Raw genomic sequence first — 68418 nt, 5'->3', positions numbered from 1 at the left:
ATAATTGCAGTCATTGTGCTTGTAATCCACGTGTCAAGATTGTCTTTGCTCGTCGTGCTTCACAGGCAAGCACATATGTGCATTTATGTATGCACGTGTGCAGACGGGGCTGCCACAATCACTGGAGATTTCTTGTTTCACCCTGGAATTTGTTTTACATTAAGTGCTTTACTACTGTGTCACAAGGTGTGAGTGTTGAACCCATAATTAACACGCCTTACCAGATTATTGAACATGGCGAGGCACATGCTTGGCACTGTACAGAGTGAGTGTGAGGATATGTTTTCTTTGTTTGGAGGTTTTTTCTAAAGACTGAAAACGCAGCAGGGACATGTGCACGTAATAACTGGACAGAGGCCCAGTCTCTGTGCAGGGAAACATATTTTGTAGCATACTCCTTTCTCTGGGGTCCAAGCGCTGAATGTGTGCTGGTTTACAAGTGCTAATACCACTGTGAATTTCTGCCTTTCCTTCTCCCCCAGCTCTGTACCCACAGACCCACTTCCCACGCCCACAGTGTCATTGCTACCAGCTTTTTGTGCAAGGGAAGGGCCTGTGGGGTTGGTGTGGCTGGTAGACTCCTCTTTGCAGGGAGGGTTATATTGTTCCCTTTGGAAACACACAGCATCCCCCAGCAGGAGGATCGGGCTGTTTATGTGCTGAAACCAGCCTTGACATCACGCTCTTCCCCACTGCGTGGGTTCTTCCTGTAGATGATACAGGAAATGCTAAATATTGGTCTGCTGTGGTCACTGTTCCTCTCTTTTTTTAACCCTTCCTCTCCACTGGAGGGGTTTCTATGGGAGGAGAAAAAAAAGACAAGATAGGTGACTGACCAGGATCCACCTCGGGGCAGAGGACATGACGCAGGTTTTGGCTGCCGTCTCATTTTTTTCTGCTCCCCTTGGCTTTTGTGGGGACTGAGCCTTTCTGCCAAATCAGGGTGGGAACACAAGAACCATCTTCTTGAGCTTATGCTGCTCCTATGTGAGTTACAGCATTAAGTTGTTTTTTCAGCCCTGATATAAAACGTGCACCCTACCCTGTTAAATCTTTGGGTCAGGCTTTAATCAGGGTTACCTCAGTGCCTGTTCCTCCTAGTAGTAGGGCAATAAGCTGATGCTGGAAAAATCTGTCCTGTAGTTGAAGCTGCATGTTCATCTGGGGCACTTGGTGTCCCTCTCTTTTTCTCCAGGACGTTTATTTGCAACGTAACCCCTGTCCTTAAAACATTCCTGGGAGCCACAAGCACAGCGCAGGATGAGCAGTTTCTGCTCTAGTGCTTTCTTGAGGAAAGGGCAGGATGTCCAGGAGGGGGGCGAGGGGCATCTGGGCTTACCACAAGCTCCTTGGCTGATTCTGGAGATGTTTTGCAGCCAGTGCTGCCTGTCCGGGGGGCTGGAGGCAGAAAGGGAGCTGGGCTGTGCAATGGGACACGGGATTGCACCGCTACTGGCATCTTGTAATTTTGCTATTGTTTGGCACGACACATATTTAAATTGTGATGGCATGTTAATATACTGCTAGCATGGTTCATCATTCTACCAGTTTATGGTGACACCAGGCTGTGCTGTAAACACAGGAGAATCAAAGTATTGCTTTTTTTAGCGACTTTGGACTAAATGTGCTTTGTAGTACAGAATGCCACAGCTAGGCCACAAGGTTTTCATATGCCTGCAATACAGATGATTAAAAATTCTCTGTAGTCTGAAATACAGCTCAAAGGGCAGCTGATTTAGACGTGCTTGAGTGTTAAGGTCAGGAGATCACATTCCATAGGTTAGCAGATGAAAGTGCCTGAAGAGGGTATAGCATAAATATTTGATTCATATAGAAGGGATTGGAGCAAATCCTTTTGTCCCTTCTCCAAAGATGTTCTGTAGGCTGTGCACTGTTTGGAGAAAAATCCCCAGACGACAGAAACCTGTAACTTTGATGTGCTCGAGGAAGTGGGACGGTAACGTAGTGTATTATTGTTGAATTCCACTAAAATTCTTCTCGTGGGGTACACCACCTTCAAGAACAGCTGAGAGAACTGATGTTTTTAGACATGAAATGACTCATAATGCATGGGCTCTTGAAGCTGGCTTTAACATTGTATGCAAACATTGCCAGCTGGTGGGGACCTTTCTAGATAAATAACAACTATATTTGTACAAGAAGGCTTGAATGATGCATTTCAGATGCATCCTGATTAGCATAAGCCATTCACTTTGCAAAAGAATAGCAAGAATCCCAGACGTGGAGATAATTTAATAGCTCTGTTGTTCTCTTTATCCGCTCTTTCAGCAGCAGACTGACCAATCTTTTCGTTTATTTAGAAATGAAGTTGCCTTACTTTCCTGCCACATCTTCCTAACCATGACAGTGAAACTGAGAGTTTGCAACCCCCAAGTTTTCAAAATGTAAACTCTTCTCCCTCTTCTGTCCCTTCTTTTGTCTCCGGTTGAGTGTAATGTGATTTTTGGGGGGGTGCTGGTGATGGTGCTGGTGATGGGTTTTTTTTTGATGGAACAACTCGCACCATTTCACTGTCTGTAGCACCCAGCACAACGACGTGTTGGTCCCTGCCAAGGGCTCACTGTTACTACAGCAAGTGAACAGCCCAAGTAAAATTTCAGCTTGTTAAAGGCTTTATTTTCTTAACATGGAGCAAAATCTGGTGTTGGTTTAGGCTGTTGCTGTATTAATGTATATACAGAGATAAGTCTCTAATTCTAGAATTATCAACAGTCCAAGTGTGTGTTAATGTATAAATACTTCTAGCTGTGAATGAATTCATCTGTTCATGCCTCTCTTGGGGCAGAAAGCCCTTTTGCAGCTCTTGCTTCATTCTTACTGACAGCTTTTAAAGAGCTGCAGAACTGTAACCCCACAGAAGACAAAGCCCAATATAAGAAAGTTCCTGCATAGTGAGGGTTTGTATTAAACTGAAACCTGGTTCCAAACACCTGTAAATTACCAGATTCTCTGCTCAGTGCAGAATATGGTGTGTGTTAGGTTCTGTTCTGAATTAAAAAGAAAACTATCACCTTGTTCTTGGATTATTGGATGTTCCTTGTTTGAGGTGAAGTGTAATCGCTTTCAGAATAAAGTAAGATGTCTGCTTTCTCCCATCTCGCCGTTGTTGCACATTTCTACATTTCAAGGTATTTTCGGACACTCACTTTGGAAGAAGTCTTCTCAAAGTTTTCCTAATTGAAACAGCCTTTTATTTTTTTTTAATTTTATTATTATTATTATTATTATTATTTTCTTCTCTGCTATTGTGGACGATATAGTGGGAGTGGAATGTCTTTGGTTGCCAATGTTTGCTGCTAGGTATCCCCCCTCCATGGAGACCAAATGTTTATAATAGTGTGAGAACAGCCATTCTTGGGACTGGCTATAAGGTTGGAGCCTCTCTTTCTCTTCTTCTGTCCACGGAAACACACGAGAGGACTTGGATCTCTCGGTTCTTCATAGAAGTGTTCCAAATTGCCTATTGCTAGGGTTGTAAAGTTTCAGGAAGCACTGGAGGATTTCTCAAAAGTATTTAGTCCGTTGTGTTGAATCTGGGCCACGACTGCTTTCTGTAAGCTCATTTTCTGCTCTCAGGAGCTCTTTGCTTGTCTTTCTTTCTGATGAGTAGTTACTTTCTAGATTGCACTTTCATCTACCTTTTTGCCCGATCTCTGTATGTGCTCCATATGTGGCATCATCACATAGTGGCTTTTAAATCCGTGTCTTTCTGAAGGAGCCAGGCACAGAGCTGAACCTCAGGCCAGTTTGGCTGCAGGAGCTTCTCAGTTGTTAAACCCTTTTAGACCCGGGGAGCGTGTGTTCCCAACAGCTCCGGAGTGCGGAGTTGCGCGCTGCAGCCTCCACACCACAGCCCGACCTTCAGCTTTGCAAAAGGATTTGGTTCACGCTTAGACCAGCTCTGATGCTGAAATTGCATCTGACGTCAGCAAGTGTCCAAATCTTGCACATCACTTGGCTCTCCAGGTTAACCTTGAAATGGAATCTTCGAGACAGGAAAAAAAACCTCAATAAGTTTGGGTAATAATGTGAAGGAGCTCCTAGGAGCAAGTCATTTTCAAATATGCAGTATAGTATTTATCTCAATTTCCTACTCTGCTTGTAAGTGGAGGGAGTTTTTCAGGGTTGATGAAATTTGTGTTTCCCTAGGCACTTGGATATAATTTTTGAAGTAAGAATATATTTGAAACTCACCTATGTATAAATGGCCATTCAGGGCAAACCAGATGTTTGATCTAAGTGGGAGATCAGTGAATGAGGAATGAACAGGCGAACAGGTAAGAACAGGTGAATGAATAGGACCGGACAAGAAAAAGTTGTGAACAAACCAAAAAAATGAGAACAAAATAAAAAGGCCTGTGGAAACAGAGTTCTCAAAGCCTTAAAACCTTGTCCTAGTAGAGCAGTGGTTATGTGAGGTGCTTGTTTCAAGTGAAGGAAGGAGGTGTGTGGGAGCCCTGCAGAAGCTGGGGATGGATGGCGGTGGTTGTGGGGTGGTTGTGCTGTTCCCAGGTTGGCACCGGGGGCCTGAGCTCCCCCTCCTGTTTCTAAGAGCTGGGTCGTCTCCCATTTTGCTGGCACGCAGGCTGCGTTCTTGGTTCCCAGACAAACACTGCCATTCAGAATTGTTGCTTTTTTACTTTCTCATCTACTCGCAGAATGACCGTTATCTGGTTTGGTTGTGTCCAAGCTGAAAATAACCTTTTATTTTGTGAAATACTAAAATTTGAACGTCTTTAGGAGTTTCGAGAGGTCTTCGGTCGTTGTTCTCGATATCTGTTGGACTTATATAATGTTCTTCAGTATTGGTTAGAATACAGAACCAAGACTTTGTTTAAACCATTAAAAAGTTCACTGATCTATGAAAATGTTTTTTTAAAGGCCTTGCTATTATTTGTATTAACAAAGCACTTACAGTGTCTAATTGTAGACCAAGATGTTGTTGAGTATGTTGAGTTATATGAATCTCTATGAATTAAGCCAATTTAAGTTTTTGTTTAATGAATTGATTAGCATTTGTAAGACATTGTCTAAGGGTTGTATCGCAGTAATGTTTGTTTGCTTTAAAATGCTTTTGTGTCTCTACACAACTTGTTTTTTAAAAGAATTACTAAATCTCTTTGGATTGTTTACTGTAGCCCTCAAGGAAAGTAATTCCACATTTCAGTGGCTTGGTTCACTTCAGGGTCTGGTGGACTTTTCCTGCGGTTCTAATTTGGGTGGTTCTGTGTCCAGCTGAAACAGATTGTCTTGCTTCATCCTAGGCCCAGCCTGTCTTGTGAGGCTTGGGAAGAGCAGGGTGGGAAAACATAGCTCACCAGTTTTCCCATTGTCTTTTTGAAAAGAGACAAAGCCGAAAGCTCCTCCGCATTTTGTGAGACACAGAACATGAAAGCAGCGTCGGCCTGCAGAGCTGCACGAGGAACTGGTCCTCTCTACTTTACTGAAATCGTCGCAACTGAATGCTGGTATTTGTCTTAGGTAAAAACACATTTGAAACGCTTTTTACTGCAGAGCGATAGAGGGTGAAGAGGCCAAGAGTGGTGATGTAGTTTATTCCACCCTTCCTTTGGGTAAGACCTGGGAACGGAGAAGAGCATCTCGAAGTTATGTGAAAAAACCAGCTTTTGCTGTTGCCGATTTGGGATCGGGCGTGGAGCGCGCACATCTTGATGGAGAAAGGAAAAGTAGTTCAGAAAATTCCGGAGGGCAGAGCGGTGGGAGGCCAGGGCAGTTCTGATTGGGGAAGGGGGGATGGCAGGAGAAAACGTGGATGGGAGGGATGGCAGGAGAAAACGTGGATGGAGGGATGGCAGGAGAAAACGTGGATGGGAGGGATGGCAGGAGAAAACGTGGATGGAGGGATGGCAGGAGAAAACGTGGATGGAGGGATGGCAGGAGAAAACGTGGATGGGAGGGATGGCAGGAGAAAACGTGGATGGGAGGGATGGCAGGAGAAAACGTGGATGGGAGGGATGGCAGGAGAAAACGTGGATGGGAGGGATGGCAGGAGAAAACGTGGATGGAGGGATGGCAGGAGAAAACGTGGATGGGAGGGATGGCAGGAGAAAACGTGGATGGAGGGATGGCAGGAGAAAACGTGGATGGGAGGGATGGCAGGAGAAAACGTGGATGGGAGGGATGGCAGGAGAAAACGTGGATGGGAGGGATGGCAAGAGAAAATGTGGATGGAGGGATGGCAGGAGAAAATGTGGATGGAGGGGTGGCAGGAGAATATGTGGATGGAGGGATGGCAGGAGAAAATGTGGATGGAGGGATGGCAGGAGAAAACGTGGATGGGAGGGATGGCAGGAGAAAACGTGGATGGGAGGGATGGCAGGAGAAAACGTGGATGGGAGGGATGGCAGGAGAAAACATGGATGGGAGGGATGGCAGGAGAAAATGTGGATGGGAGGGATGGCAGCCGAAAGTGTGGATGGGAGGGATGGCAGCCGAAAGTGTGGATGGGAGGGATGGCAGCCGAAAACATGGATGGGAGGGATGGCAGCCAAAAACGTGGATGGGAGGGATGGCAGCCAAAAACGTGGATGGGAGGCCGCTGGCCCCATCCCGCGGTGCTCCAGTGGCTCGTGGAAGGGTTGTTTCCATGGAGCAATCTCAAAAGGCTGAGATGACCTCCAGGGCCCAAGGCTGCCACTTGCACCATCAAAACCCAAACGCGCATTTCCTTCGTTAGGGGAATATTGTGTAGCTTGTAACTTGCTTCTGCAGCTTGTAGGGATAACTTGGAGAAGTATCTTCTCCAGCTGTAGAAAATATTCCAGAAGTTCCCCAGCCTTCTGCTTGCATGGCTTCTGGGATACCCACACCCTCGATTGAAACCACTGAGGCAGGATCTATGCTGAACATTTTTGGTGCTTCAGTTATCATGATAAATCTTTCTAGTAGTTTATGTTATTATAGCGAGGAAGAAGTTTTGCTGGTATGATTTACACAAGGTAACTTACCTAAACCCAATTATTTCCTAGTGTAACTGCATTTGCTTTAGAGTGGTTGCTGGAATAGTTACATTGAAAGAAATCAGTTCCATGAGTGACATAGTTGTGGCAACAAAAACATAAATGTAAGCCAGGACTTAGCCAATCAATGCTGCGCTAAAACAAATGCACTTATGTCTTTCCCCCAGTGCGGTGGTGAGGCTTAATTAATCATCTTACAAGTCATTAAAGGTTTTTACAAAGTGTACGTGAAAAACCCAGGTGGTTATGATAAAAGTGGTTTTGGTGGTGTTGTCTTATAACATCCATGCTTTCGAAAAATTTGGTGGTCTGGATCTTACGTTGGGTTTTACTTTAAAAAAATGCAGATCTGCCTGTTTAAGCCGCGCTGCCCACTGGGGTCACCAGACAGGTTTGCTTTGAGATATCGGGGTGTCCCAGCTGCACGGTGGGTTCGTTCCCTTCCTCCAGACATCTCAGAATGAGCATCGCAACTGCCAGCCCGAATGAAACTGATAAATTAACCCTATGTTAACTGCTGCTTTTTATAAAGAACAAAAAATAAGCTCTTTGGAAAAAGGAGGGCTCATGCCTGCTTGTTGCTGTGTTCTGTGACTAGTCCCACTGACTTCTGTACAACTCCTCTGTGAAATAAGAAGAGTTCCTCCATATGGGGGCTTAAAATAGTTTAAATTGTGGTAATGCTAGAAAAAGCCAGAAAATTCCATGCTAAAGTTAGACCCTAGTGATTGTTTTCCTTCTCTACACCCTTCTTCACTGGTAGTTTGTATTTCTCTTGACTTATGATACAAATTTTCAGGATGTCACAACTGACATATAAGGAAAAACTACCTTAAGGTAGCATAAAATGGATATATTTGTTTGCGAAGTGTATTCCCATTGTTTTCAGGGCTTAAGCTTTCAGGTTTGAATTCTGACTTTATTTTTGGTGTAGATGCCGATTCTAATCTTTTTTTATCTTGCCAGCAATTAAAACAGCCTGATCCTATCAGTAGGGACAAATGATGCACTGTCAACGTTTTGCTCCCTTCTGATAACGCACATGAAACCGGTTTGTGCGTTTGAAGATTACATTTTACTCTCACATGGTTTTCATTATCTGAGGGCCCTGAGGAGAGGCCTGGACTAAATCAGGGAAGGAACGGAGAAACCACACAATGCAATGAAAATGGTGCTGAGGCATTCTTGGGATAGTTGCGGGCCAGGGGCTGCTGACGGCAGAGCCAGGGCGCTGCCGAGTGCGCGCAGCCCCGGGGACCGGAGCATTCTTAAAAGACAAAACCAAACTCCATGTTGCCTTTAAACTGCAGCTTGGCTTGCCAGCAATTCCCCGGTTCTACAAGGAGAATTGCTGGAAATCTGTGAAGTTTGCGGCAGCTGAATCTTGCCGGGCGAGGACTGGGAGGCAGCGCTCTGAAATGACACCTGGGGGGACTAAACCTGTGTGAGCTTGACCTGGTTTTACCGACAAGACATCTATAAGGTGAGATCTCGGCCTCTGTGAAGTTAGTAGCAGCGTTCCTGTTGGAATTAGTGTTGCGTTGATGTGCAGGAGTGGGCAGCACACGCTGAGTTGTCTCTGCAGGTGTGTGAGTAGCACTCGGGAGTGCTGCGAAACAGCTTAAGTAACTGAATGGTGGGATGCATTCATGTAGAAATATTCCAAATAAAACCAGCTGGATGAATATACCTAGACCGGTTTGGCTGTTAGACTGGTATATTCAGAATAAATCCTCCTGCTCCTCTGACCTTTGAGGTTTTATGGAGGAACTTGAAATTCCATAGCATTCTTATCAAAATGCTTAAAAACCATGAAGCATTCCTGTTTGTACAAGGCTCTCTAAGTGTTTATTCTTCTCTTTTTTTTCTTTTTTTCCCCTTTCCTTTGTAACATAAAACCTAAATTATGTTGGTGAAGATTATAGGTACTTCCCTGTGAAAAAAACGATACTTTATAGTGAGGGAGGATTCAAAGGTCAAGTAAGGTCTTGTTGGTTTTGTTCCTTACAGATGTTAGGAGGTCTTTTCTATGTCGATGTCTTGACTTATTCATCTCAAGGCAGACCAAGTGGCTAGCTGGTTTTTCTTCAGGCCTGCCGGGCTTACTTGTGCCCAAATTCCAATACGTGGGTGTTTGGGAATGGTTGGTGTCTCTCAGGGGGCAGTCTGCTCCTCGCTAACGTTGACTCGATTTGGCCCGGAGAGTTGTTAGAACCAGGACCAATCTTTTGGTGGCCTCTCGCTATAATTGCCTGGTGACCTAATAGAATGGGTATGAGTATTATTTGCAGCCCTCCAGGTGACTTTGTTCTTGTTTTTAGTTAAAAGAAGGAAGTTTTTCTTGTTTGCCCGGTGACTGTGTCCCTCAGGTATGCGGGTGAGTAACGTTGGCGCCGCTCCGTGCACCTGCTCAGTGCCACCCCTGAGCTCAGCTGAGCCGCGGCGGCAGATCCGGGCACGCAGGGACGGGACGGCTCGCTGAAATCTGGGCGAGTGTTTATGGCTGGAGCCTGAAACACACTTTGGGTTGGGAGCAGGTGCTAAAACACCGTCACAACCCTGGGGTTCATGTGGGAAACTGCAGCGGGTCTGTGGAATCCTTGACAGAAAATATGGGAGTAGAGATCAGCCTTGAAGATATTAAGATTTGCCCTTGAGAAGGATTGGAGTAAAGGAGTTTTCGGAGGTATGGAGTTGTACCCGTGAGAGAGAAGGGCATAGAAGAATAACATGGATGATAGCAAAATTAACCAATGAGATGTTAGTGCTGTAGCTTGTAGCCAATAGTGAAAAGACACATGAACTGGTAGAATTGTATAAAAATGCACTTGTAGCAATAAATGGCACCTATTACTTCAATCTTGAAGGAACTTGGTCCATGTCATTTGCCCGTCTCAACCGCGACAGGTTCACTGCGTGCTGCTGCATGGGTTTGGGTGTTGGTGTCGGATGTTGGGAATCTTTATTCTCAAGGACTGGCCTAGTGTGTGTTCTCCATTCCTCCTCTTTGGGTAGGGCTGAAATGAAACAAAGAGCATTCAGTGATAGCTTGCGCTAATTCATTAAATAATTTTGGACCTTGCCCTTGTGAGTCTGGTGCTTCTAGCCACTTCCAAGTGAGTGTGTTTCCAGTGGTTTTCCAGACCCTCACGTTAAGTGAATTTTGGAGGATCAGGCAGTCCGCCCGCTGGGTTTTGCACAGGCCATGTGGCAAAGGGCCGTTTCTGTTCCACGGTGGGTGACTCAGCGTGTGAGCCGCTCTCTGCGGTTGCCCAGGGACTTCACGGCCAGTCCTTCCCATGCCATCGCGGGTTTGCGTTCCCTCCTCTTTTACTGAAGATAACTGCACCTAAAAAATCAATCCAAGACTCCCTCTAACTGATAGCATCTCATCACCTGTTGCCAGCCAGGATAAGCAGTATCACATGCACATCTTCTAAGAAAAATATAGAATTACTTAGCAGAATGTACTGCTGGTGTCTGAAGTCAGTCAGTCACTGGATTGTTTGGCTTATGAGTGACACAAAATTTAGTAGTAAAACTGAAAGTGCTTAACTGTCCTCCAGCCCTTTTGAGGTGGTGAACCTGTTCCCATCCCACCTGATGCGTAAGCTAATTAGCTTCTTGGTGAAGCAGTAATTCTGGGCAAGTATGTACAGGCTGTCCTCACAGGGACTCCTGCATTCCTCTTCGTTTCACAAGCTAAAGATGCTTCTCTTCACTTGTGAGGTTATTATTGCTCCATGCTATAGCATTATAGCCACTCATCAAGCTGGGCTGAGTAGCTCACTTGTCTAAGCTTGTTTATTTTTATAATGCTGAAAAATATTTGCATGCTGTACAGAAATGTGCTGCTTTGGTTCCTTACAGCCTGGCAATATCATCATTTTAAATTCTTTGTTAATCACTCTTCCTCACGAAGGACTGGCAAGGTTCCTGTGCGTAATTACATGATGTTTGAGACAGAAGCCTCCGCTACTGAGTTTTCACACAATGCCCTGCAAATGTGGGTCTTTTCTTCCTTAAATAGCGCCTACGCTACCTGCCCTTGATCTCGACGTGGTTACATGCAACACTATTTGCAGTTCCCGTGTTGGTTCTACCAGTTCTAGGCCCTGCCATTTTGCTCAAGAACACACAGCTTTAAAGTTACCATGAATAGTTCGAGCCTGGAAGGTAGAATAAGGCGGTGACAGAGCTGTGATGCTCAGGAGCAAACTGCGAATCGGTTCAGCCTGGGAAATCTCTCTCTCACTTGCTCCTTGGAACAGAACGGGTCTAAAACTGAATTTTGCACTCGAAAAGGAAGGTGTTTCTAGGCTTTGTGCTTGTGGAGAGTGCATCATCCAGTCCATAAACCCATGCAGGTTTGCAGAGTTGCTGGTAGTCTAAATTCAGCCCTATCCATTGTAATACGTTTAGGCTAAACCTCTAAATATGTCTGTTTAAAATGTCTACAGGACTTACTCAGTTTTTCTTCCAGGTCTATCATAACAACTTTTCCAAGGCATCTCACTAATTTCCATCTTTGGCACACAACTGAAAATGCTGGAAGAGCCAAACACAAATAGCGTTTGCTGGGCTCCACATGGGCTCCAGTACCAATTGTACTGTTCAGTTTGGTGTTTTATTGCATTAAAAAAGCTAACTCGCTGCTTCTGCTGCGAGTTTCCAGCTCGCTCAGAAAGCAGATTCCAGGAATGCTGCCACCCAAGTTAGTCGCACAAGGTTTTCTTTGCTAATTAAAAATAATGGGATAAACCTGGAAAAAATAGGCTTAATGCTAACAATTGGTATTTACAGAGAGTGGATTTGTTGGCCAGAATATCTTCGCGTTGTATCTCAGTCCACCTTTAGGTTTGGATTTCCAGGCTGATTCCTGCTTTACATCCACACTGAATGAGTAGTATTCAGTCCCAGCAAATACTTGCAGTGTGAACTGTGTCCGCTCTCCATCAGATCAGCAGAATAAGCCTGTGGTGCGGGATGTGACACTCTGTGTGAGCTGGTTGCGCACAGAATCCCTTCCTTGGGCGTCTGAAGGAGTTAAACGCGCACAGATTGGATTTGTCTGTCGAGAGAATCTTAAAAGCAGAGAGAAGCAGAATCTAAAGCTGGGTTATATCTTTGTGTTAAAAAAAGTAAACATCCCCCCTCCTTAGATTTTTCCAGTGGAGACAAAAGAAATCTTTGGGTGGAAAGGCAGCATCATATTGCATAAGAAAAGCCTTTTAATGCTCTAATAAAAAGGGTTGCTTAGGGCAACTTTGTTTAAAAAATGTCAGTGATGATACTGGTGTGAGGGGGAAAAGGGATCCTTAACTTCTGTTGTGCAGCACTGGGAAGAGAAGCTAGAAGTTGCTCTAGTTATCTGCTATCTTAATGCCTGGTTTAAAGGTTCTTTACTGCATATTTGCTGGCAGCTGTTTTCAATATATCCCTCTTGAGCTAAGTCACCAGTTAAGAATTTCATATTAGATGGTTGGTTTTTGTTTCAACCACCATCTTGAAGCACCACCCCACACAACACAGCCTTGTTCTCTAGATACTGTTCATGTGCCTTGAAATTGCTGTTGACACCTCAAGTATTTAACTCGCGGATCTGAGATAATTTTTGGTGGGTGTGGATGTGTGCCGTAATAAGACCGAGACAGAAGCATCCACGTCTGCATTCCTTCGCTACATCTGGTCGCTTTATTTTTCGCAGCGTTCCAGGAAATCAAGTTAAATTTTACATCTCCGTGAATATTTTTAATCTCACCAGTTCTGTTTGAGTTGCCTGTCCTTAAAGTATAAGCACACCAAGTGCACAAGGGTTTTCCACTTCTTTTGCGTTGTTTGCCTTTTTCTTTGGGACACCTTTGGTAGTAGGTTTAACTCTTTCTTGAATAACGTTGAAACGGAGAAATAAACTTAACAGCAGAGTCAGTTGTGCTGTTCAATGGCATTCTTTATGTTATCAGCGCTGGGGAGCTCTGGGATCATCCTCCAGCAATGCTCCAAAGACTGGATGCTCTTGCGTTGCTTATATTCACATCATTATTACATATACATTACAATTTTTGAAAATTTTGACATACAATACATCTATACCAAGAAATAATTGATGATGTTAGTTATAATTATTTAATTTCTTACTTACATCTATTAATGATTAGTTAAATAGAAGCTAAGCACTCTGCTTCTAAACAATGTATTACTTCAGCTTCTGTCTCCTCCTTGTCATGCAAAAGGATCTAAAACTTGAAAAAGATGCCCTCATTTTGCATGTGGTCAGAAAGCTCTTATCCTGCCAATTGGTTAACGATGGGCAGGTCTTTTATAAGGTAATCACAGTATACATTCATTTGGCAGCTTCTCTTCAACATGCTTCAATACACAGTCTTCCATGTTCTCCTGCTTCTCCCCTCAATGGTTAAAGTTTCTTTAGTGCTTTATGTTCTGCAAGAGAAAAGTAATGTAATGAAAGAATGTTTGGGGAATTAGAACTGTGCTCTGCAGTATATTCCTGGCATATACTTTGTCAGTGTCCTTTTCTTCCCCTCACTTTCCCAGTCTGTAAAATAAAGCTAATATTCATATACCGATCATTCTCACAGTCATTTCTGAGGCATAATCTGCTGAAGTTTGTAAAGCATTCAACCATATCACCTTTCATCAAAGGATTTCTGCTGATCTAGTTTGAAATATCCAGCCCCGCTGGAAAAGGAGCCATAAGCACAGGGTATCATCATCTGTGCTGCAGCTTTCCTTCTTAGCAACAAATAAAACAATGGAGTTAGAGAATTAGCGGGTTTTAATCACCATTTCACTTGGAGGCACAGATGGGACAGAGCATGCTTGGCAACATTTAATCTTGGAGCAGAAGTTGTCGTGATTAAAGCAGCAGCTGGAGTAGATTGTTAGGGATGGGGGGGCTCATTCGTCCTAAAGGGACCAAAATTGTTGGACTCTGGGAGAAAACAAGGAGCTACCAAAGAATAATCTGAAATGCGGGCCAAGGTTTATTATTTCTAGGGTCTCATCTGCTGATTAAAATATTTTCAATGCTTTCCTCAGAATTATTTTGGAAGCGAGGAGAGTGTCAAGTGATCTGGCATACTGAAGAGGAGACCGAAGCCAGCTCTGAGTGGTGATTTCGGACTTGCGGGAGGAAGGCCGGGGGGTCTCCCCATGCGGCAGATCTGCTCCTCCTCACCAAGGAAGTCTCAGTGAAGGAAATAGGTATGTGCCACGTCAACTAGCATGTCAGAAGAACCACGTGCCCGGCCGCTTGGCAAGCCTTGAATTCCTCGTTTGGTGAGGTGGATTCTGAGTTTCTTTTCAGGAGCGTTTGCAGCAGGGTGCTGTGTGCCTGCTGCGTGCTGGGGGCAGAGCCCTCGGCAGGCTCAGGGGGGGAAACCGGGTGGTTGTGGAGACACGGAGCAAAGCAGGACCCTCAGGGCTCCCGACTCCTGGTTCTGCCGTGGAACAAGCTGGTGGGAGCAAGTTACCTCTTGCTAAGGCACAATGTGATACAGAAAAACTAAAATGCTATAGAGTACCAAGGTGCTGTCAGGGCAGAGCCACAGCTTAGTAAAGCATACTCCCTATTCTGAACTGTTCCAGCTCAAAAGTCGCTCTGCTTTTAGTTGAATGTCTCAAAGGTACCATTAATTCTGGATATTTCAACTCATGCAAGGCCAATGGGCTTGAGTTTCCATGACAAATTCCCGACTCCACTGGGAGACTGAGTGAAATGTAATCACTGTTGGTCACTGACTTAATCTGTACTTAGGATGTGCTTGACATTGGCTCTTTGTGTTTTTCTCCTTGGTACACAGTGTTTTTTCCTGCCATTTAGAGGTCTTTTTCTGTCCCTTAGATCAGACAACTCTTTTTCCTCCTCTTGCATTTGCATGCATTCAGCTGAGGATATTCAGATGTGTGAGGATTTGGTTGCCTTTGTATGGCAGGAAGTTGCGGAGTCCTCACTCAGGGTGTTTTCTGCAGCAGGGAGACCGGCTGCTGATCTCACTCCGAGTATTTCATAACTCTAAAAACCTGCTGGCTAACGAGGTATTCGTTAATTGCTTTAAGAGATCTAAGCCAAGAGATTTCTTTGCTTCCTTTGCACCATATACTATCTTAACAGACCTTTTTTTTTGTTCTTTTTTTCTTAAAACTGACAAATTGCAGATTTCACCCTTTAATTCTTGTCTGACTGCAAATATGGGAAATGCCTTTCACTGTTGGTAGCCCTAAGTGTAAAGCAAACAGGTTTTAGGCATTTTTACCATCATCCTGTGAATTATAGGTCTCCTTTCTGCTTGAAAGCAGCCTTGCTGTTTGAGGTATTCAGCATGCATCTCTGCATTTTGCAGTCCATTGATATTCCTATAAACTCGCAAGTCACCTTTCATCACCTTTCCAGGCTTTGCCCCTGGCATGCAAGTCCTTCTTAGGTCAAGAGCCTTAATGACCCCCATTGTTATGGGAACCTTTGGTAATCTAACCTGCTTTTTTGCTGTATTTCAAGCCATTGCTCTTAAATGTCTCTTGCTTGATCCACTCAGGCGCTAATAACCGTGTCTCCTTTCCTTAGGTCAAGGGCAGCTTTTACATTCCACCCAAAAGGCACCGCAGTTTGAGATGAGGAATTCAGAAGAGCAAGCAGCTACGACAGTTTTACAGCGCCTGCTGCAGGAGCAGCTCCGATACGGAAACCCAAATGACAACCGTAACCTTCTTGCCTTACACCAGCAAGCCACAGGCAATGCCCCCCCTTTCAACAGCACTGGGAGTCCAGCATCTCAGAACGAAGGGCTGAGCTCCCAGGACCACCAGCTTGTGACTCATGCTGCCCGTCAGGAGCCCCAGGGCCAAGAGATACAGGTGGACAACAGCATTATGGAGAAGCAGCTCTCCCCGCGACTTCAGAACAGCGAGGATCTCCCGACCTACGAGGAAGCCAAAGTGCAGTCGCAGTATTTCAGGGGCCAGCCGCATGCTAGTGTCGGGGCGGCGTTTTATGTAACGGGGGTCACCAACCAAAAGATGAGGACTGAAGGGCGGCCCACGGTCCAGAGGGTGAGCCCAGGGAAGGTCCACCAGGATGAAGGACTGAAGGACCTCAAGCAAGGGCACGTCCGCTCCTTGAGCGAGAGGCTGATGCAGCTGTCCTTGGCCACCAGTGGCGTGAAGGCCCACGCGCCTGTCACGAGTGCGCCGCTCTCCCCCCTCTCTCCGCTTTCTCCTCAGCAGTCCAGCGACCCTTATAAAAATTCTGGCTCCAATGAGTTCTACAAGAACTCAGTGCAGCCCCCTTCGCAGCCCAACATGAAAGGAATGGAGCAGCGGGGTCCTCCTCCAGAGTATCCTTACAAAAATGTGTCCACCCCGTCTATGAACTGCAAACCTCAGGACTCGGGACATTTCTATGGTGACCATCGCATGAGCCAGCAGGGAAGATCTGATGGGCCTATGATGAGGTATCAGCATCCCCCTGAGTATGGGTCAGTCAGGTAAGCACGATCTTAAACTCCGTGACAGCCACGTAAGAGTATAAAACTCAGTCCATTGCCCTCGCTGCTGAGGCAGGTTTTCTTTCAGCAGAGATCTCATCTTTATTATATGAGATGACATGTTGTGTTCAGCTACAGACTGTGTCTGCAAGTCTGGAAGGACTATAACCTGTTTCAGTAGCTTACCTGGAGAAACCTGACTCTTAAAAAATAACCCACAAGTGACCAAAAAAGAGCCAGCTTGATTTTATGGCATGGGGAAGTTAATGCTGAGGCTCCAGAGCCTTACAAAAGGTTTGCTACGAAGCCGAAGTTATGATGTGATTCACTGTAGAAACTTGCAGTTAACTTCTTAGAAGACTTAAGCTGTTCTTTAATTCCATCTGCCAGCACAAAAGGTTTTTTTAGGTTTAAACTGCATCTAAATTCTTTGTAGGAAAGGAGAAAGTGAACGAAAGTAGTAATGGTGCAGGTAACAAAAATCACCTGAGCTTCCTATAGAGTTTTTCAGATTTTCGTTTCAGTGGACCGGGGTGTAGGAGTGGGAAGTGGAGAGTGCTTTGTGGCTCATCCAGACGTGCTTGTTCAGCTTTTGCTGATTTTCCTTGCATCATTTGAAATCTCAGCCTGTTGTGGTTTCCTCTAGATAAGGAGCTAGATTTGGCTTGAGCCAAACACTGACGTCTCTGTGAGTGAAGATTAAGCTTTATTCAGGTGGGCTAAAAATTCAGCTTTACATTACCTGTTTCCTTACTGTCTCCACGACCAGGTGAGATTGCGTGTAACGATTTTGGCCTCATTTTGAAGCTAAAAGGATAATACAGAGGAGCAACAGGAGGGCATTGCTAAGTGAATTTGAGGTCTCTGGGCATTTGTGTTTGCACGTTTTTTGTTGTGTTTTGAAGGGAGCATGAAGAAGAAACCAGCCTGTATTTGAGAACAGAGTCTGAGTTCTGGGGAACCTGAATCTGCTCGGAACCTTCCTAGTCCTACAGGGAGCTATTTTCAGAGCTTGTCCACCATTGTTTGTGATCCGAAATGACTTCAGCAGCATACAAGCTTGATGAAAAGGCCCTTTGATCTGACTAAATAAATAATAAAGAGGCCAGGAAAAGGGGAAGTAAAGGGTTTAGGGGGGGTAATGGTTATAGAAGCTCGTTGCAAATGGTTTTGAAAATTCAAAGGTCTCAAATCTCTGTGCACACAGGAAAAGGAAACAGATCCTTAGTGGTTATGCCGCATCAGAAATACTCGTAATGTGGTATATAGTGAATGTGAGATGTAGCCTGCTTGCTGTTTAAGGGAGAGGTATTTGAAAAGACGCCAACAGTCAGCTCCTCTAGACAGGGTGATTTTTGTCTCTGTTGGATGGATCCTGGCTGCTGTGAAAGAACATGGGGGAGAAAGGGGGAGGAGAAAGGTTCAGCTGGCAAGGTTTCCAGTAGGGGAAGCAACTGAAATTTGTCTTCAAAGCTTTGGGAATCTAATGAGGTTACTTTTTAACCTAAATAGCTGCACGGAGGAGACGTTTCCTTTGCAAGCAAGTGCTGGAGCAGTAGAACAATTGCAAGACTAATCCATAAATTACAGAGCAGCGTAGCAAAGGAAGGCAGTGAGTCCTCTATTCCCCTCCCTCTCCTGCACACTTTAAGAAAAACCGTCGTTTAGACAAGAAACCTTCTGTGTTCCTAAAGGTGCAGCTGGGTGATGGTGCGAGGATTTTAAAGGCGTGGGATTTTTGGGAGCGCGTTTGGCTCGCACCGGAGTGTCTTTGCAGCCTCTCTGGAATGACAAAGTCTTTTCAGAGACCCTGGTTTCTCTGCTCGGTGTTTCTGGGGTTACTCTGGGTTGCTAAATGTGTGCATTTTTTGAACTGCGCGTCAAGGAAACAAAGCCCCTTCTCTGTGCCCGTGAGGCCACACCCTTTGCTGCGGGTTTTTCCCCTCATTGTTCCGGGGAATTTGAGGGTGACCTAACGATGCGGTTAAATAAAACTCGTTGAGCAGGATAAACATTGGGGAATTCATAGCATTCTCATGCTTCACCCTCCCCAGTCTGGGAAAGGAATGGGCTGTGTGGTAAGTTTAAACCAGTTTGCAAACAGTTTGCCTCACCTGCTCTTGGGCACTGTAAGTTTGGGAACACGTATGTGTTCATAATGATGTTGGTTTAATGTAAATACTGGGCATGCCAGAGGCATCTGTGCTGTTATTTGGGAGTTTTAAAGAAAGTTCAGAAGAGGGCTGGCTGCAACTGAAGCTCCCAAATCCTATTCTCTCCCTAATACCTCAGCTGCGCTTTCACATTGGTGATGAAATCAAACCTTGAGGTCCAAGAGAAGCAGCCTGGGGATCAGTGTCCAGGGGGGTTGCAGGGTCTCCTGTGGCAGACCGGCAAGAGAAGGGGGGTTTTGCTGTAATTTTGGGTGCAAAGGAGCCTTGCTGTCTCTCCGATTCAAGCGCCATCCTATGTTCGGGGCCCAAATGACTGAGCTCCTGCTGTGGTGATTAATCCCATTGACTTCACAGAAACTTCTTTGAGAAGGAGGTCTGCAGAATTTGTCCCATAATTAGCAAATCACTTGTGCGCACTGCGCTCCCCTGGCAGCATCAAAGTGGAAGATAATCAGGTATGACTAGAGAACGGCACAAAAATGCATCAGTTTGATTTCAGCTGTCTAATGGAGCGCAGTGTGCGCCCTCCTGCCGACAGCGTTCCCCGGGTTGAGCAGGAAGGCCGTGGAACAGAGGGAAGCTGGAGCTTCTGGAACATGAAACAGGGAAGGGAGAAAAAGTTTTAACAAGCCGGAGACCTTTCCTGATCTCTCGGTTCTTGTGCCCTCCCCATGCGGTTGCTGGACCCACAGATCTCCTGCATGACGCCGTGTTTGCGGTCCTGGCAGCCTCAGGGCTCCCGATGGGCAGGTTTGCTTGCAGAGCTGCCCTTACTCCGTATCTCTGGCTCCATGACTTAAAAGCTAACATGACCCTTGTTGCAGAGCCATAAATCCAGCTTGCACTTGGCAAGGGACCGTAAGGGAAGCAGGAATTCTTCCGTGATACAGTCTTCAAAATGAAGTGACCCTTAAAGTTATGCTTTTAAACTTAAACACTTGTGGGAGTTATTGCTCTGCGTTTTTTTCCTGCTTTTGGAGTTTTCACGTCGTTACGACACTGAGGCAAATGGAAGGAGATGGCTTAATTTTGTTTTCCATGTATTTTTTACATGAAGTGGTTAATAGGGATGTAATTTTGATTACTACTGCAGGGTTACCCGACAACTGAATCTCTCATGGGGGGAAGTTTCTACTACCGTTCTATCTACAGTTCTGTTATTTGACCCCAGTAGTGATTTGTACCTTAACATTTTGCAGTCTGGCTTAAAAATCTTGACAAATCCAGTTGTGTTCGTTTACCTTTCTGAATCTCTCAGTTCAAAATTGGTTCACCAGAGAAATAAACTCTGCAATTCTCATGTTAATCTGAGGCATCTCAGAGCCACAGATTTTGAACCCACAAAAAATACATACATAAGACAAAACTGAAAGTAGTGGGGGTGCTAAGAAGTTCTTTGAACATGTATGTAAAAGTTTGCTTACAAGATCTTAAAAGGTCTGGTTGTCACTCTGAGGTTACTCGGACATTTTTTTAAGATAGGATGTATGAGCCCAGTTGCATTGTTTCTTTTTGCTGGGAATATAAACACATTTGTGACATATTGGAAACTCTAGTGCTGTTCGTAATGCAGCAGAACTAGAGGTTCCCAGCTCTCATGTTTTAGCTTGAACCCACAAGATTGATGTTATTTCAAGGTTATGAGAGGCTTTGGATGCAAGTGCCAAGATGCTGGAAATCTTGGAAATGTTTCCTGTTTAGAAATATTGAGCCATGATTTCCTAGAGTTGTTCTTTACAAAAGGTGCTTTAAAAAGCCATTATCATGCATGTCAGTACACAGCCTGTCCTCCAGAATTCAGCTGCTGCTGTTGTTTGACCATCTTCATGTTCCTTCCATCAGTTCTCAGGTCCTGCAGCAGTGCCAACGTTCAGCCCGGGGCAGAATAACGAGATGCTTTTAGCTCAGATTGTTAATGTTGGCATTGAAATAGTCCTCGTTAGGCTTATAATATTAACACACGAGGATCGGTGGAGTCAGTGAGTAGCTGCTTCAGGTTGTTTTCAGACTGGAAGAGGGTAGTTTGCAGGTTAAAAATTCGAAAGGTGTTATTTTTCTATGAGGCAGACTGGCAACCTGTCTCTTTTGATCCAACCTCTGTTGGTCACTGTAGATTAAATGTCACAGCAAGGTTATTCCCTAACTGATCATAACATCAAAACAGACACGCGTGGTGTCAGGTAAAGAATAAGCTCAAGGAGATGAGTGGTTTCTGGAGGTGCAAAGTTTTAATTCTGCACATAACTGAGCTAAGAAAGGAGCTGGAAACCACCTGAGACAAAGCAGACGACCTTGAGCATGGCAATGGGACAGCCTGGCCTCGTTCTTCGTTATGAGAACTGACAAATAAAGGTAATGAAATAAATGCATTAATAAGTAGAGCTGACCTCCCAGGAGAGAAGAACCAAATTGCTGCTACTAAACTGAACATTCCTGAGGAGATTAATCGCACATCTCTCTTTCTGTATGACCCTTGAGATCCTCATTCTGCATATGATCACATCTGGGGAAATACAGCTCCTGCAGTGGTGTTGCTGGCCGGGACCACAGTCGCCTGAGTGTGAGAAAGAGAGGAACAGTTACTAGAGCAGTAATTACTTGTTTTTTCCTAAGTGAAAAAGGCTAGATTTGTTTCCCCGTAAGGAATCTGAGCATCAGCTTCGAGGTTTCTAGGCACCTACTCTTCTGGAAAACAGGGAAATGAGACTTAAGATGCGTGATATTAAAAAAGCGAACCCTGTGCTGGGCTGAGAACGTACAAACTCCTACACGCGCTGCCAGCCAGATGTGAGTAATGCAGACGTTTCCTCTTTGGACGAGTATGAAGTGTCGGTGAATTCTTTCTGCAGAGAACAGGAAGGATGATGCTGAGTGTTTGCACATCGGCTGAGAAGCCCTTTGTGTAACCCTTTAGCTCCCAGTTCAGCTCCACGTTTGCTGTTGTCAGCAGTGCTGCTGGGAAAGCTGTGCTGTGGTACCTCCAGCACCTCCTGCACTCAGCACGGTGGGCACGCAGGGTCCTTCCTATGAGCCACGGAGCATTTTCTAGCAGCTGTGGCCGGGGGAACAGCAGTATGAGCTCTTCCAGCTGTGGGGTTGAACTGCATCCCAAAGGGTGGGAAGTTTTCTGGGTGTAACGGGGGTATTTCAGAACACGTGGAACTGCTGCACTGGGTCTGCACCAGGCCAAGGCTGCAGCGTGGACAGGGAATGACTTCAACCGCTCCAATAAAGAGCATCCAGAGAAGCTAAAGGTTGAATGTCTTTGGAGGAGGAAGCAAAGCCTGCTTTCTGAGCTCATCCAAGCACATTAGGTCCACGCTGTCTCCTAAGAGAGCTTTCTTACTTGGCTAATACAGCAGAAGCTGAGCTGGGGATCTCCAGCATCTGGACAATATGAGCTGGTGTAGCTTGGCGTTAATTCTGCGATAGGCTCAAGCGTGTTACAGACTGCTGGGGCTGTCTTTGATCTCCTATACAGGTTATTGTTAGGAGCGGTAAAGACACCTACTGCATAAGAGCAGGGCTGGTTCTGTACCAAAAGGCTGCTCCTGATTCTGAGGTTGGTGTTCAAATCCTTTAACTGTCTTATTGGACCAGGCTGCAGCTTGTCAGTTGATATTTCTGAAAGCTCAAATCAGTGCTGCTGGCATGCTAACAAAAAACTTAGCCAATCCCTTTAATTTGGTAGCCTGAATTGCAGAAGAATATAGTTTTCTCCACAAGAGATGGCATGTTTCAGGACAGAACAGAAGAGCCCGTTCCTAACAGTCCTCAGTTTAGGTGTTTTCTCCACAAAGAGTGAAAAATAGTTATAAAAATAATTTTGGTCAGTAGTTGTTGATGGAATTTCTCCTGGTGTTTCTGTACAAAATAGACTCAAGAGGAAAGGATTTCATGCACTTAGAATATATTGTCCCATAATTATTTGATTTTGGAGCATATTTATTTGAAAACAAACTTATAAAAATGAGGAAAGCCTCGCATGAGTCTTTTTTGTGGGAAGACCTGTGCATGGGAGCGACACAGGTCACCCCACACCTTGTCGCGGGGTCTGTGCACCATTGTCTGTGTGACTTTGATGGAGCTCCTGCTCTCTGTTTTCCAGGCAGAACCCAGATGTGCAGCTGCAGTTACAACAGAGACCACCTCACCACCACAGCCCGACTTCTTCTTTGACTTCCCTGGGATCTTTGACTTTGCTTCAGTCTCCGCCACCATCCAGGCTGTCCCCTTCCCAGCATCAGCCACCTCTGACCCCGAGCCAGGGAGATCCCGGTGTGCTGCCGCGGCCCCAGCCGCCGTTCCTGTCAAACCAAGTCCATCAGGGAGATCTGTACCGACTATGCCAGCCCTTCCTAGGCGCGCAGCAGCAGCAGGGCGATTCCTATTCAGTGATGTCTCGGGCTCAGCAGATACCTTCCCCGTATCAGCAGATGCAAGTAGATCCTTTTGCCATAGTTTCCAGGGCCCAGCAGATGGTGGAAATCCTGTCAGAAGAAAACCGGTCACTACGACAGGAGCTGGATGGGTGTTATGAGAAGGTAGCCCGGCTGCAGAAGGTGGGTGGTTTTGGATATCAAGCACCCTCCTGTGTCTTGTATCATCCATAATTGAATCATCTAACCTGCAACTGTTACATTCCTTGCTTAACGGATTATCTGCTTTAGAGTCTTTTAGATGCAGATTGATTAGGCTGTATCCTGCCCTTCTGAGCAGCAGCTTAACTTTCTCAGAAGACAGAATCAAAGCCTTCAGTTTTATTCTAACAGTTTATTGACCATAGTCAAAAGAGCATCTTTATCAGCTGTGTTGAAGAGGCTGACTGCTTGGCTCGCTTGGTTAAATTGAAGCTGCTGTTCTTATGTGCAGGATAGCAGCAGGCTTCGTTTTCCCATCAGTCCAAAAGACTCTAGAGACTGCAGGAAGGGCCCGTTTGGAATGACATGAGACCAGAGTCACTCAAGGAGACAACAGGAGACGTTGCTATAAAGCTGGTTGGCAGGACATTGTGCAAGACAAGTGCTGCTGCTATGGCTACATTAAAGACATTTGGACTGCAGGACTGAAACTAACACTCCTTTTGTCACTCCCTCAGTACCCCACAACTTCCATGAAAATTTAGTATCTTGTTTTAGATCGAGCTATTTGCCACATTTGGTTTTATGAAATGAGTAAGCGATGCTAAGACATTTTAAAAAAATATCCCAGTGAGACCTGTCATTAATGTGCATGTGTAGAGGAATTTTCATTGCAGCCTCATAGAAGTAACTTGTTGGTGACCAATGGTTTAAGGCTGTGCAGCGGGTCAGCTTTGCTGTGGCTTTGCAGCTGTGAAAAGGCTGACGGTACCTGCGGCTCAGGACTTTGCGGGCCTTGCTGTGCTCTTTGCACTCAGCAGTATCCAGGGCCGTAAAAGTGTGTGGCTGCTTTAAACACTTACTTGAGTTCAGGTGACACTCATTATTCCCTGTGTTACCTCTTTCCAGGGACGTATTATTTGTTTTGTTGTATTTTTCTGGAAGGTTCCTGGCCAGGAAATGCTTTAGAGCTTGACAGCTTCCTGATAATGAAAGAAGGGTAAAAATTCACTTCCCTCCACCCTACTGTTGATCGCTGGCTGTAGATGATACCGATGGGGTTTGCTGTTGCGTGGACCCGTATTTCCACAGCAATGCAAACCCATGGCTGGTAAGGAGAGGCAGAGGTGAATTTCCTTCTGCTCTGGGTGACCAGGGAGCCTTTACACTGAAGGCCAGATGGGAGGATAAAACATATTTTACTGCAAATATTTCCCTTCCCCCATTTAGTAAACTGAGTATTTAAAAGCACAACAAAGTTGTTGAAGTGTAAACGCAGAACATCAGGAGGTTTTATTATGGATTTTGGACCATAACAGTTACAGATCTGCAGAGTTTGTCAGTAACGCAAGATCTGCTGCTAGCATTTTTTAGCATAGTTTTGTCTGCTTTTCTTGTTGGATTTTATTTACTCGACTTGATATCACATTAGCTATCTATAGAAATGTTTTTTGCCCAAACTAACAGTAGTGCCAAACTGCTCCAGCCTTAGAAAAAAAATAGATTACATTTGCACTTGAATTTGCTGTATCTGTGCTCAGATCGTATTGGGGAACCAGAGCTGGAGTGTGAAAGGAGGGTCCAGATGTTCATTTCAACCATTAGTATTTACACAGAAGGGTCCATCACAAACCCAAGACTGTATCATTTTACCTAATGTATAGATGCAGGTTTCTGTCAATAAAGCTTGACAGAAAGTAATGTCCTTTTTGAGACTGAATGAAAAGAATTGTTAGTGATAAAAGAGTAAGTGCTTGTTTTCACTTCCCCTGCAGCTGGAAACAGAAATTCAGCAAGTTTCAGAGGCGTACAAAAACCTGGAGAAATCCTCCTCTAAGCGGGATGCCCTGGAAAAGGCCATGAGAAACAAGCTGGAAGGAGAAATTCGGAGGCTGCATGATTTCAACAGGGATCTAAGAGGTGAATGGAGTAAAACTTCTGTTGTTCGATTTTTTTTCTTTGTTCATTTGTTTTTTATTGTTACACTTATTGGGCAGGACAGTGTTTTGCTGTGGAAATCGCTGTGTCTGTTGGCGCAGCTGGGATGTGGCAGGATGCTCAGGTACATTCAGTAGCCTGAGGTTTCAAGCGCTTGCTGGGAGTGCAGGAAAGGCAGGTTCAGGACAGTGCTGCAGCCTGTTTCTCATTGAGAAGAAACATGTGATAAGCCGAACACTATAAACCAGATGCAAGCCTGGAATTCCCTCTTGTCTTATATCCTAGACACAATTTGTACAATTTGTTCAGTTTATACAAATGGAAAGACGTTTTGCTGACTGCCTAATCCCACACCAGGCATGTTCACTTTATTTCCTGTCCAGTGACCCTTTTGCACTGACATACAAACTGCAGGCCCTCTGTTCTTCCTGAAGGTCATGTCATTCCTTATCGATGCAGGCATCTGGTTTTTTGGATCTCCCTTCGTTTTCCAGAGTGAGATGTTATTAGTGTCTGGCTCTTGCTAAGAGGCTGAGGCACAATGTCGGCAGGCAGCGCAGAGTGATGTTGACTGGTATTTGACCTTAACGTGGGTCAGAGTTTATGCATTAGTTTGAAAGGTGAAAAATGTGCAATTTGAGATGTCCAGAGGTGCACAATTAGGCTTTTAAACTGTAAGTTTAATTTTTAATGAAATCCTTCTGATTGTCCTACATGTCATCTGCTCTCATTGTCCCATGGCTCTTACTAAGACTGTGTTCCCAGAAATTGTTTTATATCCAGGAATAAGGCTGTACAGTGGCCAGTGCCATTGAGGGGGATGGTACACGAAGGCCTGCATTAAATAATCTTATTAATAATAAAACACAGCATAAAGATTTCATTCTTATTTTCATACACTCGTATGGATTTCTAGCAACCTGCAGCAGCAGAACTGGTAAATTGTCCTTAGGGCTTTACGCTTTTCCCTAAAGTCAGGTAATTGGACAGCAGTGATTTAACCTTCTAACTATTAAGGTTTAGTGGAGAATTATAAGGAAATCTTTTAATTGCCTGGTGAGATTTATTTGGGTGGAAAAAATAAGATATCTTAACATTTGTAAAAATTGAAAAGATAAACTTCTTATGTGTTATAATTGTTTAAAGTAATTTCTTTGGAATTTTATTTAATCTATTTTGTCTCATTGAGGATATTTTCTCAAGGACTTAATTAGAAACATTTCAGAAGCGAGTGCCAGCTTTTCATAGGCTTTTTACTTTTGGCTGTGCAGAATCGGGAGGTGCTTTCCCCTTCTTTGCATTAGAAATGTCCTGAGCAGACGTGACTTACTGCTTGTTAGTTTCTAATTATTTACTGTTCCTTTTGTTGAAAAATTTTGCAGAGCGTATGGAGACAGCCAACAAGCAGCTGGCGGAGAAGGAGTTTGAGGGGTCTGAAGACAATCGGAAAACCATTTCTCAACTCTTTGCACAAAGTGAGTTATGCAATGATTTGAGTCACTAGAAGCACTCTGGTCGCCCTGGGAAGGGTAACAGCGCAGCGGGTTAGTGTAGTTCGGACCTGTTGGTTTTCTGCCGGGACAGAAGTCAGGGCGGTGACAGTCCAACCTGGCAGTGGAGAGAGGAGGAGGGATTCAAGAATTCCTTTTGTCAGTATGTAAAGTCCATCTGATGGCATTTAGTAGAGATTTTGAAGCAAATGTGAACTGTAAAATTAGGGTTTACCCCAGGATGTACAGGATAATTTATCTACCTATTTTGTCCCCAGTAAGCTTTGGAATTAAACCTTTCCAAGCTGACAAGGGTCTCAGCATGATTTAAGGCCAGGGAAACTGAAACATGGTAGGTCTCCTATCTCTTTCCTCTTTAATTTGCCACTGCCCTCTGCAGTGCAGCAAAACTAAAGGGGATGAACGCTGCCTGGTGTGCTGGGCTGGGTACGGGAACTCTGCACAGCAGTGGATTTATCACAAGGCAAAACAAAATGAGGGATGTGAAATGCTGCTTTTGCTCTGTACTGGAATGTCTTGAGGCCAACAGTGGCGAGCCAACTTTTCTCTCATCCCATAGTGTACTCCACCCTTCTGACAATGCTCACTTTTCTCCAATTGTTATATAAAAAGGTAACGCAATAAAATTGCAAAATAGAGATTTTCTGTGGTGTAACACCACACTGCTGCTACTCTGAGAAATGCTGGTATCCCTCTCTTGTGTTGTGTTCAGCTTATTTCTTGTGGCTTATGTTGCAAGCAGGCGGCTGTCGGGGTGTGAATTCACAACTCCTGAGGGTAGTGGAAAGTCTGAGTTTGCTCTTGCATTCAACTGGTTGGGTGGACTTTGAGGTTCGTAGGTTTACCCTCCTGAGGGTAGTGGAAAGTCTGAGTTTGCTCTTGCATTCAACTGGTTGGGTGGACTTTGAGGTTCGTAGGTTTACCCGGGGAGGTGGGAAGGTCCAAGCTGTGAGGCCTTACGTTCCATTTCTCCTTTTGTACGAACACAGAAATCACAGTGCTGCATTTTGTCAGTCCCAGCGTTCCTAGGGGTGCTGTAGGCACTTGTCAACTGAAGCAGTACCCATCTGGGGAAAAGTCTGGAACAAAACCTCCAAAAGCCTCGCTGTGAGCACTTACAGATTAATGAACAGACTGCTGGCACTGCCTGATACCTGCTGGCCTAAGGCCACCCTGTCTCATCTCGTTTTCTGCAATACATTTTAGCATGCTGACACCGTCAGCAACTCATTTCCAGGGCGGAGGAGACACGCTGGGATGGGAGAGATGGGGAGAAGAATAGGCAATGGTGACATTAGCCTCTGTGCCTGTGTCTGGTGTCACAGGCTGGCTCTGAGTTGCAGTCAGAGTTTGCTCTGCAAAGCTGTGGGTGCTGTTGGTGGACAGGTTTGTTTTGCAACCCGTGTGTGGGCTGTGTTGATTCCCTAGACGAAGGGAATTTTGAGCTACTCCGTGTTGCTAAAGCTTTGCTCCTGGCTCTCTGCTGGCAAAAGAAAGGGAATAATTGTGGTCCTGTAAATATAGTTATGCACATGCTTGCACAAACGGGCCTGTGTACTCCATATGCAGTCTGTCCTAACACCCAGGATCTTGTTCCTGTTTTTCAAGCCTTCCACTCCTTGTCCTCATTCCTTTGTCATGGGATGTTGGTTTCTGGAATGCAGTTTCTCTGGTGTCATCAGTGCTGGGTGTAGATTACTCCAGGGAGTATTCTGTGGTTATGTATCCAGCAAGTGTGTTAATGTTATCATTTTAGCTGGTTGGCTTCTGCTGGGACTGACTATACAAGGGACACCAGCTGTCTGTTGTGGCTTTGCTTTACACCTATTTGGTTTTTTAATGAAGACGGTTGCCCTGTTCCTGAAACACACAGCGTAGCTGCTCCCCCTAGGTCCAGCTCTTTCAGGGCAGCAGCAGCAAAATACCAGCTGCTATGCTTGGGGTGGCTTTAAGGCATCAGACTTGAACCCCCAGTGCTGTGCAAAAGCCTTTCTTGACCTGGAGGTTTGCTTCGAGCGCTGACAGAACAGGTACACGTGCCTCAGGTCTGGCCCAGGGGGTCACTTTTAAGGGCAGTAGAGGAAGACTGAGGAGCTCTCATTGCTCACCTGTGTTCTGACTGCTCTGATGGTGCCGCCAGCAAAGCGGGACAATGGGGTGTCACTTTGAGAAGGAGGACGGCTGCCCCAAGCGGGACAGCTTTCCTGTTGGTGGGGTCAGAGTGAGAAAAAGGAGCACAAGTTTTTCAGGCTCAGAAGTCTGCCATCTCCTCTTCGTAGCTGGGAATATTAAAATCACCCAGTTTGTTTTCTTTCCACTGCTGAAAGCTCAGAAGTAAAGAGGTGCCAAGCTTCACTAACATCTGCATAATCAGAGCAAATTCCCTAACTGTACTGAGTGATGAGTGTTCTATTCCTTCTTGCTAGCATTGGGGCACATGGTTGCTTGAAGGTAGCATGCTTGTTTTTCATGGTTACAAGTCCTCCTCTTCCTTGAAAGCCATGTGCTTTCTCCCCCACACACTCCTCAGCACTAGATTTGCATTCTCTCTCTTATGCAGAGTTCCAGTACAATCTTTCCTTCACCTTTGGAGTGAAAGACTCCTGAAAGCTAGAGGACTGTCCGTTGATAACTCCCACTTTGTTTTGATAGACAAGGAAACACAGCGGGAAAAAGAGAAACTGGAAATAGAACTGGCTGCTGCGCGCTCTACCAATGAGGACCAGCGAAGACACATCGAGATCCGAGACCAGGCCTTGAACAATGCTCAGGCCAAGGTGGTGAAACTGGAGGAGGAGGTAAGGATGCCGGGAGAGAGAAATCAGGATGGCGTGGGTTCCAGTAAAAGTGAGTGTGGCAATGAGTTTGTCTTGGGCAAGGTATAAGGAAATGTGCTTGCTTCAAAGCTATTTATGTCGACTTAGCTTTGTGTTGGTTAGCTAAACCACTGAACTGTGCACAAATCTGTGTTTCCTTGGAAGTGGTTTTGTCTAAGCAGCCATGTTTCGTTTTCTTTTTGTTTCAACTGATAAAAGTGGCTGGAGCTGAAATCCCAGCCCTGGCAACCTCCTGAACTTGGCAGAAATTCAGATCTGGATGGACTTTTAACTAATATCAAATGAATGCAACTTGTCTCCTTGCCAGGTGTTCCACTTACACCGGCGTATCGTGGCTCACAGTGCAGATCACCGTATGTGCCCAGCATTTGTAATAAGCTGGCCGTGACCTTGGTTGTTTTCTCTCCGTTTCCTCCCCTCCGAGAGGGGATAATGCATTTGAGCTGCTTAGCTGGGCAGCTTTCACAGCGGTTTCTTTTGTAGCCGTGTCCCTGCCACTCACGCACAGTTCTCACCTCACTGCCCTTCTGTGTCATGGTGTCCGTCCTCTTTCCTCCCGCCTACTCCTTTCCTCTCCAAGGCTCCATTTCCCGCTCCAGCTTCTGCTTCCGTTACTCCTACTCTTCCTCCGTAGAGAGCCTCTGGAGGAAATCCCATGGCCCAGCACACTTCCTCCACAGCACGTTTGTTCTCTGCTCCTTGGATTCTGCCATCTTCCTGCCCTCTAGCACTGGCCATCACCTTCACTGCACACATTGGCAAGGCCACTTAGAAGCGTCTCTTGGGGAGGTGCTCACGACACGGCTGGCGGGGGCGAAGCCACACTTCATGCTGCCCCAGACACAATCTCCTTGGCCTGCCCTGCCTGTGTGCTTCTGCCTCTTGTCTGCAGGCTCAAGCTGTGAGCTTTGAGGGCAAGGAGCTCCCATTTGTACAGCACTTAGCATCGCCAGCGCTGGGGAACCAGGTTCTGTGCAATACGAATTATAAATAAAGAACAGAGTCAGAGAAATGCTTAAATATCACTGACCACATTCAGCCTGGAGCACAGTTGACAAGTCCATTGATTTCACTGGAACTGCAGCCTCTCCTGGCAAAGCTGACTCGCACCTTTGTTGCTCAGGGGCACAGGGATCATTAGGTTATAGGGCAATTTAAGCTTGACATGATTCTCTTTGGCTCTAAAACTACTGTGTCACTCAGTCCTGCAACATATAGGAGCTCTTTGGCTTCCATTCACATTTCAGCACCTTATTACGCTAAAAGCCTGGTGTTTGACTAACTTTAAGTGCACAGGACATCCTTTTGGCATCCCTGGCACCATTCACATGCTTGGAGTCCATGCGTATGGAGGTGCTGTGGTGAGCCAAGGCCGGCACACACAGCGCCTGGCCAGGTCGAACCTCTGTGTGGGCACTAATATTGGCTTCCTCACAGTACAGTTGAAGGCTTTGGAGGTAATAATAACTGTATGTTGTCTTTTCAAAAGACCTCTATTGTTTTACTAGAAGAATTTGGTTCAGCACTGTTGCAAAGTATTTCTGCCTAGGTAAAGTAGTAAAATAGGTAAGTTACTCTGGGCCATATTGCGTGATAGCTTAAAAACCACACATATGCTGATACAGAGTGAAATGCCCTGGTCTGGACTGCATGAGGGCTTGTGGTCATTTGCATCCACCCTTTGCTGGGATCCCAGGGTGTGCAGGAAGTGCCACCCTTCCTGTTGGAGATAAATATGGAAGCGTCTCAATGAGGGAAGGGGAATGAGCTCTGCTTTTTCCTAGAGGTGAGGGGGAATAAGGGGAAACAGAAGGGGTAAAAAGTCACTTTTGCAGGTTTACCAAATCACTTTTTAATGACATACTTAGGCTTATAAAGCATTTGTTGCCTTATTAGTAGTAAATTGTGGGAACTTCTCAAATCCCCAAGCTGTTTAGTAACTTACCGAAAGACAGCCAAGCGAGCTGTTCAGTGCTCAGGGCGCCATTCAGAAGGGACTGTAAATGTCAGCCTGAGTTAGTGACGTTCATTGACCAAGATATATGAACTATTTGTCAGTTATTTCTTTGATTCCTGCCAGCTTAATCTGAGTTCCTAGTCCCTGTAATTGTCAGGAATTTCCAAACTAGTCCTGCAGAAGAGGGTGGAGTTTCTTCTGCCGAGCTTTGGCAGCCGCTCTGGCTCAGGGCCCGACGGAGCTGTGCAGGTTTCACTTGGTGCATCCTGTAATGTAAGTTTTCAGCTTTTTCCCCCCCACACTTCTGTTTTGACTTGCTATTAAGTAGAGCTACCCTGCCTTATATTCACCATATCCTTTATAAAAATAACATTTCCGTTCTAATGAGACCCATAAGCCATATATCACTATAGCTGAATTTAAATATTGCGTTTGAATGGGAACTTCCAGATTCTTTTTAAAATCCTTTGCCTGAATTGCTAGTTAGGGCAAAACCACTCATCTGTAAAATGTAGACACTTGTCTATTCCTATGGAGCTTCGAGAACTTTTATGTACATTGCACTATATCATGCAAGTTAGAGGAAAGGAAGAGATGAAGGGACGCTGAATGTGATGGAGAAAGGAACAGAAGCAAAAGTAGACGTTCGCAGGGGTGAAATGACTCTTCAAATTTAGAACAAGCTGCAATAAAAGTTTTAGGTAGTGTGGAGTTTGTTGCTGCAAAGTGCTAAAAAGAGTGAGTGACCATGGGTATTTCAAACAAATATGTCTACAAACAGGCTTGCTAAGTATGTGTGTGTTTTATATGGAATATTTAAACTTTACTACATCTCTACTATACATAAAGATACCCAGTAATTAACCTGTATTTTCACTACTTCATTTTCTTTCTTCCCTTTAGCTGACGTTCCACGGTTATACATATGTCAGTAGCTTATTAAAATTGTTTCTAGCAAAGTATTATCCTGGTTTTTAAACCTCAGATTATTTTCATTACGTGCAATAAACAATAAATTTGAGATAAATTAAATCTATTCGAGGCGAAATACATGTTGGCTTAAAAACGTATATCACAGTCAGAAATTGTTAGCGATAATGTTTTTGGGTAAAGCAATGACAGATTCTCCTTTTGGAGCGGGGATTGCCGTGATGGCCTCGGTTTTGATGCGAGCACTGATGGCTGCAGCGGGTGGGCAGCTGGTGGCTGGTCACACATGGCCCGTATGTGTGAGCGTTTAAAACAGCCGCGTTGCCACCACCATCTGCCAGCCCAGCGCACACCTCGAGAGCCTTTAGCAAACAGAACAGATGGTCACACTTCGCTTTGCTCTGGGCCAAGGGCAGAACTGCAGAGTTTATAGAAAGGAGCATCCTGAGCAGGCTGAGGCTCTGGGTAAAGGCTTGTTTGGGATATTGAGTTTCACGCCAAATACTTCATCTAACCACAACTGCTGGGTGTAGAGGGTACAATTACTACTGCTCTTGCACTTTTAAAGAAAAAAACAAATCCAGAACTTTCGTTGAACTTGGTCATTTCTGCTTACTGGGTTAATTCATACCATGGAAGACCACACTTCAACTTAAAAAATGTTTGTAGGGTTTTTATATAGCATGTAACTTGTGCTCCTTTGCTCCACCAGTATACAAGCCACTGTTTTAATGAGTGCCTTAAGGAGGCAGCTGGGAAAAACAGTGAATACCACTCCGAAGGCATAAATATCTCCTCTTTCCATTGCAAGGTGTGTACATGAGGAGGGCAAAGAGTAGCCAGACATCCTCTATATGGATGCAAATTGGGGGCTGGGGGAAGAGAAGAAGTTTGAATGAAATATCTTTTAGAAAAGTGGCTTGCATTTAGGAGCTATAAGAGCTTTCAGCCATCAAAATTCAACATAAACCAGATGCCAGAGCTAAGACGACGTATTAATTTCTCACTCAGCTATTGTGGAGAGAAATGGCACACTGTTTCCAATAACACTGAGGGTTCTGGCTGTGAGAAAACGTAGAAACCTTCATTTCCAAATGACATCTATTGTACTTTATATGCTCTATCTGAGATACTTTCAGAACAGAGCTCTGGCATGTAGGGAAGTGACCCAAAGGAGAGTTTGTGTGCGTGAAGGCTTGTCCGTTTTATTCCGCTCACTTCTCTGGCTCTAAAACATAATTCCTGGTCCCCACAGCTTTCTCTCACTTAAATGCTTAGACTGTCAGAGCCATATAACTACTCCTTTGAGGACAGAGTTGCTTTTAGAGAGGATGCTTTTTGGATGCCTTATCATTCCTGGATGCGTAGGGTGGGGAGGAGAGGAAACTCCCTCGCTGTAACTACTGTGTGTGTGTCTTTCATGACCGGCGTTCTTGGAACAACAGAGAACGGGCTTTTTATTGCTGTGTGGCTGCCTATCGTATTCCGCCTGTTAGCCATTTTCCAGAGGTGGCTTTGAGAATTATAACTTATTTTAACATAAACAGAGAAACAACGTTATGACATTCCCATGCAACAAACACGGTTCCCCAGCAAGAGGATAGAGTTACCAAATTGCTTCAGCATGAGTTCTTGCTGAGGGCAGTGGCGCCTTGTTGGGCCTGAATTCAAACAAACCAAGGGTTCAAAGGCATCCTAGAGGAATATATTCCAACTGCAAGAGGGAGAGGTGATTTAAACGTGCTCGCTCCCTTTTATTTTTTACTACATTTCTGCCATAGCAGGCAGATTCTTGTGGGGAAACACATTTTCAGCTGCATCTGAAGGAATTCAGCTTTAGGATAAACCCCAAATGTAATGAAAACACCCTGAATATATTAAACAAAGGACTTTGAAGACATCAGAAATAGTGGGTGTGAGAGAAGCAGATGCTGACGAGCGTTCCCAGTTTGCTGAAACAGGAGCTGTCCAAGACGAAGAGGGGAATGGCTGGTTTGTCAAAATGCCTGCGGGTGTTTCTGAATCACCGCTGGCTGGGCAGGAAGTTTTGTCTTCTTCCCCAGAAAAGCTCTTTGCTGAGTAACGCATCTGGAAGCGATGAATCTCTTTACAAAAGAAGATCCTTCCTTCCTCCTCACCTGCTGTGGCCAGGACTGCGTTTGTCCTGCAGAGGCAGCTTCTCCCTCCCTTGCATCTGGTGAGCTGGCGGTGAAGATGCCTCGTTCGCGTGTGTTCCCGCTTGCTGTGCTGCGTGTGTGCCCCCCGTGCCCCCTCCGGAGCCTTTCTTCTGCCATCTCGGGATGAGATTGCATGGTTTGTCAAGGACTTTGCTGAGAAGCTGTCAAGGGTTAGATTGCGGGGTGGCAGTCAAACCCTGGCAGGTGTATTGTTCACCTCCTCTCCCCTCCACTTCCCCCTTTTTTCCCTCCCTCTCCCCCCTTCCCACTCAGCACAGGCGATCGGGAGGGAAAGAAGGACAGAGAGAAGAGAGCTGGAAAAATTAAAGATGTTTTACTAATGCTGTTAATAAGAATAGAGGAAAATAATACAAAATATACAAAACCAATCTTGAAAGTCTCAGCAACTGCAGAGCCGGCACCCAAAGTCCTGGACTGGACTCTGCAGCCAACCGGAGCTGGATTCAGTCTGTCACTGGCCTCAGTTGCAGGGACGACTAGCAAGGTCCTCTCCTAATGTCGGCCATAGGGAAAAGGGACGAGATCCTCGTGATCTCCCATTTTATATGAAGTATTCACGTGAATGGAATGTTATACACAGTTGGTCAGTTTCTCGGTCACTTGTTTCTCGTTGTCCCTCTCCCGAGATGTCCATCCGTGCTTATCAATAAGTTTGCATTCCATTGCTAGGTTTACCAAAACATGTGTCTGCTTCTCCAGAAAAATGCAGTTAATATGAAGCTTTAGCTGGCAGGCAAATTCACTGAAAGAGAAACTTGTTTTTAACAAAAGCAGGGCAGAAGCCCAAATCAAATGAAGGAGCAGGATTTGTTTGGCTTTAAGAGTGTTAATCCCTTTTCTGCTGGGCAGTTTAGTTTTAATCAAGTGTCCCTACTTCTGACAGGAACCTGTTGTCCTTGGACATTGAGTTGAGACCGTGCAAACGTGCTCTGCAGCAGAGAGCCCTGCAGGTTGCCTGCTCCCAGGCATTGTGTTGTCTTAGAATGTCTTGTCTTCCGTGAAAGGGTTCTGAGGACTAGTCTCCGTTTTCTAGCTTTAGTGAATTTATTCAATAATTTCATTCCTATATGTTTGAAGTGGTGGATTCATTTTCCATTGCTGGAAGCCCTGCACTTGAGGGATCTCGGCGTGCAGGCATTTTCAGGCAGTAAATCTTTCTGAATAACTTGGAAACAATTGCTCTTCATGTTAGCCAGACCCTTGTGAGCGATGAATCCCAAGTGCATCCTCCTCCTCCCAGCTGGCTCTCAACTGCAGAAAGCAGCTTTGACAAGGGATAGAGGAAATAAAATGAAGACAGAAATACTTGATTGGGAGGCCAGGAAATTTTTCGGGGGTGTTCCCTGCATGAATTAGCACTTTTGTGTGCTAGATTTCTGCAGAGTCCCAAGCCAGTCGTTGCCATCTTTATTTTTCTTGTCCTCAGCCCTGTTTCAGAATTTCTGTAAGCGTCACAGTGGATGTGGAGTGGAGAGTGACTGCTCTTGTTTAAAATGGTTTAATTAGAAAATCTGGTTGTGAGAATCGAAGCCCGACCTCTGATACTGCGTAGGACGTTTCCCAAAGCAGTCAGGGATTGACCTGGAGAAGATACGCAGGTGATTGAAGTTGTGCCATGTCCCGTAGGGAATGCCAAGGAGGGACACGGCCACGCCGAAGCACCGCGCTGAGGTTATTTGGGATCTCACCGCCTTCGAGTGGTGTTATAATAAAGCTATTATGATGAGTAAAATGCTCTGCATTTTCAGGGCACCCTCCAAGGCAAAAGAGTTACAATACATTATATGAGCATGCGCTTGCTTCTTAGTTAAATGCAGTACCATCAAAAGGAAAATCACTATCTTGTCAAACGGATTTAAAATGATATACCGAAAGGTGTGACCACATCCTTGTGAAGCGTCAGGAATGAGCTCCTATCTAGAGCACGTGTTCAGGGCAAGGCCTGTTGCAGAGAATTGCAGTGTCCTTTGATGCCGTCTCCCCCATGGTAGATGTTGCTGTGGCCTTTGGCACTGAGCAGCCAGTTTTTGTTCTTTGCTGGGAGAGAGTGGGGAATCCATGGCAAATGACCAAGAACAAGCCTCAGCACGCTGCCTTTTCTTTTCCTCCCATCTCACTCATGTCCGCAGCACCCTGGCAATACTCAGGAAACTGCTTCCAATTCCTGGCTTAGGAAAACACGATCGTACTCTCGATCTATGGTAATGAAATCCCTCTGTGCTTGGAGGAATTATTCCTGGTCCTCTTCACATTCAGAGGACAGATCGAGTCAGATTTAGAAAAGAAGTAGAGAATCCTGGTTCGCAGAAAGGTAAGTTGTTCCTCCCAAATACTGGAAATTAATGGCACTGTCACAATACGCGCTGGGTTGACTGAGTGCAGGGAGTGCGTGAAATGAAACAGCCTTCTATATAAATGATAATTGTGTCAAAAGACACATGGGGAAGGCTGAGTTGTCTGGAGCACAGACGTGCCTTTAAAGCTTCCTGAACATCTGTGTTCCAAAAAACCCGAATGTGATCTGAGGGATTCCTGAATTAATTCTGGTTTTAAGCCACTAAAAAAAAAAATACACACGCAAACCCCAAATTTTCTAGCGTTTCTAATTCTTCCTGATGCTGGCAGGTGAAGCGTAATTTTCACAGAATCACAGAATCGACTGGGTTGGAAAAGCCCTCAGAGATCATCCAGTCCAACCCTTGGTCCAACTCTAGTCTGTTTACTAGATCATGGCACTAAGTGCCATGTCCAGTCTCAGTTTAAAAACCTCCAGGGACGGTGAGTCCAGCACCTCCCTGGGCAGCCATTCCAATGCCTGACCGCTCTCTCGGTAAAGAATTGCTTTCTAATCTCCAGCCTAAATTTCCCCTGGCAGAGTTGAAGCCCATGGCCCCTTGTCCTATTGCTGATGCCTGGGAGAAGAGCCCAATCCCCACCTGGCTAGAACTGCCCTTCAGGTAGTTCTAGGGAGTGCTGAGCTCACCTCTGAGCCTCCTCTTCTCCAGACTAAACAAGCCCAGCTCCCTCAGCCTCTCCCCATAGGGCTTGTGCTCAAGTCCCTTCCCCAGTCTTATTGCTCTTCTCTGGACCCGCTCCAGCACTTCAATCTCTTTCCTGAGCTGAGGGGCCCAGAACTGAACACAATACTCCAAGTGTGGCCTCCCCAATGCAGAGCACAGGGGAAGGGTCACTGCCCTTGGCCTGCTGACCACACTATTTTTGATACAGGACAGGATCCCATTGGCCTTCTTGGCCACCTGGGCACACTGATGGCTCATGTTGAGCTTCCTGTCCATTAGTCCCCCCAGGTCCCTTTCTGCCTGATTGCTCTCCAGCCACTCTGTGCCCAGCCTGGAGCTGCAGGGGGTTGTTGTGGCCAAAGTGCAGCACCCGGCACTTGGCCTTATTGAACTTCATCCCATTGGAATCAGCCCATTTTTCCAGTCTATCCAGATCCCCCTGCAGAGCCCTCCTGTCTTCCAGCAGGTTGAAACTCCCTCCCCTTTCCCCTTTTGTGAAGGGGACAAAAAGTGCTGGTTGTGGAAAGCCAGCGGAGGCGGCGTGCGGGTGGCGTGGGGCCCGTGCGTGTGCGGGCAGCGCTGGCGAGTTGGGCAACGGCGTGTGTTGCAACATCTCACCTGCAGGTTCAGCTGACGGGAGCGCTTTCAAAGGGAATGTTGCAGCGAAATTTCTGTGTCCTCATTACTTTTTTGGCTGGGCTCTTGGTATTCTTTGAATGCGGGCCAAAAAGTTCGTCCGCACATACGCGTATGCAAGTTTGCTAATTATGAAACTAGAAAAATGCTGTGAGTGGCTGCGTTTTGCAAAGAGAGCTTTCCCTGTGTGTTGGAAAGCCTTTCAGAAATTTGCATGCTTCGTGGTAGGTAATAAGAGACAAAATGTCTGTCCTTCCTTCCTTTTTATAGAGAAGAGTGGAGGAGGAGAGCAGATTTTCAAGAGATTATTATTCAATCCAATGCCTATTTCACTGTGAGCGAATTTATTAGGTTGTTCCTTACTCTTGTCCAGGTCAGTAATCTCATGTGCAAAACTAAGGTGCTGGGTGCTCTCCATTTCTAGGTGCTGCTACTGACTCATAGTTGATCATTTTTGGCTCGTTACAGAACTACTATGAGCTGCTGTTAATCTAAGTGTAAAACTAGTGCATTAATAAACACTTTATTAGCATCTGAGAAAGCTTAAATAAGTATTATTAAGCACTACGATCTGGGATAAAAAGATCTATTAAGTATAACCTAGTGGAATATTAAGTTGTTTTAAAATGTTCTTGTCCCTCCCATTGCAAACAAGCTTGAAATTTTGAGCAATCAAAGAATAAAAATACCCGTCTACCATGCATGTGCCGGTGGGAAGGCCTTTGGCTGGGTTACTCACTATTTATTGTAACTTTTATTATAAAATAAAAGTAAATACCTCTAGGGCAGCAACATTCAAGCTGTGAGATTAGGTGCCTGCTGACTTTACAAAGAGAAGAAAAAGATACCGTATCTGGGATTAATAGTGTGTGGGGATATTTTTCTCTTTGCGGTTCCCATTGCAGTCTCTGGATTGCCTCAAGGAACAGGAGTGCGAAAGGGGAGAATTTCGAAGAAACACATGATAAGGCCCTTTTGGAAGGAAGGTGCGATGTGGGAACGGCTCGTGTTGCTCAGATCAAAGCCCAGCAAGCCCGATGTCCTGTCCCTGCCCAAACCTACAGCAGGTTCCTAGGGAACGCTATCAGAATGGGGCCAACAAATGGCCATACTCTGCCAGAATACTTTCCGCTTCCAAGAAGGACTTCCTGAGACAAAAGTGCTGTCTTTTGTCTTTAATATCCCTCAGTGGACTTTTCTTCTGTGAAGCTGGAGAGTAGCTCTTTGAACTCGCATAAGGGAGTCTGTGTTTTGCATTGTGGTGCTTCTCTAGACTTTGGCTCTGGCTGTTAGGAAAAGTTTCCTTCTTCCTGTGCTGTTTGTATTTCAGGGTTCCTGACAATCAGCTAGAAATCAATGCCCCAGCTTTGCCGCAGAAGGCCAGTGTATTGTGATTGTTAGCGTTTTCCTTAACAGAAAATTATGTCCATAGGTGTGCGGTATTCTATAGATTAGAATAGAGTTGAGCCCTGGAGGTGTTATTGGTTTTAATTCATATTTTAGTTTGGTTTTCTGCCTGAACTGTGGATTAACCTTGCTAGGACGGTTGTTGGAGGTCTCAGCATTTTCGTTGTGAGGCAGGATGGCAGCTCGGTTTGCAGGTGAGCGATGGAGGATGGCGGAAGGGTCGGGGCAGGGGATGGAGCAAGACCTCTGGGGTCACACTGGGCCCAGACGACCGCGAGGAACGTCCCGAGTGCTCAAATCAACCTGACTGCACAATCAACCTGAGAGCACAGGCCGTGTCCACGCTGTTGTTTTGTTGTTATGGGACTGGAATAGGATCCTGCAAGTTTTGATTCAGTTTCTGTTTAATCTCATAAAAACCTTGCCAGGAATTTTCAATATTGCACTGAAAAGCATTCCATCCTTGTGGACCAGCTCTAAACTCCGCTTTTGCTACAGTTACCTTGGAAACGTGTCAAGTCACTGAAACACTCTCTATTATGAACCCAGATGCCCCTTCTAGCCCATTGCTGCTCTCAGTCATTTGCAACAGATAATTATCTCAGTTTCCCCGTTGTTACTATGGGGTCAGTGAGTACAAAAAGAACAAATATACCTAACAGAGATGGGAAAAACCTGTAACATCCCGAGTGTTGAGTCCCGAGCAGGACCTGAGGCTCGCTGACAGCAGTCGCCTGGACACGGCTGGCGATTCTGTGCTCTGCAATGTGCACAAAGCCAGAGGTTCACTCGTTCTCATTATTTAACTAATTTTGCATTTCCTTCTTTTGTTTCAGCTCAAGAAGAAGCAGGTCTACGTTGAGAAGGTGGAGAAGATGCAGCAGGCCCTGGTGCAGCTGCAGGCAGCGTGTGAGAAACGGGAGCAGCTGGAGCACCGGCTGCGGACCCGGCTGGAGAGGGAGCTGGAATCTCTCCGCATGCAGCAGGTACCTACCCGTTCCCTGGGCCACACTAGGTTTCTTATAGGATTGTACACTGTACCCCACCCCACGCATGAAAAGAAGGGTAGGGGTTTTTTTTCCACCTTGTAAAATTACTAATGTTTTCTAGAATCATGGATTTGCTCGCCATTGTATTGTTTATACTTGATGTAATTCTTCCATTCCAACCAAACTGTTCAGATGAGAGAGCAAGAGGGGATCCATCACTTGGCAAGATGCAGACATAGCCATGTAGACAGATGGTGTTCTATCTTTAAGGAACCTGGTTCTATTTACTTCTAAATTATTTTTTAAAATATTGTTCACAGTTTGAGATTTTATATAAAATTAATTAACAACTGGCCTGAAAAGAGACCCTTAAAGAAACTTGGGCATTTTAAAAGCCAAACCAAACCAGCAAAACCAATCCTATAAATGCAGTTGATGGAAACAGATGGGAGTTTCACATAGAGTATATTCTTATGTTTGTAACATGAGTCTTTTTCAGTGAAAAGAATGAATGAGAAGTAGGTTGTGCATGGTGTTCTGAACTGGATGTGAAGTTTTAGATTTATTTCGACCTATGTCAAACATAGGTGAACTGTCAGGTTTGTACATGTTACTGGAAATAGGATGCAGGCCTGTGTTCTAAATCACATTTAGTTTCAGGTTATGTTTATCCCCCAACTTCTGCCTCCGTATGGGAATGGATACTTAAATCTTACTTGTATTTTTGTGTTGGCTTTAGTAGGAGTGACAATAATGATGAGTTTCTCTGTGTTCCCTTTGGAGGATTAGGTACTCTGAACTCCACAGTTTTTGACATTGGGCCTGAGTCAAGACAAAAAAATAGCTTTCTTGTCATGGTTAAGAGTTCTGAACTGAACATCAAATAGCTTGTCTGCCCAATGTATTTTCTTTTTTTTAATTTCTAAGTGAAATGTCCTGCCAGCCCCGATGAGACTTCCATACAAAACTGGGCTTTTTTTCTTCTTCTTTTCCTGCTTTTGGAAACCAGCGCCAGGGGACATCTCAGGCTGCCAATGTCTCGGAGTACAATGCCACGGCGCTTATGGAACTCCTGCGGGAGAAGGAAGAAAGGATTCTTGCTCTGGAAGCTGACATGACCAAGTGGGAACAGAAGTACCTGGAGGAGAGTGTGATGAGGCAGTTTGCTCTGGATGCAGCAGCAACTGTGGCTGCTCAGAGGTAAATGACACTTTTCATAGTACAGAGATTCTTTTCTTTTTCCAGCTGAATGTCGTGTTTCCCCGCAGGGAATGCTGTCGTGCCACCCTCCCGTGGTACCTTGTCTTGCGGTCTGAATGGCTTCTCAGACTTCTGGACGCAAGTGGAGCTTGGCTGCTTTTCCTGGGAGCTGTGCAATTGCCAGCAATTAGAAGCTTTTTTCCAGGAGAAGATTCCTGCACACGCAGGAGCCATATTCAAGACTAGAATGGTCCTGAGCCGTTCCTAGAAGCCGTTGATTCAAGAATAGGTGTCTGAGGAGGGGTTTTTAACATGTTTTTTAAACAGGAATCAGTCCTCACTGAAGTCATGTGAGATGGGGTGAGCTTGGTGATTCACATCATTCACCCTGAATGGTTTACTTGTTCTCCACAATGTTTTTGCAAATTACTTTGTGGTATTGTCCTCAACGTGGCTACTAACCAGAAACATCTACTAGGAGATTCTGCTCCAGACCTTCTGCTGTGTATGGTGTGCACTGCTCATGGGGAGAGTGGCTGAAATTCGGTAACAAGCTCGCATTCCAACACAACGATACAGAAACACTTATTGTGGCTGTAAATAGGACCAAGTGCTTCAGCGAGTTGGTAAACAAGAGCTGTTGTTGGAATGCAGCTCTTCAGCTTAACGTATTGCTTACATATCATTTCATTGCTCGCTAGTTTCTGATTCTTGGTGGCAGGTTTTATTTTAGATTGTTTCATGAACCAGATTAAATAGGGATGTTATCACAGCTGGCTTCCTAGCTCGTAAGTTCATGCTAGAATCACAGGGTAAAATTGCAGATCTGCTGTGTTAGTGTTTAAAGACTTATCTTATCTTGCTCCAGAAGCAGGCTGTTATTTTCGGGGATTGATGCTGCTTGTGCACTGTTTTCCGCCTCCCCAGGGACTCTTTAAAGACTCTTGCTACTACTTGTCCATAGAGGCCACAGTATATTTTCAGCGTGCGCTGATAAGTAGGGGTCTGGCCTATTGTTTATCATGGAATGAGAGTGGACTTGTTCGGCTTGTTCAGGTTTTGTTAAATGAACAAGAGTGCCTTCCAGTCAGAAAAGAGCCAACCTTTGTTTTTCCATTTCCTTCTAGCTGCTTCTCCCCTAAAACAGAGTATTCCATTAGTGTCAATAGTTCCACAAGTTATACGCAGTTGGCACCTCCTTCAAAAATACAGGTTGTGAGGGATTTCACTAATTTCAGCGGCAACCTCATCTATACTGCGCACGCATTTCTTGCCCTCTTCTTTGCTAGTGGAACGTAGCGTCCCTTAGGGAGCTGAGGTTGCAGGAAAGATGGTTTACAGCGCAGACAGGAACTGCGTCAGCTTGGGTTTCTTTGATGAATGACCTTCTTATGCCCTTCGCATTGGTGCTTTGCTGTTCCTGATCCCAACTTCTGCAGAGTTAAAGGTGCATTTTCCAGACAGTTCTTAGACCTGCTGGCCCTGAGAGAACAGATTTCTGATTGCAATGAATTGGTAACTCCACAGTTTTTGTGTGTTTGTTTTCGAATTATGTTAATGCATAGCTATGTCAGTAAAATGCTCTTAATGTTGATGCAGAGTGTAGCACAGTGAGTTTGTTCTGACTGAACAGCAACAAGTAGAATGAAATATTGGTTATGTTTTGATTAGTGGACTGAACAACTATCACATTCTTAGTATCAGGCAGTATATGGAATCAGGCTAAAACTGTTTCGAGCCCACTCCAGGTGTTTTGGACCAAGCTGCTTAGGATTGCTTAAGAAACTTCCATGCCCAGTTCCCTTCAATACTCAGATTCACTGTATGATACTGTTGGAAGGGGAAGGGGAAAAGCTTTATATCCAAAGCGAAGTTTGTGCTGTTTCAGTTGAAGAAAAGTGCCAAGTGCTCTATACCATCCTTCTCCCTCCCTGTGTCCTTTGATTTGCCTCGTTGATCAGCTTATCGTAGTACAGTGAATCAGTCAGATTATAGACTGGCCCGAGATGGACAGCAGATTGACTATTGTTATAATGACTTGCGTATTTTTTTAAACCTTCTTTCTTTAAGACTAGAAGTTGGATTTTTGGAAGACACTGAGCAAGCTAAATCTCTAAAAAGTGGATTTTCTTGTTTGTTACTTTTGAGCAATAATTTCGTGCTGCTGGGGGGAAAGCAGCAAACTTAGCTGGTCCCTCATCTGCTCTGCTGCTCATTCCCAGGGACACGACGGTGATCAGCCACTCGCCCAACCCCAGCTACGACACCTCGCTGGAAGCTCGCATTCAGAAGGAGGAGGAAGAGATCCTGCTTGCCAACAGGAGGTGTCTCGACATGGAGGGAAGGTAGGATGCAATTTGGTCCTATCTGGCTTCTTTAGGACAGGGATTTTAAATAAATTGTTTGGGTAGACACCTGAGAACCAGAAATTCTTGTGTTTTCACTGGTAGCAATGATATGAGATGCCAGATGCTCATTTAGCCAAGGCAATATCTACATAACACTCAAAACCTGTCTTGGTACCGTGGGCTAATGCAGAAAAGTCGTCTTAGATTTTTTGCATCTAGCTTGTTCCACTTCTCTCTTCAGGGCATCTTCATCAGACCCCGGGCTCCAGCCACCTCTTGGCAGTCCCACAGAAGTGTTTTCCCTGGGGTTAGGTCCAGTACAGACTCCCCAAAGTGTGTTAATACTCATCTTTTTGTTGGTCTCATGTCCTGCATGTAACTCTCAGCTTTGTCTCAAAGCCCCTTCCGTGGCTGTTTGGAGTAGCTTCCAACAACCAAGGGTGTGTGGGTATCTCAGTGCCGCTCTCTCATGCATGTGTGCAGAAAATCTCATGCGTGATCTGCTCTGGCAGGCTGGTAAGCACCCAGTGTTCAGGGCAGTAAGCTCCATGGCATCCTGTCTGTGCCTCCCCAAGTGCCCAAGGGAGTTGTAGTCACAGCCGTGGGGGCACTGAGAATCTCAGCCCAAGGAGCCCAGAGTACAGGTACATTGTTTTTCTTTGCACTTTTCAAAAAGGATCAAGACTCTGCACGCTCAGATCATTGAGAAGGATGCCATGATCAAAGTCCTGCAGCAGCGCTCCCGCAAGGAGCCGGGTAAGACAGACCAGCTCTCCTCGATGAGACCCGCCAAGTCGCTGATGTCGATATCGAACGCTGGCTCGGGCTTGCTGTCCCACTCGTCCACGCTGAGCAGCACCCCCATCCTGGAGGAGAAGAGGGAAGACAAGAGCTGGAAAGGCAGCCTAGGTAATTTTTAAATAACAGTGGCAATTCAGATATACGAGTTAGAGGGGAGGCAGGAGCAGCAGAAGGCAGATGATGTCTTGGACAAACAGATCAGCTGGCCTAGCGTGCAGTAAAGCTGACTGAAAGCAAGATGGGACCCATTTGGAACAACTGCTTATTTTAATCATTTGCGAAATAGTGACTTCTGATGTCCATGCTCTGTCTTTAAAATATGTGAGCATTTATTCCCAATTTGGTACCTGACTTTAAGGATACTTGAGATCTAGTTTTCAGAGTTCTAAGCACTTGCTTTCACTGGGTTGTTACAGCTGTCTGGAGGTGTAAAGTCTCCTTGAATAGGAGCAGAGATACTAATTGCTATCCTGTAGTGTTGTACCTGCACTAACATGACTTCTGTCTGGAATGGCTCAATGCCACTGCCGAGAGAAAATAGCTTGTGATGAAGCAAATCTCAGATGATTTTTTTTCTGCGGGGAGGTTAGGCCCAAAGGCCCTCCCTATGAAACTAAAAGACCCTGACATGTAACTGAGAGTCTGCAGCTGATTTCAGAGTGTGCAGATTTACCCTGCCATAGGTGGGCCCTTGCTTAGAGACAGGAAAGAAAGGTGTTGGTGCCTGCTTGTGTGCCTTTGCATGCGGGAACATGAGGATAGTGCTGTTCGCTGGGTATTCGGCACGCAGTGGTAAAAGGTGCTATAGGAAGGTCAATTAGCGCTGCCTGCTGAAGCACGGAGCGCTTTCCACATCCTGGAGCAGGTACTACAGAGGGGCGCAGGACTGCTACCAGTTAGTTTTCTGGGATTGTGTAATTTCTTTCCCTTTTTCCACAAAGGCGTTCTGCTGGGAACAGAATATCGCTCCGAATCCATTCCCTCCACCCCGTCTCCTGTCCTTCCTTCCACACCGCTGCTTTCAGCCCACTCCAAAACAGGCAGCAGAGACTGCAGCACCCAGACTGACCGGGGGAGCGAGCAGAGCAAAGCTGCGCCTTCCGCGGCAGCCCCCGCACCAGGACGCTTCCCCAGCACCAGCCTGGCCTACGCTGCGGACAAACCAGGTAACAGAGCTCAGCTGCTCTCCCGCTGGAGCCCCTGCCGCTGCCTTGCCATCAGTCCTGCTCTGTGGGGCAGGCCCTGCCCTCCCTTTTTCCAGGCAAACTGGCGTTAGTTTTTGCGAGGACAGGGGGGTTCCAGAGGTTTGGCGGTGTCCTGAGGAGTCTCAAATGCTCTGAAGGAAGAAAACCCTTAAGAGTGGTAGCATAAACATGGACACACTGAGTAGAGAGGTACAGCAAGGTTTAAGAATTGGAGCAGGTATATGCGAATGCCAGGGTGGTCTCTGAGTCGGTGTCTACTCTTAAGTGAATTGTGAGTAGCTTACAGGGTGAACACGAGCTGTAGAAACCAGCCGTTGAGTTTTAGTGGGTATTCAAAGCAAAATGGACTCAGGTAAGGGGGAAGGAGAAGAAGGAAAGGGAGCTACCAGCATAAAGCTGTACTGTCCCGGTCGTGGGCCCAACTTCAGCGCTGGCTTAGGTAGATCCAGTTGACAGTGACTGTCGCAGAAGCTGAATTTGCTTCCCACAGAGTTCCGAGCTGGCAGCAGCTGCTCATTTTCCAGCCCACTCTGCCAAATCAATGCGGATTACACAACCTTGCCTCTTCTACTTACAGACGCATTACAATTACGTTGTTCTTTATGGAAGAGTATTTGGCTGGTATGCTGTGCATCTTGCCCCATGCTATGCTAGTTAATGGATATCGGAGGAGACGGGGGAACAGGTTTTTGTAGTGAAAGTCTACACTGACTACGTTGGTTTAAATGCAGTCACTCCAGTTTTGAATACCATTGTGTATCAATGGGAGATATCCACAGGGAACTGGATAAAATATCTTTATTTGTCTGGCTACACACACAAAGAGTTGCATTTTTTTAAAAGAACTAAGGAGTTGTTAGCTGTCTTTTGACCAATGGTAGAAGATTATCTTTAAAATGTTAATGTCATTTTTCTAACCTCATTGAAGTTACAGCTTTGGTTGTCTGTCTCTTGTTTTTCCTCATCACGTAGATGGGCCGCTCTTCCACTCCAGCACTCTGGAAAGAAAAGCCCCTGTTCAGAGCGTGGGCCAGGACCTCCCGGATGGAGAGATGGTCGAATACCTCATCTGAAAAGCCGTACCAGGATCTGAGCTGGGATACAGTAGCAAGAAATTTGTAAAAGACATTTTTATTGGGAAAAAAAATGTAGTACCTGAGTAATAAAAGAACACTTAGCTGTTTGCTCTTGTATATTATGTCTCAAAAGTATGGACAGGTTAATTTATAATTTGTTCTAAATTATAAAAAACCCATAACACTTGTTCTTTGAAAGTTTCCCCTTTTATTTTTTAAATACTGGATCTGGTAACGCCTGGAGAAAAAAAACCCAAGAACTTAGGTGCACTACATCTGATATTTCAGTATTTTTAAAGTCTCTTAAACAGAAGTTCCTACTCTCACAGCTGTTGTTTGGATGTCTGGCTTGAACCAGTAGGATGGGCATAATGGCCTTGTAAGGATCAGGACTAGGGACTTAGCTGGGAGCATCACTTAGTGGTGTCAGAATGCAGGTGTTTTGAGGAGCTTTGGTAAATGGGAGCTGTGATCGAGGGAGATTTCTCTCTACACTTTCTCTTTACCCTCGGTGTAGGAGCTCAGGATGTATTTCACATTCGTGGGCTGGAAAGATTTCCATTTCGGTAACCTTCTTCCTTTTTCTTTTTTCACTTCCCAAATTATGTTATTTCTTTCTTAAAAAAAAAAAAAAGACTCCGGTGATTCATGTCGCATTTCACGTTTTTAGTGTCATTGAAAGATTTGCCACACTTTTATACTTAAGTACTTTTTCAATAATTTATACAGTGGATAGTAAATAATATATTGCATTCATGTTTTACATAAATTAAAAAAAGGGAGCTTACAGGCTCAGCCCTGATCCGTTAGATCGGATTTCTGCCCTTGGAATTCCACTGGCTTTAGTGGACCTACTCCAAATTTACCACAGTGTGAGTGACAAGCCCTGTTACTTTTCAGTGTTAACACCTTAATCCGCTGCATCTGCGGAGATCTTCCTCTGTAGCAGGTTTTTCTATGTTTCAAATACCCTTCTCTGTTTTATGTCACTCCTTGGAGGTACTAGCCCTTTTTTCCTATAGTAAAGCCTCAGAGGTAGAGCTCTAAAGAGGAGCTCTATGTAAAGTTTCAGGTAGCAAATCCTCTCCTTCCAAAACATATTTTCTCTTCATTTAAGTGTAGAGAGCAGCTTAAGGAAAGTCCCAGAGGCATTACAGGAGAAAGTTCCACATTGAAGTCAGGTTCACTGTCAGTTTCTTGGGAATTAGCACAGATGCATCAGTGCTTTGGCTGCAGATTCTATAGGGAGATATTAAGACAAATAGAAGTAACTGAGTGGTTTTTTGTTACTGTCCTTGCATTTTATTCAAACACTTCACTATTAATTTCTATTAAGAACTACTTTTTTTTAATGTGAATGTTAAAATATTTAATTAGCTCGTGGTCACGTGTTGGGAACCTGGCTAGTCTCAGCTTTCTGTGCAGCATTAGAGTAGCCAGATTTTCACTTCACCCCAGAAATAAGAAAAATCGGCAATGAATCATCAAACAGTTAGTGAACGTGCTCAGTTCGTACTTAGCTGACGCTGCTGATGTGTCCAATTGAAGTGGCCTTATCAGTTTTAACAGGTAAAACATGGATTTCCCAGTGGCGGGCTGGGAGGCGAGCGGAGGTGCCTTCTGTCTGCTCACAGGGGACTCAGCAGTGCCTACAATCAGCCACAGGTTGGCTGGTAATCACTTAAAAACCAAGGAAAACACTGCCCATCATTTCAAGCAGTTTTGCCGCTTGTTAGTGTTTTTCAGGCTATATTCCTAGACCCCCAGAAGTTAGAGATGGCAAAATACATATGGTAGGATATGGACTAAGCCTAAGTAGCCTGGCCTTACCACTGACGGCTCCAACAGGCAGCACAAACTCCGGTCGCCGCTGCTTCGCACTTCAGAGCTGCACTTTAAGGCTTCGGCTGTCTCTGCCACGTGGGATGACTTTCCGGACAGCGTGGTAGGTCTTCCCTGAGCCCGGTCTAATCATCTGCCTGGATTAGTTCTCCACCCTTTTCTAGACAAACTGTTCACAGCCTCTTCATTCCCAGCCCTGACGATGGCTTAACGTTTATTCCTCTCCGCTTAATTCCACCCTGTTACGAGAAGTAATGCCCACTTTGGATGATCTGATTTCCTCCTCCACAGTTGGAAATGCAGGAGAAGCTTTTCTCATTAGCTCAAGGTGTCCATTTTTCTGCTGTTTCAGCATAATTTTCGATGTTATGTTCTGTGGTTTGGCTTAGAACGAACATTAAGGAGATCACATGCCATTCAGTGTCCGTGTGAGGGGGGAGAGATGTTTGAGTGCTCTTCTGTTCTTTTAAAGTCAGGAAGAATTCTGTTCCATCTTTACAAGTACTTCTCAGCGGTAGGAAAGAAGTTTTGCAAATGTAGGGCTTGAGTCACGTTAATTCTAAAACATCTGGGAAGATTTGGATCCTTTAGAGGCAAAATCTGATTTAGAAAACTGATTTTCCCCAGTCGATATTAGCTATTCAGCTGGAATAGGTAAAAGTAATTTGTTTATCCTCCTTGCAGCTCATTGTTTTCAAACCGAATGCCACTGAAATATATTGTTACAAAGAAAAGAAAGACACAGTAGCTTTCTGTGAATAAAATACAGCAACTGTCTCCTCCAGAAATGGGAGCCAGGCGCACTCCAAGCCGTCGGGATTGCAGGAGCCTTAGCAGTTCTGTGCCCGTGGAAGTAAATTTGGAGGAAGATGGTGCAGTTTTACGTTGCTTAGGTCAGGTTCTTTGCCCTTCTTTGTAGTCTTGATTTCTTCCAAAAGCAAAACGCCCAGAACTTTTGCCGTGGAAGTTGAAGCTCGTCTTCCTGTGCTGATGAACCGGGAGCCATCAGGAATGTATTTTCCTTCAAGCTTCCTCAGAGCCATCCTGATGTGAATGTAAAAGAGCTGCTTGCTTTGAGGAGGACGTGTACTATAGTCTTCAGTCGCTCTGTACAGATCTTTATTTTGTTTCTAAACAGAAACTGCTTTAAGGAGACAAACTGCACACCTAGTTCCTTTTCCTTCTGTAGAGCTTATTTCTAGTAGAAACTGACTTTTAACACAATGATTGCAATTACCTTCTTTGCAAACCAAAAGTTTAGACTAAGAGTTTTTCTTAAACTCGGGTATTAGAAGCAGAATTGTAGCTTTTATAAAGGAAGCCACATATTCTTCTTTGTAGAGCAAAACAAGAAAATCAAGTTTAGTTATTTTTCCTCTTTCCTCTCGCGGCCAAACTCACGAGTCCTTCCCTTGGGCAGTTCCGCTGGGGTTTGGTGGCTCAGGGACGTCCTGAGGTCTAGAGGCTTTTGTTCCCGTTATTAACTCCTGCCCAGCAGCTCCGGTGTGGTCAGAGCTGCACCCCGGGCTCTGGGGACTCGAGCTGCTCCTCAGGGCTCCGCAAAGGGTGCCCAAGGTCGGCGAGGCCGGTCGGGCGCTGAAATCCTTCATGTCTGGTCTCTGTTGGCAAGTTTGTAGAGCGGGAGGCTGAAAACTGGCTCTGCTTCATTGTTGAGGCTGCCGGAGTGAGGGGCCTTGCAGAGTTTTAGGCCAGGACACCTCCTGCTCCAGGAGCCCACGCCGATGAGCAGCGGTGCGGGAGACGTGTGACAACTGCGTCCTGTGACACCTGGACAGTGAATCCCGGCAACCGTGGCCGATGTGCTTCTTCCATTGCTTACACAGCGGTGGAGAGTAACCGTGGTGCAGGCAGGACAAGCAAACCCTGGGGGTAATTTGGCGTTCGTCCCCTCCCCATGGGGGCTGGCACAGGTTAGTCCGGGATTCACTGTCCTCCAGCAGCAGCCCATGGTTTTGCTCCGTGGTGGGGAGGGGGGGGTCTCTTTTCATGTATTTGTATAGGAACTCTTTTTTTAAAAGCTAGCATTTTTATGTCTAGAAAGTAAAAAGACATTGTAAAATGTAATTGTACTGTATTTATGAAGAAAATACATTTCTTTTCAAAAAGATCTGATTTAAGTTGTGTTTAGAGTCTGACTTCGACAAGCTCATCTCTTGGGCTTTCAGAAGCAATGGAGCCTCTGTGGTTTGTTCTGTGCTGTCCAGCTGTACCGGGAAGCGGCTGCCCTGGTTCTCTGTGGCGCTGGGTTTGGGGACGCTCAGGACCCCGGTCCTGTGCTTCGGGTGGCCCATGGGTGGAGGAGGAGCCTTGGGGGCAAATGGCTTCAACTTCATTTCCCTTCCAGCAGGGTCGTGGCCTCAAAGGCAAGAAATGGGCGACTGGTTAGCGGCTTCTCTTTAAGATCCACAACACTGAAGCATGAATTAAAATACTAAAAGTTTGCTATTTCACAGCCCTAAAAATGTGTCAAGAGAATGATCTTTCCTATATAAATCCATATTGAAGTGAATCACGTGGATTGTTTTTTCCTCTTTACTTAAACCATGGAGTTTATTTGCAATTTGTAACAGAGCTGTTTTGTAATTCAGCTGTTGAAACAGCCCTAAAGTCTTTCAAGATTATGGCAGCTTTAATTCTGGGAAAGAAAACAAAGAAGTAAGTGTAAATATCCACTAAGAGATCTTGCAAATGACTATCGTTATGTTTGTAGTGAGCTATAAAAATATTTTGGGTGTTTTTAAAGAATGGATCCTGTGTTTTCCATTTTTTTTCCACTGATTTGCGTGTTTTGCAGTGAATTTTCTTAGTATGAAAACCTCACTGGTGGTGAAACAAACCCAATCTTCACGGTATCTCATCCTCAGCGCTGCTTGGCCTCCATCTTTAAGTTCTCAACTCCTAACTGGAGATTTCGCAGGATAAAAGAATTGTCATTGCAGTCTCTTCCCTTGAGCATCACTGCACACAACCCAGCTCACTTCCACACTTTTTTAATAACCAGATGAACAACCCTCGGGTGCTGTGGTGGCCATGCCGCTCATCTTCAACAGCTGGACCGCTTTCCAGACGTCTGAGGGTGAGAGCACGTGAGTGACCTGCGGTCCTGTCTTTTCTACATCACAGCTTCCAACACACCAACGTGCTTTTTGTTCATATACTGTCGATGCGTTTTGTTGCCTCCGGTTTATCTTTCCTCCCTCATCATGCTCTCGGAGGGAAGGAGCAGGGATTACTGGGGAGCTGGTTGAAAGGCCTCAGCGTTGGTGCGTTTCCACTGTTGGCTTTTGATGTTAAGGTAGTTGTCGCCTCCACGGTTGCCAGCGCTGTCGTAAGTACCAGCCAGTGGTCAGTTTAGCACATACATCCCTGACGCTTTCAGGCCTTTTGATGCTGTTTCTGTAAATCTCTCTGGCATGCCAGAGTAGAAACAAGACTAGAAAAAGCCCAGCCAGACAAAAGGAGCTACAGAAGGTTGCTAATAGCTGCCTTGTTGAACAGAGCGGCTGTGGCCCATGTGCAGAGGGTGTGCAGGGCAGGATGGGCCAGGCAGGACCCGCAAAGAGGAGGCTGGAGCCGGGCACCCAGGAAAGCGGCTCCAGGAGAGCAGTGAGAAGCCACCCAGGGATAACTAAGGTTTTCGTGTCCCCCTGCTGTTCTTGGAAGGTGTTGACCAGCCCGCTTGGACATGAGCATCTACTCGAGGCTGTTCCTCCCAGGTGGCTGGATGCATCTTGGGCATGTGCGTGGTAGAGACATCTCCTGCAGTCCCAGCTCCTGTTCCTCCGTGCGCCAAGATGTGGGGCTTAAAAGGGGAGAAAAAGACTAAAGGTTGGTTGTTTTGTTGTTTGTCTGTCTGTTTTTCCTCTCAATTGGCTCAGCCTTTAAATGAAAAAGCCCCTTTGCTCCCAAGCCTTACTAAGCTCAGCTTAAGTAGCGGGCAGTTCCCCGACAGTCTCGCTGCTGCTGGGGATGCTGGAAGGGAGTTCGAAGGTAACACAGCACCTTGCAAATGTAGCTTAGTCCTGCGTGTTGTGCTGCCAGTGGCATTGTTTTATTTATTGTAAATCATTGTTTTTAAACACCTATGAAGTAAAGCAAAATTCCATAACGATACAGGATGTTTGTATAGACAGGTCTCTGCCCCCCCTTCCCGCCCCCAAGACAAACAAAATCGGAGCATTTTAAATATTCTGGAACGTTTATCTGGATGTTGTAAGAAAGAGTAATATAAATGGCAGCAAAAGACTGGCCTCCTAAAGGGGCCTGTAAAGTGATATTTGGATATTGTGACATGATTTAATGTGATGATCTTCACTTCATATTTTGGAGGTGAACTTTAGAGGAAAATTTTCATTTTTGGCAAGAAGAGTACTAACCTTTAATATATAAGGCCTTTATATATATATACTTATACATATAAATACATACGTTATATGAAAGCTGGTAATTTTGAGAACCTCATTGTACCAGATGAAATTTTTCTTCCCTTCCTGCTCATTTTTAAACACAAATGATCAGTTTGCAACTTCTTTATTTGTCTACCTTTCTGTTCTCTGTTGCTGCATTTTAGAACTAGGAAATAAGGCAACACCCAGTCTGCAGCATTTCAATTCTGTACTTCAGCGTTTAGGGGGTGGTTTGGTTGCTTTTCCCTCGCTGACGGGCCAAAGCACGAGAGGACGGGAGAGGGATTTGCTGTTGTCGCTGAGCACGACCCGGCTCCATCCTGGCTGAGCCAGGGGATCCGCAGCACGCGGCCGTTGGCCTCAGTAGGTTTCAGTGTTAACAAGACGCACTTCGGCTGCTTTTTTGCTCCGCTTCAGGCACCCAGCGCAGACTGGGGCTGGACTGGTTCTCACGTTGGATAGCATCGCATTCAGATCACGAGAGCTGGCATCAATTTTTATTAAATCACCGTTTTGGGAGGTTGGCGGGAAGAAGCCGCGCGCTGGGGCTGCCCAGGGCTGAGCCAGCGCCCGGCCAGCTGGCAGCGATGCTCCGCGGACCCAGCCCTGTGCGACCCAGCCCTTTCTTCACCTCCAAACACCGCGGGCTTTTTTGTTCTCTTTGTTTGAAAGGGTTTGGGTTTTGTGTGGCCGCCCCGTGGCTGGTCCTGCTCTGGGGAGAGGATCGCTTCTGCCGCTTCTACCGCTTCTGTGCTTCCCTGCTTGCGAAAGCTCCCAGCGTGACTCCCGGCGGCTCCTGGGCTGTGTTTGCGCTCGCTGCCCGCCTGGCCAGCTCAGCCCGGCCCTGCAGCTGCTGCAGCACGAGGGAGAACAAACCACAAGTGTTTTCTTCCTGGAGCCAACGAGCATCAAAGGGGCAACCTCTGGCGAGGGCTGCGCGACTGCTGTGTCTGGCATCTACTCCGGGAGCGCGTCCCTTCAGACCTCCTGCTCCGGGAAAGAAAGCCTGTGGAAACGTGGTAGGTCAGTTGATGGGTTTGTTTTTCCAGATAAGCTTTCATCTTCGTTCAGCTAATTCCCATCCCCTTGCCTTTCCCACACAGAGCTGCGAGCAGCCCAGACCCTTTCATCATCCAGAGCTTCCCTAGAGGGAAATACTTACCCTTGTGATTCTGCTCTGTGATTAAATCCCAAATTGATGCAAAGACCGTGGCGCTGAGCAAGCGGGAGGGAGCTGGTGGTCAAGCGTCTCTGCTGCTTTCCAACCTGCAGCACCGCATTTGGGGGTGGGGAGGCTGCCAGGTCTCCTTCCAAGGGGGTTAATCAGGCAGCGAAACAAAACCTTCCCATCACAGGTCATTTACAGAGAGCAGGATCAGGGTTTGCACAAGCTTGATTTTTTATTTTAATGCCGAAAAGTCTCAGGAATGGCTCTTCTTGGGTGGGGTTGGAAGAGCATTTGCTGCCCCACCGCAGGTCCCATCAGCAGGGACAGCTGGGAGGGCACCAGGGGCCTGGAAAAAGAGAAAACAGAAGGACTGGGAATTGCTTAATTAGAAACAGTTTTCTCCTTTAATGTTCTGCAATTACTTTGAGGTCAGTAGAATTATTAGTATTATTAATCACTGAATTTCCAGAGAACTAAAGTTAATAGTACCGTAATTGGGGCATACCATACAGCAGTAATTGCTACGTGCCAGCAGGCACCTAATTAAGTCTTCCAGCCTTTCTCTCTAGACAGATCTTATTTCTTGTAAGTCTGCGCTGTGGATAACTGGGCCACAGAGGGTTAAAAATTGGGGTGAGCGCAGCAGGAGCTGCGTGGAGGCTGAGTTTGCCAGGACTCAGGCCGCTTGCCTTCGGGTGGCTTTGGCGCGTGTCCCAAGGCGGGCAAGGAGAGGTGCCTGAGCTCCATCGGACAGACCCAGGCCAAGGTTGGGTCCAGGTCAGGCTGGGAGGGAGCTTTCCTGTCCGGCTTTGTCGCTTCATGAGGTTGTTATGGCTCTACCTGCAGAGAGTGAAGTGGGTTTAGACAGTGAATGATTGCCCCGGTGCAGGTGAAAGGCGCCTTTCAGTGATCAGGGTGAAGCACAGCAGCTTGCAGGATGCTGAACTGAGGGATCTCCCCATCCTTCCCTGGAGAGAGGGTTTCGTCTGGATTTGATAACCCTCAGCACGTCTCTCAGCAGCAGAGGAGACCCTCAGCTCCAGCCCTTTCCTCACGTACCGGTCCCAGCATCCACAGCAGATGCTACAGCCCGATGCACCCTGGTGCTGGGATGGGTGATCTCTTGGGGTGCTTCAGGGCAAAGAACCAAAAGAAAATAAGAATGGAATGGAATGGAATGGAATGGAATGGAATGGAATGGAATGGAATGGAATGGAATAGAATAGAATAGAATAGAATAGAATAGAATAGAATAGAATAGAATAGAATAGAATAGAATAGAATAGAATAGAATAGAATAGAATAGAATAGAATAGAATAGAATAGAATAGGTATATTCCCCAATCCCTCTCTCTGACTCTGGCAACACAGCTCAGGGTTAAGATGAAGGGTGAGCACCCACAGAGCCCGGGGTGGTGGGACAGACATGAAAAGTTGGTGGCAACCCTTTCAACATCCTCCATAGCAGCTTGTCCAACTCCTTCTACACGTTGACACCAGCGTGTTTGCAGGAACTGGAGAACCTCGTGAAAATGTTTGCATCCTAACTCTAGAAGGAAATAATAATTGCAACATCATTGCATTAGTGCCAACTGCAAATTACCCGGGAGTGGAAGCTGAGCAGGTTAAAGCTAAGTAAGCAACACAAATTAAAGATGCAACAGCTGGCCTGGCCATGCCTTACAGGTGAAACTCAGGTTTAACCTGGACAGTGAAAATAGCTGTAGGTTTCTTGTGCAGAAACAGTGGGTCGTGTCTGCTCCCCACATACAGCCCCGAATGAATGAATGCTGCCGACCGGCACCCTGCAGTGACAAACCTGCAACCCAAATGCACCCCATCCCACAGCCTAGTAAGATAATAAAACCTAAATGTGTGTTTTCTTTCAGATGCCCGATGTAGTGAGCACAAGCAGCTGTGCCACCTCCTCTTGTGCCCAGCGGTTTGGTGGCTTAACCCTCAAATTCTGCTGCTGAGTCTTAAAAAAAGGCAGCGCAGGCGTGGATGGAGTAAAAGCACTTTATGGAGGGACTGAGCAAATCAGACTTGAACCGACCGTGCTTCGCATGTGCAGGGAAAGGCTTCAAGGCCAATGTATGTACTTACTCTTTACCATTATAAAGCAGGGGTTCCCGCTGCCAGCAAGGTGATGCTCTGCCTGCTCCTCCCTGCACCAGCACAACGTGCTGCTCAGCCCAGCGCCCTCCTGTGCAGAGCAGGTATGTGGATGGGCATTAGGCAGCTTTCAGTCATTGGATCAGTGAAAAAGCACATTTTCCAGTGTCCAAAGCAGACGGAGCTGGGACAGGTCACCCCAAGGGCCCCAGAGCCGTGGTGCTGGGGACACGTGGCTGGAGAGTCCGGCTGCGCCTGCCCAGCCTTGTTCTCTTTAAATGTGAAGGAGTGGAGAAATGAAACCATATGTTTGAGGAGGCTGGGGACGGATTCCAGGCAAGTTTTGTTCCGGGTTAACGTTAAACATTTCACTTTGTCTCCATGTGTATGTTGTTGGTCTTTGTTTCGAGTGGGCCGTCGCAGTTATCACAGCACTGCAAGTAAATAAACCCCAACAAAGGCTTTGAGCAGCTTCCACGGCTAAATTCAACCTCTCAGCTCTTGTTTTTTCCTTTTCCATTGGGGAAACAAGCACTGTTTATCTTCGAGGTGCAGAGCTGTGCCTAAATCGTCTTTATTTTTTAAATTGCAGTGGGTTTTAAGTCTAATCCTGAATTTCACTGGAGAGCTTAGGCTGCTCCAGTACGGTTTCCCAAAGTGTGCGGGGTGGGTGCCCCCGGGGAGCAGAGACGTCCCTGCAGAGTCCTTGTGCTCTGCTGGGGTTGGTGTGTAAGTGGCCCTGGGTTGGGGGCAGCACAGCCAGGGGGTCCTGCCCAAGACATTGCAAAAATAAAAGCAAAGCGTTATTTTGAATGAAACCTCCTGCCTGGTGCCAGGTGATAGAAAAAGTGGCTACGCTTGCAGAACGAGGCATTTCTGGCTGATTCAGAGCACCACCACCAGGGGCTGGCTTGTCTCCTGTTGTTCTTTGTCTCATACTTAGGTGTTCCTCTGGCTTCGCATCACTTCTGCTCCCCCTCAGAAATCCCTCCCTCCCCTTTCCTCTGGTTTTGCTCTACTTTTAAAAAATGCCAAATTTTCCCATTTTTCAGGTTTCCATCTTGGGTTTCCTCCCCAAGCCACGGGCCCCGCTCCGGCACAAGAGGTTCGGCTTAAATTTGAGAAAAGGCTTCTTCTCAGTAAGGGTGACAGAGCCTGGAACAGGCTGCCCAGGGGGGTTGTGGAGTCTCCTTCTCTGAAGACATTCAAACCCACCTGGACATGTTCCTGTGCAACCTCACCTGGGCGTTCCTGCTCCAGCAGGGGGATTGGACTGGATGAGCTTTTGAGGTCCCTTCCAATCCCAAACATACTGTGATACTGTGATACCCCACTTTGTGCTGGCACTTCTGCTTCACCCGCCCTGGCCTGGGTCCCCGTGTCCCTCTCGACGGACGCAGCAGCAACACGAATTTCACCCTGACTGCAGCTGTTGGTGGCCCTGGGTAAGTAAGTGCCTTCCAAGGGAGGACGTGGCTGCTCCGAGGCAGAGTGGCTGCTGGAGCTGCCCACTGGCACCTTGGAAAGCACCATCGATTTCAAAGAAGCTCAAGCAAAACACTGAAGTTTAGCAGCAGCGTTTGGGCTTGCAAGGGTATTTCTACCTGCAGCTCGGCACAACCTGCAGCAAGAAACACAAAGGAACTGACTGTTGACTTTCATAGACTTTAAAAAAGACTTTAAAAGATTAGCATTTCGTGTGTCATAAACACACTGGATGAGAGGCACGTCTCATTTATCACCTAAATAGCACTGTGACTGTCCACTCTGTGCTGTGGGCTGGATCCCAGCACTGGTGAACAGGTCGATAAGCAAATGCAGCCCAGGGGGCTGGAGTTGTGACAAGGCAGCCATGGTTTCAAATACTTGCTGAGACACTTATTAAATTCATTTGTGCTGCCGAAAACAATTGGTGCCTTGTTGTGTTACACCTAGGTGCAACATATTGGTCTGAAAAAGTCATGAAACATGATGCTGCCCCAGGAGAGCAGCTGGGGCTCTATTGGAAGACCAAGAAGCAGGGAAATCTAAAATGCAGTTAACTTATAAAACCAACCAAACAACCAAACAAAATCAAAGCCTTGCACCCTTCTCTCACTGAGCGCATCAAAACCTGGGCACGGGCAGCAAGACAGACGGCAGGAGGACGGATGCAGGTTTGTGCCAGCGTCACGAAAGTTTTACAAGTCATGCAATACTAAAATGATGCATTTTGGGGTGTTGCATCTCGGCAACCTGATCTTTTTTTTGGAACATCTTTGCACTTTGCCATCTCACAAGCCAGGCCTGGGCAGAGATGTTAACCTGCACTATCCGGCCATGGCTTGGGAGCAGGCGCAAAAGCATCCCTGCTACCGGGCACACGCGCTGCATCACCCAGGCTCGTACCACTGTGTCTCTTTTCCCTGCAGCCCTTTGGGCCCACCATGGGGGCTTCCAAATCCAGCGGGATTCGCTCCATCCTGTCCCCATCCGACCTGGTACAGCCCCAAGCCAGCGCCTTTGCAGTGCCGCGGTGCTCGGAGCGGGACAGCACCAGCTTGGCGTGGGTTTCGTGGGGCATCACGGCCACCTCCAGCCTTGCAGGGAGCCACCCGAGTCACCCCAGCCGGCTGCTGTGTTGAGGCCACTCATTTCTCCAAAGCCTCTAGATGGCAATCGCTTGCAGCTCAGCGCCTCGTCCCGGGCTGCTGGCAGCGCTGGGAAGGCTGAGCCCTATCGAGCTGCTTGGGAAGAAATAGCGCTTGGAGCGTGGTGGTATTGCTCAGCACCCTTTTTGTGTTGCCGCCTGCTACTTCGCCATGCGTGGGGGGTACAGCACCTCCCCACCGCCGGACTGGAGCAGCTCTCCTGGGGACACGGCTCCTGCCTCGGGCTTGGGGAGCAAGAAGCAGGAGGGCAAACCGGAGAGTGCCCCCCAGTGTCCCCAGTCCCTCCCAGTCTCCCTATTCCCCTCACTCCCCTCAGTCCAAGAGATGGCAGAGTGCAAAGATGCGCCAAAAAAACTCTTAGGTTGCCAAGATGCAACACCCCAAAATGCATCAATTTGTTTTGTGACACCGGGGCAAAAGCCCCTGATGCTCCAGCCATATGGGACAATGTTCAGTCCTGCCAGTGTCTGTGTCCTGCAGGGGCCCAATGTACCTGGAGAAAAAGAATGATTATATTGCCCATGTTATTCCTAGCTGGGTCCTGATGCGGGCGGGTGAGACTGGAGCAGCCTCACGGCGGGAAACAGCAAATATTGACCTCCCTTGGGGCTGGTCAGAGCATTCACTGCAGCACAACATCACCACGCTGCTGTCCCTGCCCGTCCCTGGTGATGGACGCAGTAAATTGCATTTGATGTGTTAAGAAAGGAGAGAGCTTTAGCCCAGGGGGCCACTCCTGGCAGCTGCCAGGCACATAATATGGCAAATATTGCCAGTTTTCTCTGATAAAATATAATCACGGGTTATTTCAGCCTCAGTGATGGGAGATGGGGAAGAGCAAGAGTCACCTTCCAGCTCTGTTTGTGCGTGCTCTCACTTATCCACAGGCTCTTTTGCTTCCTAATTTCCATCTCTGCTGTCTGCAGGTTACTGAGCTGCTGCAGGAGCCAGCAGCAAGTTTCCAGCTGAAGACCTTTGATGAGTTGCAGCTGCTGCATCCCACCTCCAGCTAAGGACAAGGCTCCACTGGTGTGCAGCCCCAGCTCCCCCCACCTCCAGCTTCCCAGGTAACAACTTTTTGGCAAATATGGGTTCAGATTTTTCAAGGAAGGTGTCTGGGCTCTCTCTGCTTCCCCCAGGTTGCCCCACTCTTTTCAGCCCCTGAGAACCATTTGCAGGGGAAGGTGTAGCATGTATAAATCATGCTGGGAAGCAGCCAGAGCAGCCCCGTATGCATCACCCAGCACAGCTGGGCACAACTGCTACTTACCACCACCCCTTCCCCCCAAAAAAACGGGGGGCGGTCTTGCTCATTCAGTCTGGGTCAGAGACAGGATGACCTGCTGCTGTGCTGGGCACCAAAGATCTTTCCCAGCATCTTTGGAGGACTGGTTTTCCCTGGTGAGACAGTTGCCCAGGGCTGCAAGTTCACTCGGCACCAAGAATGATGGGTTGCAGAAGGGAGCAAATAGAACTTTATGAAGCATTATAGAAAGTGTCAAATCACTGGAATAATAAATAATGCAGTAAGAGGTAATTAATTATCTCTATTTATGCTGTGCTGCCTGGTTATTGATTTAGATGTGTTTTCAGCCCAGGCAGCTGTGACTCCTTCAGAATTTCATCTGTGCTTTTCCATCTTCCCTTTGTGAAAGCCACTGTTAAAGCTGCAGGGTGCACGGGCCTCGCTGCCTCCTGGCCCAGGAGCTGGTCCCGTATTCCCCTGTGCCACCCTGGGCGCTTGTGCCTCTGTCAGCACAGATGTGGCCACGTGTGTTGAGATCTGACCGCAGGGACAGAAAAACAACCCGCGGCTGAACCCTGGGAGTGACAGCACGGACGTGCTCACGTCCCACCCCGTGCTGGTGCAGTGATGTCAGAGACACCAGATGTCTCCGTTACTGCCCAATTTAACGATGCCTAATGAGGTCACTTCCATAAAAGAGGAGTTATTTCCTGGGAGCTATTTGCTAATGTAATTACATCTGCTTTAATGCCTGTTTTAGCGACTGGCGGGGAGCAGGGCCCTTGTGAAAAGCAAAGCAAGGAGGGACCAGTTCAGCGGTCACCACCGCGACGTGTCCGTCCGTCCATCCAAACCTGGAACTTTTCGGTGTCTTTTCCCGAAACAGGTTGAGTTGGCTCTGCTGGATCCGACCGGCACCTCTGGATCAGCAGTTTCCCCAGCAGCTGCTGGTTTGGGCTGGAGCGGAGGGGCTGGGGGGTCCCACCAGCCCAGGCTCCGCTGTGCTTACGGCAGCCGCGCAATTCACCGCTCAGATTCGGTAACACGTGTCACCTGTGACTGCAACTGCTGCTGTGCCCTGGCCTGGCTTTTCATCCTATTTGCGCACAGAAGCGATAGAAAGGCCATTCCAGGGATACGCCACGTGCCACGTCATTTGTAAGTGTAAAAGATGAGTTTTAATGACTTGTCATGTCTGGTGTCTTGGAGGCATTGGAGCCTGGAGGAATTTTTTTACTTATTTTTTTCTTAGAAAATTGAGTTAGTACAGACATCATTCTGAGCAATTTCATTAAAATCAATAAGAAAGGGCTGTGCCCCCAGGGGCCATCCCACTCCTCTTGCTGAACTTGGTGGGTGAAACACAACCATGAGCATCTGTCGGGGCAGAGCAGCCATACAAACAACAGCTCCAGCCCTTCCCGCTCGAGCGCAGCTTTAATTAAAAAATAAACTGTCAGACACCATAAAAAATTAAAACTTAAATGCTTTTTACATCCATCTGCAAGTCTCCTGAGCAAGGCTGGTGAGTCAGAGCGGCTGCCGCTCCCTGCCTGTCCTCAAAGGCTCCGTGTCCCCATGCAGGAACTCGGTCCCACGGCTGGCACCTGATGTTGTCCCCTGTGGGTGGCAGGTGGGGACCGTGTCCACCTGTCAGCGTGGCTGTCAGCAAGAAGCAGGGGAGCCTGAACCCCTCCTGCAGGTTCCCAGGACTGCTTTCAGTGCTTTCATTTAGTTTTATAAGGATTTTTCGGCTCCGGCGTGGATGTGGCAGGTGTCACCAGATGAGCTTTGTGACTGCACAGCAGGGTCAGCAGGGGAGCAAATGGGACAACAGGTAACGGGTGCCAGGGCTGGCCCCGCTCTGTTTTGGGGTCACAGTGATGGGGACAGCCAGCTATCCCACAGGGGAACTTTTCATCTGCCTTGTCTTGCTCTTCGTGCTTTGATCTTTTCCCCACACCAGTAACCGGGGTAGTTTATCACTGCTCTGCAGGAGGGAAGATTTAGAAAATTACAGCGCTGCTTCCCTGCCAGGCCACCGCTGAATTATTTAATCTCTTCTGAAAAATCAGCCCTGTGTCTGTTGTGGAGGGAAACTCCCCAAGCTCTGCCTGGAGCCTCGGTCTCTCCTTTTAACAGAGCTATTTTTGCATTCATCTGCTTTTTGCTGCTACTGCTCGCGGTCAAGACACACAAACCCCTGCCCAGCGCGCTGGGGTTGATAAAACTTGCTCAATTCCCAAGCGTGCTGCTGCTCTTGTGTGATTATTCCTGTTAATTACTTCCTTGGTAGCAGAAGCCAGATGCAAAGGCACCGGCTCTGGGCGCTGCTTGGCTCTTGCCCTCGCGTCCGCAGCCGCAGCTCTCCGTGCTGTTGGCAGCGCTGCAAGGAACTTCACTGCCGCCGCATTCCCACTGCGATCACTTGGTGAGGCCACAAAGCTTCCCCTGCAGCTGCTCCCAAAATGTTATTCCAAAATATTTCCCTTCCCAGTGGTTTTTCTGGGTATTTGGGTGCTGGATGTGCAGGGGTGCGTTGGTCAGAGCAGAGGATGCAGGAATGGAGGCCGGGGCTGGGTACCAAACCCATCGCACCCTCCTCGAGATGGGGTGATCTGCCCCTGGGAAGCCCAGGACATGTGGCAGATCCATGCAGTGCCCAGCTGCTGATCTGCACCTGGCCATGGAATGGGGTTTGCGGCCGATGCGGGTGCTTTTGGGCAGCAGGTGCATTGGCAGAGGGGCTGTGGGGCAGTGTTGCTCTGGGCTCAGAGCAATCTCAACATGACTGATAAAACAGGGCCATTAAACCCAGTTTCCTCTCCCTCTGGATCAATTCACTGCGTGTTTATCGACCGATGGGGCTGTCCCATGCACATAAGCTGTTTCTGCTGCTTCTTCCCGGGCTTGCTGGGCTCTTGCTGATCATTTGCTCCAGTTTCCACATGGGAAAAGCCCAGCTTGTGTTGAAGGACAGCGAAGATGATGCTCAGAAGGAGCATCACCGAGTCATGTACTCCCTACTCACCCATAGGAGCACACGTGCTGCAGCCCACAGGCTGTACCATGTGTCTGTTCCAGGAGAAATCAGGTTAATAACCTTCCTGGTGGGACTGTGAATAGAAAGAGGATTTTGGGCAGCAGGTTGCAGCTTGGCCTGTGCTGAGCTCCCCCTGTAAAGCAACAGAACCCACTGTGGATTTGCTCGTGGGAGGCTGGACAGTCCTCAGAGGGACCAAAGCCTGCGGTCCCCTCCCCGGTACTCGGGCAGGGACATCTGCTGCAAAGGCTGTGGGGACAACCTGCGTGCAAAGTGCTGGCACGAAACGGTGCTGTGCAAAGTGCTTGCGTGAGCCGGCTGTGAAGGAGCGCAGCCTGGGGATTACTCACATGTGCTTTTGAGCTATGATGCAACTGGGGAAATTTTCAGTCCTTTCCGAGCCGAGGATCCCTGCCGGGTGCTGAGACACCTCTGCCACCTGCACGTCACTCCCCACGCTGTGTGGTGGACAGACAGCACTTGTCCCAGAGAAGAGGCTTTTTTAAAGCACCTTTGCAGCATTAAATGCCCGGGACTGGTGACAGAGCCAGCGTGAGAGCTCTGGCGCTGGTACCTGTGTGCCCAGGGCTGGCACATAGACCTGTGTGGAGCTCTGCACCCCCACTGCTGCCCTGCAGACCTCCTCTGGAATGAAGCTGGAGAAGGAAAACCTGTCTCAGTAGGACGAAAACAGGGGCAGATAAAAGGCCACCCACTGCTGTTACTGCTGCTGCAGCACACTTCATTAGCATGAGGTTAATTATACACTGAGCAATGGTCTAATCAGCAGTGATGCGGTGGGCTGGCAGGAGGGAGTGCTGTCTGCACCTTGTTTCTCCACAAGCCAGTCACTAGTGAACACAGCTGCTGCAAAAACCCTTTGCCCCCTGTCGCTGCTGAGTTTTGGCTTTTTGGAAGGGAAAAACCCAACCCAGTGAAAATTACCCTCCAAAGCTTAACAATTTCAGCCCTTGCAGGCTGAGGTGGAGATTCTGCCCTGGGGCCAGGGACCTGCCGGCGGGATGTCCCCAGTCCCCTGGGAAGGCTTGTGCTGGTCAGTGCTCAGGCCAGGGATGCTACAGAAGTTGCTCTTGATTGACCTTTTTGGCTATTTTAACAGATTTTTTAAATTTCATTTATTTTCTGGAGAAAAACCAGTTTTTTTAAGAAAAGCCGCAGTCTGACATGGTGAGGGGGGCACAGGGTGCTGCTGGGCACCTGGAGCTCTTTCCGGTGCTCCAAGACCCGCTCCTGAAAAACATGGCCTTCGAAAAAGCCAACAGGTTTTTGTTTTGGCCTTTTCCAAGAGCAAAGGGAAGCCATGGCCCTTCCTTGGTGGGGCGGCTGCAGGGGAGGAGGAGAGACCCCGCGGGGCGTGCAGGTGGGATCCATCCAAACCTCGACAGGAGCGGGAGGCACCGCGGGGGCTGGGTGCTGGGGCTCATCCCAGGAGGAGCCCTGGGGAACCCTCCAGCGCCGGGGATCAAACCTGTTCTGGGATCTGAGCCCTCCCTGCTCAAGCCCAGCTGAGCGCAGGATTTGGGGATTTAGGGAAAAATTAGTGGTGGTGAGTAACTAGGTGAAGGCAGAGGAAGATGGGGGGTGGGCGGCAGCACGGCTTCCCTGGCACAAGCTGGGATAAAAACCACCTCTGATGGAAAAGTCAGACTTGGTGCTGGGTGATGATTTACTAACTTTGATGGGTGAATCTGTCTCGGGCAGTCTGGCTGCTCGGGCAGTGACTCAGCCCCGCGCCGGCTGCGATCCGCGCCGGGGACGGGGGACGCCTTCCACCCCTTCCCAACCACTCCGAAAGGCAAGTTCTTGGAGGAACCTTCTCTCTTTTGCCCCCGCAAGGGATGCAAGACCCGAGCGCAGCAGCAAGAGTCTCCGGGTGAGTGTCCAGATGTGGTGTTTGGGGGCAGAAAGGGAATTCCCACATCTGAGGGGCCTCTCCCAGGCTTGGTGGAGGAGGAGTTGCTTTTCCTTTTTCTTCCTCCCACTATTTGAGGATGTAGCTGAACGGCCACAATGAGGCTCTCTTGCTTTCCATTCGAAGTCTGTAACCCTTTTCCAGTGCTTTACAGGGGGAATATTTGTGATTATGGAGAGAAAAACGTGAATGCTTTGCAGTATTTTCTAAAGAGTTGCCGTCTCTGTGCAGGGCCCTGCCAAAACGCTTGCTCACAGGAGTGCTTGTGGGAAGTGAGGATGCAGTGGGAGCAGATCCACCTCGCGGTGCAGGGACAAGCTGCTCTGTCACCAACGGGGAGGGTGGCACTAAGGCCGCTCACCCCAGGGGCCCAGGATGCCCTCGACACCCAGGTGGTCCCCTCGTGTGCTCTGTGGGGCAGGGCACCCAGCACTGCGCTGGCACCAGGGATGCTCCACCGGCCGGATCAGCATGTCCAAGCCCCATCGCCATCCAGCTGGAACACACCAACTGCTTCTGGGCTGGCTTCTGCCAATAACAGCGTTGAGCATCACACACCAACAGCTCCTCGGGACCCTGTGATCTCCAGCAGAGACATCGGCACTGAGCTCCAGCAGCACAAATCAGCCCCCTGCCCCGGGGAGGTGGCCCACGTGGCCTTTGGAGCAGGTGTTTGGAGGCCGCTCTTTACTCTTTTTTCATTCCAGCACTTTGCACTATGTTTTATAATGCGATTTCTGGAAGCAGTAGTGAAAAGCATCTGCTGAGAAACACCTCCCGTGTCCACCAGCACTGCCGAGCAGCACTGGGGCCCAGGGCAGCAGCTGAGCAGAGACCCGACATGGAGCTGGACGCCTTTCGATGTCTCATCCTTCCTGACTAAGTCCTCACTGAGCAGAAGAGAAGGGGAGAGGGGGCGACTGCATCTCTGCAAATCCTGTTCCACCACAGAGCCACATAAATCACCACCAGCCAGGTTCCCTGAGAGCCTGCTGCTGAATTCCCTATCTTTACAGTGCCAGAAAGAATTTAAAATATGAATGTCACTGCTAGTGCTTGGCACAGCCTTCTGGAGCTGCTTAATGCTCATCTCTCCCTGCAGAATGAGCTTGATGCATTTCACAAGGCCTCCCCAAGTTTTCATGTTGCCAAAGGGAGAAGTAATCCCCTTAATTCATTACAGTGACCTTTAGGAGAACAAATATGCCAGATGAGATGTTTCTATGCCTCAGGTCTTGCTGTGTGGAGTGAGGTGAAAACTGCATGCCACCATGGTACTGATGAGCTCCAAGAGCCACGATGGACCAGGCTGAGGACCAAACGCTGTTCAAACGGGTGAAGATGCTCAAGCTTCTGCTTATCCATCCAGCGCTGCATCCCGGGGCCAGCAGTGCCAAGGCAGGCTCACAGCCAGATGGACACGCCTGTTTAATCTGCACTGACACCAACAGCAACACCTGAGCCTTTACAGCACTGGCAAAGGGCAATAATCCTTCACGTCCATAAAAGATCCAGTTTTTCTGGGAGCATGAATGACTGTCAAAGGGTTCTTGGCAGTTGTTCCGGATATAGGCTGTTGTTGGGCACCACTGAAAGGAGTCTGGTCCATCCTCTTGACACCCACCCTGAAGATATTTATAAGCATAAATACAATTCCCTTTCAGCCTTCTCTTCTCCAGGCTGAACAGCCCCAGCTCTCTCGGCCTTTGCTCACAGCAAAGGTGCTCCAGAGCCCTCATCATCTTTGTGTCCCTCTGCTGGACTCTCTCCAGTAATTCTTTGTCCTTCTTAACCTCGGGAGCCCAGAACTGGACACAGTACTCAGATGCGGCCTCACCAGGGCAGAGTAGCCTTATTTTTGGTTTTCTCATACTTGTGTTTTTTTCCCAGGGATTAGATTGTCGGCTCTGGTCCCGCAGCAGGAACCAGGGGTGACTCTGGCAGTGGCCCATGGCGGGAGGACCCTGGGGGACCTGCCAGCTCCCCGGGGCCATGAACCCCACCAGGCTCAGCCGGTCAGCCCGCGCAGTGCCGGCTGGCTCAGCACAGACACCTTTTTGTCCTGTCCCTTCTCTCCTGCAGGATTCTGCCACCAAGGCTGGAAAAGCCGCTGTGCCAGAAGAAGGTCTCGCAATGCTCGGGATGGTCGAAAGCACTGGTGCTGCTGGAGGGCAGGCACGGGCACATGCTGAGCAGCTCACAAGCCTCTGCTCCTTCCCACACTGGGCTAAATCCCACCACCTCTTGGAACAACAATTTGCGTAAGTGCGTTTTGGGTGGAGGCTCAAGCTCTGTTCCCCTCACGGGCCGTGCCTGCATCCTTGTTGTCTTCAGCCTTGGTCCCAGGGACTTACAGCTCCAGAAGCAGCAGGGACAGGGCAAGCAGACCTCCCGACGTGGACCAGGGGCAGACGAGCACGGGGGGAAAACTTATTGAATGGGGTTAAACCACGACAGGTGTAAAATATGGTTTTTGCTGTTGAGGTTTGCTTTCTGGTACAGCTTTATTGTGTGTGACACACCCCGGAACACCTCTCTAGCTTCCCATTTTCAAGGGCGCTGTTGCAAACACCCTGGTCTTTCCCACTTGCCCCAAAATGGCTCAGCTGAAGGTCTCTTGTGCCAACTCTGCCCAGCAAAGTTCCTGTAGAGGCTTTTTTTCCTAGCTCAAGTAGACTCAAA

General features: G+C 47.0%; 1 protein-coding gene across 1 annotated transcript; it reads left to right on the top strand.

Moving 5' to 3' along the window:
* Window positions 1-15632: 15632 nt before the first annotated feature.
* On the top strand, window positions 15633-47387 carry AMOT (angiomotin; the record flags this gene model as incomplete). Its single annotated transcript, XM_080352619.1, has 11 exons — window positions 15633-16504; window positions 22787-23240; window positions 25034-25178; window positions 26579-26671; window positions 29360-29505; window positions 40529-40678; window positions 41691-41881; window positions 44104-44226; window positions 44906-45138; window positions 45972-46196; window positions 47208-47387. The coding sequence occupies 11 exons, from the start codon at window positions 15633-15635 to the stop codon at window positions 47306-47308; spliced, it is 2733 nt and encodes a 910-aa protein (XP_080208745.1). The 3' UTR covers window positions 47309-47387.
* Window positions 47388-68418: the final 21031 nt, after the last annotated feature.

Source organism: Nesoenas mayeri, assembly GCF_963082525.1.
Source record: "Nesoenas mayeri genome assembly, chromosome: 13".
Taxonomy (NCBI): Eukaryota; Metazoa; Chordata; class Aves; order Columbiformes; family Columbidae; genus Nesoenas; species Nesoenas mayeri.
This window is presented reverse-complemented; position numbering and strand designations above follow the sequence as displayed.